Genomic DNA, 55186 nt, shown 5'->3' on the forward strand with positions numbered 1-55186 from the left:
GAAAAGAGGAAGTGATCTAAAACATTTCTTATCACCTGCCTACCTGCTGTAACGACACTCCTGGAACATTGCATGACATCACGTCTGTCTTCACAGAGTGCTGCCATGACAATCCTAACCTGTCTTCCCCAAGTGTCCAAAATATATCTTACAGCTTCAGGAGTAAGTGCTTCCATATGTGGTTACCTCCCAGAGGAAAATTTTACTACTCAAAGCTTGCTCCTTTATGGCTATGGAGCCGTAATGGAGCTCAACGAGAGTTCTCATTTCGGTCTCGTTGTAGTCTCAAACATGTCTCAAACATTTCTCATTTGTTTCTCCTAAAATTCCTTAGGAGCAATAGGTGAGACTTGAGACTTTACCACTTAAAGCTTGCTCCTTTCCAGCACTGGGGAGACATTCTGAAACTTCATTGAGAGCTTGATGAGATCTCCTTTGAAACTTACAGGGAGCCCAATTTGAGATTTTCTGCACCTGTTTCTCAGGAGAAACAATTGAGACAGGAGAAATCTGCCACAGACTCACTTTGGTCTCACAGAGATCTCATAGTTGTCTAGGAGAAATGAATGAGACACTACTGAGATCTCTTTTCCAATTTTCGTTTCCTCTGGGCTGTTTAATAACATAGCAAGGGGGTGATACAGAATCTCTCCTCTTTGGCCAGAGGAATAAGAGGTAAAATAGGTCAGAGACACAGTCTGTAAACAGAGATATGTTGAAGCCGCCCTAATGAGGTTTATGTAAACAACAAAAGCTTAGCCTTGGCTTGGTTCATCAGACATCTGTACTGTAGAAATATCTACAGTAGCTTTGAGTATCCACAGAATCCACACACAACTCTATTTCTGTTTTTGTAATACCTGCACTGGTGGTTAATACCATTTCCAGATTGAGGTTGATTACTGTTTTTGGCCTTTCCTTTGCAAGGATAGCAGCTTGGTGCTAACTTGCTTGGTGTTTCTCAGATTGTGTAGTTAGCTGGCAAGCTTTGCGTTGCAGCTGCTGGTGCTGAGTGAATAATGGCAGGACCTTGTGTCGCTGCAGTGAGGAGAAGTGCTTTGGGCCTGCTGCGAATGGAGCTTACAGCTCTACGCAGCTTGTTAGGCCAAGAAGAAGAGATCTTGAGGCAGAATCAGCCTTTCCAACATCCAACCTTTTCTCCAATCTATGTACATTTTGAGATGCTATGTAGCCAACACTTTGTTCAATCATGCATTTCAGATCAGCCGACAACCAATCACATCTTTTCTCTTCATTTTTTTCTTGCTCTACACCGGCAATTTAAGACTATTCTTTCACACATTTAGCCATCTAGTTGTAATCCCATGTGGGATTACCAACCAGTGGGTTCACATTCATACAGAGCAACTCAATTTTATCAGTTTCAAATGATCCATCATATGGCCATGCATAGTTTGTCCAATCTCTCATCAGTATGGTGAATGGATACACACACTCCCATCTTTTTTCTCTGCTAACCTTTCCTGAAGGCGTGCTTACAGGAAACATAGCACCATAGTCAGTTTTGGGCTGAGCTAAACTCAAATCATGTCTTTCTGAATTAGTAGCCTCTCTTGAGCATTCTACATGTTTATCTTTAGCTTTTGTACTTTGCTGTAGTTTGTTATTCAGTTTTGGAGCCGATTTTGGCTTATTCTTCACTGTTCTGGACTGATGAGCACCCATTGTCACAGCTTAGTCAAAACACTTGTGTATATCATACACCAGCGAAACCAACAGCTCAAAGCACATTTTAAGCATTTGACAAACAAACGCTTAATAAACACTTCACAGCATCTAGTGCATTTATGAGTCTTGACCAGCAATTGGTTAGTTACTTTTATACTTGTAAGGGCTGTTTTGAGATACTCAAAAATATAATATTTCGGAGTGCGCACATTTATATATCGCTCTATGGTCACTGACCAATATTGGAAATACTCTGAAAAAGTTAAAGCAATTGGTCTGAGTTGACTCTGTGTCTGTCGGGAATGTAAGACTCTATAGGTCTTACATTCCCACCAGACACAGAGTCACCTCCTGGTCTTGGTTATATCGAGATGAATCTCAAATACACCCTGGAATGTCTTTCCTACAGATTATGCCCACAGTTTGCTCCCTCTGTGTCAGGCACAGCATTGATGCTGCCCTAGAATACTCCCCGCAGGAGTGATTAAACACTACTTCCAGTCTTTCCAGCCCAACTCAGACCAATTGCTTTAACTTTTTCAGAGTATTTCCAATATTCACAATGTAGCTAGTTTGGTAAAATTTTAATTGATTTCAGTCAAAATATACATATTCTTTTAGATCGTGTCAAACTCAGACATAGCAAGGGCAAAAAAAAAAGGAATTTTGCACTTACCAGTGTAGTTTCTGGGTTCCCTTCCTCAAAGGTGTCGATGTGTAGTTTGATGATAAAAGAGTTCTGCGGTGGCAAGGTTGGGTGGAATGATAGAGCAATCTTTATTAAAACAGATGTCAAGACAGCGTCCTATCTCCCTGCTCATCTCCCATAAATGACTAAATCTGTTACTGTCACTCCTTAGGTCTCCAAAATTACCTAAATAATCCCTCTATCCTTACCAGGAGATGTACACGTTTTGATGTCTTCCTCCATCTGACATAGGAGTCAGGCTCCGTTTTAGTCCCTATAGTGGCCTTGTCTCCTGCTAAGCTTTGACACACACACAGCTGAATGCTCACTCTAAGGTCCCTTGGAGCTGTGAGCCCCGCACTGTCTACATTCCTTAACTCACACAAGGAGGAAGGACAGGTTAAATTTAAACTGAGTTGAATTAAAGACCAAAATGTGTTGTAGTCCAAATACCTCACCAGTCTTTGTTGTGTTGAGATCCTTTTCACAACGCCAACTGTTATGGAATTTCGGCACACTTGACTGTTCAGGAGAGATGAAGAAGTCTCAGAGACACTGATGACTTACGTTGAGATAGTTTATAAAGCATGATCATGGAGGAGCAACATAACATCACATCTGTCTTCACAGAGTTCTGCCATGACGATCCTAACCTGCCTTCCCCAATTGTCCAATTATTGTATGTCCATTATATCTTACAGCTTCAGGAGGAAGTGCTTCTATACGTGGTTATCTGTTTAATGACATAGCAAGGGGGTGATGCAGAATCTCTCCCCTTTGGCCAGAGGACTAAGACGTAAAATAGGTCAGAAACACTTAGTCTGTAAACATAGATATATCAAAGGCCTAGGCTTGGCTTGGTTCGTCAGACATCTGTTCTGTAGACATATCTACAGTAGCTTTGAGTCTTTAGGTTGCAGAGACAATGAGAAGATTTCTAATAGAGCAATTGTCACTATCAATATCAAGAAACTGAAAAACAAGTCCAGTTGCCTACAATTAAGCACGTTGGATGCACAGCAGTATTTCAGTTACGCTACGGTTTGAGTCAACGTTGGCCTATAAATGATCAAAAGAGTTGCTGCACTCCCACTCAAGGATCCACATTTTTGTCTTTTTTGCCTTTCTTCTTGTCCTTTTGGGGTAAGCCTTTTCACTTGTTGTACTTCATTACTGCATCTTAATTTTAAGGAGGGGAAAAATGAAAACTATTAAAACAAAATATGAATTTCTGTAGTTCTAAAAGTCTTTTTTAAATGATTTTACAACTAGGCAAGGCACGCTTATTTGTATAGCACAATTCAGACACAAGCAACTCAAAGTGCTTTACAGGGGCATAAAAATTGCAATAAAAAATGTACAATACATTAAAAACAAGTAGGACAAGAACTACATTCAAGATGATAAAGTTTTTGATTTAAACACATAGTTGAAATATTGTGCTTCATTTTCAGGATTTATATTTTGGTCTGGTCATCTTCTTATCCTTATTTACTGAGTAAATAAGGTCAGCTGCACTGAACCAAAAAAGGACTAAAATGTAAAACCTTTAACAGCAGCGTAGACCAAACCATTAATTCTTAAAGTTTGCTTGTTGGATTTATGTGATTGAGTCTTTCAATAAAAAACTTCAGATTAAAGGAGAACTTCGGCTGTTTTTAACTCATATCCCTGTTGATGGAGGTTACAGAGTGCTGTCAGTAGGAAAAATAACGTGAACTTTTGCCACAATATTGAGTTGGTCACCACCAACTGGTTAATATTGTGCCAAATGTTCTCGTTATTTTTCCTAATAAATGACTTCTCCTTCTCCTTCTCCTTTAAATGACTAAAATAAGCTTTGGGAAGGCACTGACATCTGCAGTTATATGACTCTTGCTGCTGCTGCACCACTAGTTGCTGGTTATCTCATGGCTTTGAAAGTACTGGCAATATCACAAATCCTGTTCATAGAACAGCCTCTAAAATTTGATTTTTAATGAGCACAGTGAAGATTTACACTTCTCACCAACAAATGTGAAAACAGACATCTACACAGACATTCTACATAATGTGGCTTAAACATTTCACTGTAGGAACAAGAAGAACCTGATAGGTGTGGTAAAGAATGTCACATGTGTGTTTTTTGCCATCTACGCAAAAACGGCTGTGCAGGATGAGCGAGGCGAATCAGTTCAGCTCTCTCCTCCTGGATGTTTGTGGGTTTAGTCTGTGTCTTGTTGTGATCAGTCCTCATTGTTATAGTAAGGAGGTCTGTCCCTATATTGGGCAATTCGCTAACAATATCAAGACCATCTCTAAGAATCTTAGTCGTCTGTTCGGCCAACATTTGAATTTAGATTTTTGAAAAACCTCACACCACTAAACTCATTCAGGCCTGGTTCTTTAATCTATACTAAAATCTATACGAAAAGCCAAACTAGTGTCTACAAGTGGCGACAACTGCAGCAGCTGGGCTGTTAACAAATACTTGTCACGGTCCCATATCAACCCAATTCTTGTCTCCTTTCATGGCTTCCAGTAAAACATATAATCAGTATCAAAATGTTATTGATTTCATGCGAGGCATTGCATTACCTGACCTAACAGAATTACTGAGCCCTTATTCTAGCGGTCATCCTCTCCAGTCATCTGCTCTTTTGCTACTTTTTATTTTTTACATTTTCACAAACACAGGGAGGACTTAAGGAGCTCTGCATATATAGTTCTGTATTGCTACTGTATTTGTATTTAATGTAGGCTAGTTCTTTTTTTTCATAAATGCACAAACATGGCATCATTGACATGGAAATGCAAAGTTCAAGTACCTTATACTGTAAGCATAAAAAGGCTTTATTCAACACAAAGATGAAAGATTGTGTGTGTGTGTCTAGCAGAACAACAATGGTGATCACTATCACATGTGGGTGTGATATGCTCTAGGCTCAAGGAATGTGTGTGTGTGTGTGTGTGTGTGTGTGTGTGTGTGTGTGTGTGTGTGTGTGTGTGTGTGTGTGTGACGTGATGCCAGATTATAGAAGATGGTTAGTCACATGCAGAGACTCTGAGTCTGTGTGAGTCTGAGTCTGCAGAGTAGCCACATGATGTGAAAATATAACTAATGCTCATTTAGGCCTATTAATAATCTTGATAGGCTAATAAAGACTTTCTATTCTGTATACATTTATTATAAGAAACAAATATGTTTTGCGGCTCCAGACAGATTTTTTGGGGGAGGGACGGGGGCAAAAAAGGCTGTTTTGATCATATACGTTGCTTATCCCCTGCTATAGACCTTTTTCACAGCAGCAGTATCATCATGAAATATGAAGGTAAACACAGGTTTAATTAATGAGCCACCATGCAAAATAGCAGCACCGTGACTCGGACATGGAACATAATCCTATTTAGTAGTATTGGTATCACCTGTGTTCACCCAACTTTCTGACACCAAACTGAGTGCTGTGAGAACAAACTTATCAGCAGTAGACCGTATGACTTCACAATACAGTCAGAGACAGGACAGAGGTTTATTCACTAAATGGCAGTGATCAGGCAACAACACTAACAGTCATACACTATAATCTGTTTCCCAGTTTAGGACCCTTTGTCTTAATATTTAGTGTATTACCAATTATCATGGATGTTGACATGGTAACGTTTACAATAAGGGTTGTGTCTCACGATCAGTTTGTTACCGGTTAATTCAATGTAGAGGCTTTATTAAAATGTCAGGATAGTTTACACAGTTTGCACCTGTAATGCCTCATAATTCTGACTCACCGAGGATTAATGCAAAACAAAATTATTTGTAAAAGAACAGCCACATATCTCTATCACACACGCACGTACGCATGCGCGCACACACACACACACACACACACACAGACACACACACAGTATCTTAAAGCAACATTAAAGCGAAACTTTTGCCAAAATGCAACTTTTGAGAATGTACCTGAGTCAAAAGTTCATTTAGAAGCATAATTATGTCGAAAGTGACACTTTTAAGATTGACCATATTTTCGAATTATATGGTGAGAGGGTTACCTGACCCCAGCGGTTTCTCCTGCGGATGGTGGGTCCACGGGATGGGGGAGGAAGAAATGCCACGTTGTTCGGGCTGTGCCCGGCCCCCAGGCACTCGCTCACGGCCCTCCGTCCGGGAGGTCCCGTGAGCTCCGCCTCACACATCTGTCTTCCATGGGGTCTTTGTGAACCATACTTAGCCTGGCCCCTCACCTGAGACCAATGTGCCTTGGGAGACCCTACTGGGAGCAAATGGCTCCTGACAACCTAGCTCCCAGGTTCATTGGGACACACAAACCTCTCCACCAGGATAAGGTGATGGTTCCCGGAGGTTTTATAACACGCCACATTTAATTGTCGGTAACGGAGTCCAATCAAACAAAAACACTGCAACTGCAATGGAGAGTCCAACTCACACAATCACAGCACGTCGTCCGACAACAGTTCACAGTCTGATTAAAGACACAGTTTGATAAAAGCCTGTCCTCCTGTCCTCCACCACCCCCTCCAGGGTGACAAGCTAGGGGCCAACAACAGACCCTGCCTTCTTAATGAGTTTATTCAGTCTGTTTTTGTCCTTTGATTTGATGCCCCCACCCAAGGACACCACAGCGAAGAAGATGTGCGATGCACTGTGGAGAAATGTCGTCCCGGCAAAAATGATCCAAAGTCTGGCTGAATTTCACAAAGAAGGACGACACCTTGGGGATCGTCACCTGTAATACCTGTAGGAGGGATCTGCGCGCCAAAGGCGGTTATACAACTAATATGTCCAAGCATTTGGCCACACAACACGGCATTATACTCCAGCAATGCCGTGTGTTTGACGCACTTAGCAGCACCAGTGCGAGCACTAGCACAGCAGGTAAAATTAAACAACTGGCTAACGTCGTGTGATAATGATAAAAATTAGGTTAATTTAATCAGCCCTGCCCTGCCCTGCCCGTTCCTTGTTTGTTGTTCCTCTTGTTCCTCTATGGGATTATCCTTAGCCAATAGCCACTTGAATTATGGACTCATCTTACTCATTTGAGTATTGTTTATTTGTTTATTGAGGACTCATTTGCGTATTGTTTATTCTTAGCAGTGAATAATTAAGATTTATATTATTAAACCAGATTGTATTCTTTTCTGTACTCATTTACTACTTGTTTTTCAGCCTATTTGGGAACCGGATCGATAAACAGGAATCGATAAAGCATCGGAATCGCTAAATCCTTATCAATATACATCCCTAGTGATCGTGCCATTTCAATTGATGAATTATTGAACTGGGTTGGCTCGAAGGCTTTTAATGGGTTATATCATACTGCAATGTTCATATCAACAACTACATGTCTTCCTCTGCTCCTCTCTTATGTGGGGTCTAATGTGACATTTCTTATGAGCTGTACTTCTTGTTTTAACCCCATAACCTTATAACAATCTTACTAATTGGATGTCTCAACATTTCCGCCATCTCAATTCTGATAACGCTGGGGTCGTTGTGATCAGTCCTAATTGTTAGAGTAAGAAGTTCAGTCCCAATATTGGGCCCTTCACTAACAATATCAAGGAATCTTTGTTGTCTGTTGGGCCAGCATTTGAATTTGGATTTTTGAAAAACCTCACACTACTAAACTCATTCAGTCCTGGTTCTTCAATCTATACTAAAACATGAACTCCCTCTTCATTACTCAGTCCTCATTAGGACGTCTACAAGTGGCGACAACTGCAGCAGCGGGGTTGTTAAGAAATACTCGTCAACTGTCCCATATCAACCCAATTCTTCCCTCCCTTCATGGCTTCCAGTAAAACATAGAATCAATATCAAAATAGTATTGATTGCATACGAGTCATTGCATGGCCTGGCACCTAACAGAATTACTGAGCCCTTATTCCCTCCAATCATCTGCTCTTCTGCTACTTTTTACTTTACTTTACTTACTTTTCACAAACAGAGGGAAGACTTAATGAGCTCTGTATATATAGGTCTGTATTGCTACTGTATTTGTATTTACTGTAGGTTAGTTCTTTTTTTTCATAAATGAATCAAAACATGGCATCATTGAAATGGAAATGCAAAAATGGCTCTTTTGATTGTAAACCTTGCTGATCCCCTGCTATAGACCTTTTTCACAGCAGCCATGTCCTCATGAAATATGAAGGGTAACACAGCTTTAATCAGTCTGCCACCATGCAAAATAGCAGCACCTTGACTTGTACATGGAACAGAATCCTAATCAGTATTTTTGGTAACACCTGTGTTCACCCTACTTTCTGACACCAAACTGGCTGTTGTGAGAACAATCTTTTTAGCAGTAGACCGTATGACTCGACAATGCAGTCAGAGACAGGACAGAGGTTTATTCACTAGTGCCGGTCTGCTGCCACGTTGGTAGCTGGCTCATTTGCTTGTTGTTCCATCCTGTAGCCCTGATAAGAGATACAGCTGAGAATACATGTCAGTCCAGATGTTGCTAAATGCTTTCTGTTTAAGAACCACTGGACTATATTATATTTATTACACTTGAATGGAACAGAGCCATTGTTAATGTTATTGTAACGTGAGCGTTCGGTGTGTGGTGGTTTGAGCAATCTTAATGATAAAAAGAGCAGGATGGAGATGTATGAGGGGCCGTCAGGGACATTATTCATACTCTCACATAAAAAACTGAAAAATGATTTGCACGCACACACTTCTGAAACGCTCTCCCACATACAAGTGAAACACTCTTATACATACAAGTGAAATGCTCTCATACATACAAGTGAAATGCTCTCATATACACTACTGAAATGCTTTCATGGAAACAAGTGAAAGACTTTCACATGCACTACTGAAATGCTCCCATAACATAAAGGTGAAATGACAAAAAGCTGTGGTCAAGTCCGACAGGTTCCAGCAACCTTCAGTCTTCTTCTTCATGTTTTTGTTTAATTGCAGGTAGCAGTTTGCAGTTTATCACCGCCAGCTATGTTGGAGTGTGGACCAGCCTTACAGGAAGTAACAGAAACACTCAAATCCCATTAGATCTAATTCAGATTTATTAAAATGTTCTCAGACTCATATATCAGCAACTATCCTTTGTCAGCATTTGAAGTTTTAAGTTAAAAACTTTAGTAAAAAAATACTGATTAGGCATAAAAATACTCTTTATGTATACCCTCTTTTTTGTCTTTGCTTATTTCTTATGTTCTCTTACTGGACAATTTATTCAGTATCAGCTGATGTTAATTGCTTTAGAGATGATTCACATACACATTAATTGGACTACCACTAATAATATTTTTGTTTTTACAGAGGAAGAAGGGCCATCCAAATTAGAGAAGCCCTTACAACTAGGGCTTTTCCCCAACTCCTTCTGTCTAGTTACTTCACAAAGGAGATGATGGCTACATCAATGTTCCCTCATGCCAACACATGTGTTAACTGCATCAAGTTGCCACTACATGTGTCTTACCAACTGCTCGAGGAGAAGTTTGACTTTGCATTTGGAAACACATATGGGTTTGGCAGGGCATGAACATGTCATGCCCTGAAAGCTTGAAACTTTGTTTTTTTTCTGTCTGTTTCTCACTTTCTCTGTTTGTCTCTACCTTTCTGCCTGTCTCAGTCTGTTTTCTGAAAAAAGTTTAAAACAAGACAGTTATTAGTTTCATTTCTGAATGCCGTATGCAGTATAACTGATGTATTATATATAGTTACACCACATTTCAGTTGACTCAGTCAGCCTATGTTTAACGGCACATTTCATATTCTTACCAAACTTTCTTTTAACATATACTTGTTTAGACAATTGAAATGTAAACAATTAAACCGAACATATGCTCTGTCTCCCTTTCTGTGACTCACTCTCTGTCTCTTATTTGTTTATCAATCTGTTTGCCTCTCTGATGTGTCTGTCTGTTTTTCCCTCTGCCTGTTTAAGTCTCTGTCTCTCTTTTCCTGTCTTTGAATGTTTGTTCCTTTGAACAAATGTTTATCATGTTCATTTGTTTTTCGAAAAATGTTTTACAAGGTTTTATATATTTAACTTCTTTATTGACTTTTTATTACAAATACCAATGCACAACCAGTGTGCAAATATAAACAATGCAAACAAGATTAAGTCGACATTTTAAGAAAATAAAACAAACCTGACAGTAACAAGCAAAAGAATGAGTAAAAGAAACGTTTAAAAAATTAATAATAATGATAATAATAATAATCATGGTCATAAAATAAATGATGTAAAAATAAGATGCACATTCTTGACAGTTTAATTCATCACAAACCAATGTTGCATGACATGTCTATTCCTTAAACCTACATAGATAAAAAGGTGCATGGGGGAGTGTACAGGTATCAGCCATTATGATCATCACTTTCCAATTAATATTAATATTAAATTAATATTCCCTTATTTACTTGAGATGCCTCCACACCCTGCTTTCCCCCAAGGCATCAGATCTCTTTGTTTGATACCCATTTGTGTATTTTAATGTCTAGACCTTGTAATTGCATTTTCAAGTTTCATGATATACTCAAACCCTTTTGTATTTTAAATTGTGTTGATTAGACCCCTCAATCACACTCCAGGATGTCGGCGCTGATACCTGTGAAAGGCAAGAGTGTGAAAAGACATTCTGAGTAGGGGGGCCGACCTCACAGCAGACAAAGGATGCAAAACACACCAAAGGGGTGGGTTTTTTCCTCAGGCATAAATGTTCAAGTTTCCTGATGTTCAGGGTCTTTCTTCATTTTGAACCGCTCGCATGTTGATTGACCTTTTCTTTGCAAAGAAAATAAAACTTTGTCGGCCGGCAAGAAGTCTCTATTTCATTCTTCACCAAGAGCAGAAAATTTCCGCAACAGAAGCTATCTTGGTTAGTTCATCTCTCCATTCCTTAAAACTGATCTTTTCTTCTGACTTCCAGTGTCACAAGACTACCCTGTTTCCTGTTGCGAGAGCTAGCTTCACCCATGTGCGTATTTGTGTGGATAGGCTGGATTTCCTCTGCAAAATACCCAGAATACATAAAGCTGGCCCCTCCCTGAACTCCACCTTCAGAACTTTATTGATACATTGGATAGCAGCCACCCAGAGGCTGTGCACCATCTCACATTCGTAGAACATATGTACAAGTGTGCCCCTTTCCTTCTCACATCTCCAACACTTACCATTCTCCCTAAGTCCCAACCTGGACATTTAGTTCAGTAGTTCCGATTCAACAAGATCTAGAAAACAGAAGCAGGAGACAAAATCTACGGCTGGTCGGCATTACAGAGGGAGCCGAAGGAGACAACATGATCAAATTCCTCGCGGATTTCTTCCCCACTGTGCTTGGAGCCGACAACTTAAGCTCCCCGGTGGTTATAGATCGGGCTCACTGCACACTCCGCCTTCACTGTTACACGGACAGACAGAAGATACTGGATCTGGGCAAAACTGAAGGCCGACTGACATACAAAGGAGACCAGGTGTACATCTTTCCAGACATGAGCCCAGAGGTCAGCAGACAGCGTGCCGCTTTCAATCCAGTGAAGAGAAAACTCCGGTAGGCCAACGTCTCATACAGCTTGTTACAGCCAGGCTCGCTATCATTTGGATGGGATTAGACAATCCTTTGATTCCCCGGAAGCTGCTGAGGATTTCTACAACCAGAAGATCACCAAAGTGGACTGATCCCCATGAACGCAAGTAATAGTAGAGATCTGAGTTTGATATCCTTTATGTTAAAACTTGTGGTATCAATTACTATTGTGAATGACTCAGGATTTATATGGAAATACTCTAAGTAACTGGTTTTATATTTTATATTTGATTTATTAATTATTTTTCTTTTCCCTTTCATCTCTCTCTGTTATCAACACTACACATCCCTGTGTGTCCGCTTTCTGCTTAGGCTGTGGATGTATACATTCTTAAACCTATGATATAATTCAACGAGGTGGACAACCAATGACACAAACTATAAGGTCATTTGAGAGATGAATATGAGTCACTTCACTAACAGATCCATTTTTGTTACTAGTGTTATTTGCTCCTCTTTTGTGTTACAGTTTTTGCCGAATGCTTACACACATGTTGCAGACTTTGGCTCACTGTGTCATAACTTAACACACAGGTCGAGTAAGACACAGCACATGGAGACAAACTCCTAACTTATACGGCAAAATGAAACTCTTGAAACAAAACCTAACAAACCCATTTCAGAACTGTCTTTAGCATCAAAACATTACAGTTTTTGTTGATTGCTTTGATGCAGCAGTCAACTCAAACTCCACATTTTCAAAACAGTTAACACACAGGCCGAAACAGTGGCACTCATGGTCAAAAGGACTCATTTTGTTTGCAAAAGGCTCTTACCGTGCCAAAACATTTAAAATATGCCACAAAAGCTAAATTTGCCTTCAATCAACACAACTTGCAAACAAGTGTATGAGCTCTTCCAATCAACCATTACATAATAGGCAACACAATACAAAATACAGCACTCAGTGCGAATCAGTGCACCGTTGCTTGTCATTGTGACCCATTACTCTACGTAGCTTTCATGCCAGTGCCATTTGTTGTCAAATTTGCCGTCTTGCAAAGAATTGAATCCAGAATCAGAAATGCTTTGATGCATTTTTTTATTCCATTGATTCTTTTTTTCGAACTGTGGCTGAACACTGAAATACTGTAAATATTACACAAAATACATGGAAACTAAAATAAAATCTATTAGAGTATAAGAAAAATAAGAAAGCTGGTAGTCTCATAGTTCACAAAACATTTCTGCAGCTTCACAGCAAGCATTTTCCTGAGCAACTGACCTGTTTTAAAACATAGAAAAGAAGTTAAAGATATAAAATATTACAGTAAAGTATAACAATCTATTACTGTAGAGTATAAGAAATAGCCACTATTGATACTCAGTCTCTTCTGTCTTGACGATGGGGCCACATGGCCTCATCCACATCACATTCATTATCCTCTCTTGCAATGAACCAAGGAAAAAAGCTTCTTGCATGCCATCCAACCTTGACATTCCTCTGCACCTATTTCTCACTCTCATCTGCCTTAGACCTCTTCAATCCATGTTGGCAAAGAACAACACAGCCGCTGCACTTTTTAAGGCCTGCAGACTGATTGCTCATTGAAGATTTGTGTTTAGGAGTGTCAAACAGGTGCTTTAGTGATTTCATACTGATGTAGGTAGTTTCTAATAGTTAGGAACAGATGGTTTCCGTTTGGTTACCATAGCTAAAACAATGGAGTTTGGACTGCTTGAATGACATCCGTGTTAACTGTTCTGCAAAAGGGTGGGGAAAATGTGTCAATTCAATGAGAAAGGGTTAACACATTTGCAAGAGGTGTCTTGTGCTCTGCTGAGACAGTGATGATGAAAACTGAGTGGATTCCAGTTTGTTTAAACAGGTCAAAGCAATCAATAAAAACTGTAAACACCTGCACCTTTGTTTGCACTCTTTCCTAGCAGCAACAATACACAGATTTGCTTTATGCAAAACACAGCTGTATTCAGTACTTTGGATGGTTTTTGACTTTAAAAGTCACATACATTTTTTATTTTATTTTTTTTGAAAGATTGATCCACTACAGTTGATCTAGACACAAAAAAACAAAATGGAGACACTTCAGATTTTGTTTTTGTTTCTCAGGTTTTTGCAAAAGTAAAAAAAAAAAAAAAAAAAAAAAGACATGGTACAACTAGAATTATCTACAAAACATAGTGTTGTAAGGGAATGATTGGAAGACATTTAGGCTATGGATCCTGTCTCCTGTTGGCATTTGGCCACATCACCTCATCCACATCACAGGCAATGTCCTCCCTTGCAAAGCAACGGGGGAAATATCACCTTGCATGCCGTACCAACCCTGTATGGACCTCACCTCAAAGTCGCCGCATGCCTCTTCAATGGCTTGTAGAAGAGGCATGCGGGCATGTGGCTGAAGGTCATAAACTTTCCAGCGCCATGCTGAAAAGAACTCCTCAACTGGATTCAAAAATGGGGTGTATAGGGTACGCAGGTAATCGAGTGGTTAGAGCATGTGCCACGTATGCAGTGGACCCTGGTTCAAATCCAGCCAGAGGACCTTTGCTGCATGTCATACTCCCTCTCTCTCCCCTTTCCTGTCTATCTACTGTCAAATAAAGGTGTCTATGCCTCAAAAAAATGGGGTGTATGGTGGCAAGTTGAGTGCAATAAATCTATTATGGTTGATGAACCAGTCCCGGACCAGAGCAGCCCGATGGAAACTGACATTATCCCAGAAGACAACAAACTGGGGCTGCTCTGGCCCGCCTGGACTACTGTGTCATGAAGTGTGTCCAGAAAGCGAATAATGAGTGCTGTTTTGTAGGGACCGAGGATGGAGAGGTGATGCAGTGTCAATGTTGCCTGCTCTCCTTCTTAGTCCTCTTCCTCGACCTGCTGCTGCTCTTACTCTCCCTCTTCCTCTTTCTGCCTCCACGTTTCCAAAGTTTGCACAAAGGAGCTGAGCTCACATCAGGTGTATTTGTAGTGCTATGGCTTAGACTGACTGGTCTACAATTAGATTTTAAATGTTTTCATGTGTGTGAGTCTGTGTGCTATTCCAATTTTAGTTGTGTTTTGTATTTTAAATAGATGTGTTTTCCCAATGATTGCATGAGTTTTCCTTTTTGAACAATGTGTCTTAGGTAAAAAACAGTGTGTAGCGTTTTGCAAAAAGTGTGTTGGAGAATTTCAAACACAGTTCAAACTTTGAACTGTGTTTGAACTTCAAAGCATATATTGTGTTTGCAGGGTTGGTGCTTTTGTTTAGGGCATGGTCACCAAAGATAGAGGTTGTGATGCTTTGGGCATAGCAACCACTTTTAGTGTTTAAGCATTAGGCAAAAACTGTAAAAGGCTGCGCCAGCAGGGTGTCGAGGGCACGAGTTTGTCTCCCTCTCTGGCAACACATCCACCCTCTCTCCTGTTACGCAGGGGGTCCATCAGGGCTCAGTCCTCGGCCCCCTTCTTTTCATCTGCTACCTGTTCCCCCTTGGACACATCATCCGCAAACTCAACCTCGACTTCCACTGTATTGCTGATGACACCCAGATCTACATTCGCACCAAACCCACCCAAAATCCTCCCCTCAACCACATCGAAACCTGCATCTCTACAATAAAAACATGGCTGTCTCAGAACTTCCTCAAACTCAACAGTGACAAAACAGAGCTCCTCCTCTTTGGCACCAAATCCACTCTTAACAAAACTGGACCCATCTCACTCACCATTGACAACTCGATCATCTCTCCCTCCCCCCTGGCACGCAACCTTGGCGTTATCCTGGACCCCACTCTCTCCTTTGATCCCCATGTCAGCTCCACTGTCAAGACCTCCTACTTCCACCTCCGCCGCATCGCCAAAATCAGACACTGCCTCTCACCCCCTGCCGCTGAATCCCTTATCCACACCTTCATCTCCTCACGTCTTGACTACTGCATCTCCATCCCCACTGGCATCACCTCTCATTCCCTCCATAGACTTCAAACGATCCAAAACTCTGCTGCTCGCCTCCTCACTCACACCCGGTCCTGTGAACAGATCACCCCCGTTCTCTACACCCTCCACTGGCTCCCTATCAAACAACGCATTGACTTCAAAATACTCCTCCTGACCTTCAAAGCTCTCCATCACCTGGACCCAACCTACCTGTCTGACCTCCTTATCCCCCATCGCCCTTCCCGAGCCCTCTGATCCTCCTCCACTCTCACTCTGACTATACCACCATCCAGACTCAAAACCTTTGGAGACAGAGCCTTCTCCAGAACTGCACCCCAACTGTGGAACTCTCTCCCCCAACCAGTCCGTGACTCTCCCTCAGTTACCACATTTAAATCCCGCCTAAAAACCTACCTCTTCTCTCAAGCCTATGATCTCCCCTACCCATAACCAGCTTCATTCCTGCTCTCTCCGCCTGACCCGCCCCTCTACACTCTCCTTCCTCTCTCCTCACTCATCAGCCCCCCCCCCCCACCGCTCTTCAATCCATCCCTCCCACCTCTCGACTACTATTGTACCTGTTTTGTCTGTTTGTCTGTACCACTGTTATCTACTCCACGCTCCACTATTGCTTTTGTTATTCTTAGATTGCTATTTTTTGTACCTATCTCTGTAAGCCACTTTGGGTCCTTGAAAAGTGCTATATAGATTAAATGAATTATTATTATTATTATTATTATCATTATCATTATTATTATTAAGTGTTTTGGAAATGTATTCCTACTTTGTATTCCTACACAGTATTTACAGTATTTTACTATTTTTATTGCAGAACTGAACTGAACTGAAATCCTGAACATGGTCCTAGAACATAACGCCATAAAATTACGGCAAATACAAAGAAAAATAATAGAAAACAATGAGATATTTCAAAATATTGATAGGGTAAGCTTATCAACACTGGACCGTGTCTTGCACAGAAATAATCTGAGGATGAGGCAGGTCTACAGGGTGCCATTTGAACGCAATTCAGAAAGAGTCAAAGAATTGCGATATCACTATGTGCAAGTGAGTCCTGTACAATCCCACAATTGATGCATACTCTCAACACTGTATAAAATATACATACTTCAGTATTGTAATCATAATGATTGTGCTTCACAATCGTGACCACGCCATGTCTATTTCTGATATTGTCATGTGTGTTTCAGAGAGTCCTTGAGCTAGAGGTGGCTGCAGTGGAGCACCAGTTCATCTTCATTGATGAGGTTGGATTCAATCTCACGAAGAGACGAAGGAGGGGAAGGAATGTCATCAGCCAGCATGCCATTGTTGAAGTTCCTGGCCAGCGTGGAGGGAACATCACGATGTGTGCAGCGATTACCCACTGCCCACCCACGCTTCTTAGTTGTCTATCTCCCTCCATATTCTCCATTCCTCAATCCAGTTGAGGTTTTTTTTTCTGCTTGGAGATGGAAAGTTTATGACTGAAATCCACAAATGCATATACCCCTTCTCCAAGCTATGGAAGAAGCATGTGTAGATATAGCAGTTGATGCTCTTCACGGCTGGATTCGCCATGCTAGGCGATATTTCCCCAGATGCTTGGCCAGGGAAAACATTGCTTGTGAGGCGGATGAGGTGCTGTGGCCAGAACGAAACAGAAGAGAGGATGCAGCATAGTTTTTTTTTTTTGGTTTGGTTTGTTTTTTACAGTAACTGTAAAATGTGTGTAAACAATCGAGAAAACTGTAGAACCAGTTGAACACTGATGTGCTCAATGTAAAACACTATGCTGAATGGAAAACACTTCTTCATCCATCATAATGACTTAGGCATTTTTCGTTCAGTGTTACACTTAATACAGTCAGTACATACATAAGTGTGTTGTAAAATATTTGAGAATATTGTTTTTATACTCAGAACACACAAATACATGGTAACAGATATATTTAATTTTTCCCACAAAAACAATGTACACAGTGTACATCCCAACCAACACAAAGTTGCACATACAACAATATACGGTCTACCTACAAAACAACAGAATAAATTACTGTACACAGTTACAGTAAAAAAGACACAAAAAAAACTGTGCAGCATGCTCTCCTCTGTTTCGGTCTGGCCATAGCGCATCATCCACGTCACAAGCCATGTTTTCCCTGGCCAAGCAGCAGGGGAAATATCGTCTAGCATGGTGAATCCAGCCATGAAAAGCACCAACTACTATATAACCACATGCGTCTTCCATAGCTTGGAGAAGGGGTAGATGCATTTGTGGATTTCGGTCATACACTTTCCATCTCCAGGCAGAAAATAATTATCAATAGGATTGAGGAATGGAGAATATGGAGGGAGATAAACAACTAAAAAATGTGGTTGGGCAGTGAACCACTTATGAACAAGAGCAGCCCAGTGGAAACTTATGTTGTCGCAAATGACAACATACCTGAGCTGATCTGGTGGAATGAGTGTGTTGGGTAGGGTGTCCAGGTGTTTGCCCATGTAATGAGTCAGTATGCATAGTAGGGCAATTCACTTTAGAATTTCGAAAGACAGCGTGCTCCTTGTGAAAACAAGAGATTTTCTTTATGAAAATTGTGCCAAATGCAGAAAATTGTATGTAGTGTTTTGAAAAAAATGTGTTTTAGAACTGCAATTTGAGTGTAAAGCAGGAATTGTGTTTGTAGTTTAGCAGAATTGGTTCAGGGGGTTGGTGCATGAGTTACGTGTTGTGGTCATTGTGTCTCAAATACCAATTTTTGTTTGTAAACAATTGAGAAAAACTGTAGTACCATTTCCATCCAGCGTTGGCATGTGGCTGGGGCGTTAGTGAGTCCCATTGGCATAACTTTGAAATGTGTCCACTGCCTGTTGTGAATGCCATCTTTTCATGGTCTGTCTCCTCCAGCTCAACTTGCCAGTAGCCATGTTGAAGGTCCATTGTGGAAAACCAAGCAGAGCCCAACAAAGCATCCAGTGTTTCAACATCTCTGAGAAGAGGGTAGGAATCTTATTATGCCTGTGCGGCCATAGTCCACTGTGTTTTTACTGAATACTTCTGAGTATTTCTGGAGCAGTGATTTCAGAGACTGACTTGGGAAGACGACAGGTTTCAGGTGGACCTGAATCATACACAAGAGAGGTTGCGCAGCATGCCTCTTCAGCTGGTATAATATCAACAGATGAAGCAGAATGAAACTCACCAAGGTGTTGACCAGAATGTAGCTTAATGTGGTCTCTGGAGGGATTTAAGACTCAAACTATAGTTTTGCCATTTTTAACTTCACTGAGTCAGTGTGCCATAATGATGTCACACAGACAGAGGCTTATTGTCACACCGCGGTGAGGGCTGTCCTGTCTTGGGTTTTTTGTCTTGTGAATTTCATGTTTTATTTTGAAAAGTAACTCTCCTCTCGTTTCAGGTCACTTGCCCTTCCTCTCGTGTCACCGGTCTGACGTCTCCCCTAATCCCTGATTGTTTCCACCTGTGCTCCCTTCCCTGGTGTATATATTGTCTGTGTCTTCCCCTGTCTCGTCGTATTTCGTCCTGTTGTGTACCTCCAGCCCCCGTATCACAGCCTTGCCACAGTCTTGAGAAGTATTGTATTGCTTGATTTTCTGTTATTTCTTGTATTCCTCTGAAGTTGAGTGACTTTGAGTTCTACTAAAGTTTTGGTCAGTGTGTTCTTTTGTGTTTCAGTTAATTCCCTAGCCTCTTTGAGTTTTCCTCCTTCGGGAGCGTTTTGATTTGTAGTTTTATTAGCTCAGTGTAGCTTAGTTCTGTTTATAGCCTTTTTGCTTAATCCTCCTTGAGAGCGATTTTCGTTGTTTAATCCTTTTATAGATTAATTATTGTATTCAGATCAGTGCAGGTTTGCCTTTTGTGTTTTCCTCCCTCGGGGGCGATTTTCAGTTTTGTTTGGTGTTCTGTGCCTCGTTTTGTTTATTAGTCCCTCGTCCTTGTAGACGAGTTAGAGTTCATAGCCGGTTGAGTTGTCACTCTTACGGAAGTCGATACTTGAGTATCAGAATAAAATCCTGTATTTACCGTTCTCTGTCTGCACCTGAGTCCTCATTTTGCCTAGGCCTGACACTTATTCACTAGTGTCAGCGTGCTGCCACGTGGGTAGCTGGCTCATTTAATTTGCAATTTAAATTGTTCCAAACTGTAGCCCTCATAAGAGATACAGCCGTGAGAATACATATCAGTCTAGATGTTCCTAAATGCTTTCTGTTTAAGAACCACTGGATTATATTATATTCATGACACTTGAATGGAACAGAGCCATTGTTAATGTTATTAATAACACCAGTTTCCAAATTTGATGAAATATCTGCTTTAAATAGACCTAGATTAATAGCTGTTGGTCAAGGTGTCGCTTGATAACATAAATTACATTTTGTTTTGTGTAATTGAACATCAAATACAGACATGCAGAGAGAGAGAAGACAGATGGATTGAAAGAGGAGTAAAGGAATCCATCTATGTCAAACTGGAATGACTAAGTTTGAGAAAAGGAAGTGATCTAAAACATTTCTTATCACCTGCCTACCTGGTGTAAGGACACTCCCACATAGAGTTTGATACATGAAACTCCGCTCCAGTGATTTAGAAGGGAGGGACCTATTTGGATAGGAGGTGAAACATCAAGATACTGAAAAACAAGTCCAGTTGCCTATGATATCGCACTTTGGATGTGCAGTAGTGTTTTAGTTACAGATACAGTTTGATTCAGCGTTAGCTTGTAAATAATCAAAGGAGTTAATATGCTGCGTTCCTACTCAAGGATCCACATTTTTATCGTTCTTGCCTTTCTTCTTGTCCTTTTTGGGTAAGCCTTTTCACTTGTTGTACTTCACTACTACATCTTATTTTTAAGGAAGGGGAAAGATATATCTATTAAACAAACAAAATATGAATTTCTGTAGTTCCAAAAGTCTTTTTAAAATGATTTTTCAATTAGGCAAGGCAAATTGTATATTACAATTCAGACACAAGGCGACTCAAAGTTCTTTACAGGGGTATAATAATTACATAAAAAGAATAAAAAATGTACAATTCATTAAAAACAAGTAGGACAAGAACTACATTCAAGATGATGAAGTTTTTGATTTAAACACATAGCTGAAACATTGTGCTTCATTTTCAGGACTTATATTTTGGTCTGCTTTGCTTGTCTTCGAGTTAAAATGTCTGCTGCACTGAACCAAAAAGATAGGTTCTCTTGTGAGGACAGTAAATAACAGCCAGGCCATGTGAAAGTAGTGTGAGCTGTTGACATGGTGTAAGAGGACACTAAGCAGATGTCTCATTTGTTTAAGTGAGCTCTCTAAGCTTCAGGTTGACAATGTCTATCCACCTTTTATTGAGTCTGCACCCACATTCGCTTTTAGCTTCTGGTATCAATAAAATGCAAAATGTAAAACCTATAACAGCAGCGTAGACCAAACCATTCATTCTTAAAGTGTCCTTGTTGGATTTATGTGACCAAGTCGTTCAATAGAAAACTTCAGATTAAATGACTAAAATAAGGTTTTGGAAGGCACTGACATCTGCAATCATATGACTCATGGAGGGTCCAATTCATATACTGTGTGCCTCTTAATGGGTTCAGTGGTAAATTGTTATATCCTCCACCCAGTTAGTTGCTGATTATCCCATGGCTTCGAAATTACCTGCAATGTCACAAATCATGTTCATGAGCACAGTGAAGATTTATACTTCTCAGCAGTAAATGTGAAAACTAATCTCTACACAGATATCATTCTACACAATGGGGCTCAAACATTAGACTGTAGGAACAAGAAGAACCAGATAAGAGTGGTAACTAGTGTCGCATGTCTGGTATTTTCCATCTACACCAGTTATTGGCTGTGCAGGATGAGCAAGGCGGATCAGTTCAGCTCTCTCCATCCCTGATGTTTGTTGGTTTTGCTTTGTGTAATTGAATATCAAGCATTTGATGTGTGGTAACAGTGTGGCCACACCTTTTTTTCTGTCCCTCAGTGGTTAAGACTTGAGCATTGTTTAACTAGACAACATCCCTCATTGTGGATATGCGTTTGGCTTGTTTTTAATCTATAAACCATCCAAAACATACACTTAACAGAGACTGCTCCATTTTAGATTTAATAAACTAATGACACTACTGATCGTGCCATTTTAATTGATAAATTATTGAACTGGGCTGGCTCAAGGCTTTAATGGATTATATGAATGAATGAATGAATGAATCCTTTATTTATTCAGGGAATGTCAATTGAGGCCAAGATCTCTTTTCCAATGACGTCCTGAGTACAAAATACATGAAAACACATATACAATGTGATCATAAATTACAATTACAATCAGACAACAGAACATTGAACAACAGGCACTTGAAACTATCTAAAGAAATAAGATGATTTAGCTCAAGAGCACACTGTAAGTCATTCCACTTCTGAGGGGCATAGACCTGAAAAGCAGTCTTCCCAAATTCAGTCCTTACATTGGGAATGTTTAAAATCAAGGACTCTTGTGAACGAGTGTGCAAATTACAAGTTCTAAATTAGATTAAATTGATAAAATAGTAAGGTGAAACATTTAGCAGGCCTTGTAGATATAAAGCATCCAATCATATCATACTGCAATGTTCATATCAACAACTACATGTCTTCCTATGCTACTCTCTTATGTGGGGTTCCTTAAAGGGTCTTGTTATTGTTATGCAACGTTCGGGCAATCAGCCTGTGACACTTCTTACTAGCTGTACTTATTGTTTTAACACCATAACCTCATAACAATCTAACTAACTGAATGTCTCAAGATTTCCTCCATCACAATTCTGACAAAGCTGAGGTCTTTGTGATCAGTCCTCATTGTTATAGTAAGGAGGTCAGTCCCTATATTGGGCCCTTTGCTAACAATATCAAGACCATCTCTAAGAATCTTAGTCGTCTGTTTGGCCAACATTTGAATTTTGATTTTGCCATAGACCTTTTTCACAGCAGCCATATCATCATGAAATATGAGGTAAACACTGGTTTAATTAATGAACCACCATGCAAAATAGCAGCATTGTGACTCGGACATGGAACAGAATCCTAATTAGTATTATTGGTATCACGTGCGTTCACCCGACTTTTTGACACCAAACTGGCTGCTGTGAGAACAACCTCTTAGCAGTAGACCATATGACTTCTCAATGCAGTCAGAGACAGGACAGAGGTTTATTCACTAGTGTCGGTGTGCTGCCACGTTGGTAGCTGGCTCATTTGCCTGTTGTTCCAGCCTGTAGCCCTGACAAGAGTTACCGGTTAATTCAATGTTGAGGCTTCGTTAAAATATCAGGAGTGTTTACTAAGTTTGCACCTGTAAAGCCTTGTAATTCTGACTCACTGAGAATTCATGCATACAAAATATACCTGTCTAAACTATCTCGATACCGATACTGAAACGATGCCACGGCGGAAAACTAAAAATTCATCAAAAGTAATGGCATAAAATATTAGATGACAGAATGTGGAACTTAAAATTTTTTATTTCTTTTTATTAATTAAAACACTTACATTTAAAAAGTCAAAATAAAAATATATATTTTTGTAAAAGCTGCTGAGCTTTATAGCTACTTAAACTGTTATAACAACAATGAAATGATTATGCAGCTGTTTAACTTAGCTGCCAATGTGGTTACAAGCATCTCTGTATCCAAGAAGACAAGTGTCTTCTTGTTTTGTTCACTTGTCTTGTTTGCTCTCAGAGATTATTAAATAACCTGATTTTTCATTAAAAGTTCAGTGTGTCAAGACTGTAAATCTGTTGTGTTCTTGTCTGGTTTTGTCTTGTGGGTTCTTGTATTTGATTTCCATGTCTTTGTATTTTGTCTTGTGTCTTGTTCTTCCATGCCCTCATGTGTCCTTTAAGTTCTCCTGTGTATTTTCCTATGTTCCCTCTGGCTCCCTCTGTCTATTGTTTTGTTCCCCTCATGTCCTCGTGTGCTCCTCCCCTTCGTTACTTCACCTGTTGGTCCACCTCACCTGTTCCTCGTCTTGTCATCAGTGTCTGTGTACTTAGTCTGTGTGTTTCCCTTCACTCCCTGTCTGGTCATTGTTCTTGTCAGCGTCCGTCTTTGTCCATGCTCCATGCTCCATGCTCCATGCTCCAGTTCCTGTGCCTCTGTCTGTTCCTTGTTCCCCCACGGTATGTGTTTTTGGAGTTTTGCTTTTTGCATCTTTGATTTGAACTTTGCCTTTTTCTTTGTACTTTGTCTTGCTTTAATTGGCTACTTTGCCTCGCTTTCATTTGCTACTTTGCCTGCTTCAGTTTTTGTGTTCAGCTTTTAAATAAAGCTCGCCTTTTGTTCCCCACGCCCTGCCTCTTGTCCGTAACTGCATTTGGGTCCACCTTCCCCTTTTCCTGAGTCTTCCCTTTAACCCCCCACCTGACAGAATGACCAGACCAAAGATAGACCCAGCAGTTAACGGCCATGAAATAATTAAATGGTACTGGGACTTCATGACCAATCCTGCTAGTAGGGCTCGTCAAGTTGCTGCTAGCAAACTCTTCTTCCGGGACGCAGCCCAAACCCACGCCACAGCCACAGCCACAGCCAAGCTACCAGCCCAAACCCATGCCTCAGCTCCAGCCCCAGCCCATGCCGTAGCCACAGCTGGGCTACCAGCCCAGGCCTCAGTCTCGACCCCAGGGCCTGCAGGTCCTGAGGCGTCTCCTTTCTGGGGAACCCGCCTGGCCTTCAAGGTTTCCCCGCCTAGGAAGCGCCGCTCTCGGTGGCGTCCGGGCTCCTTGAGGTCTGGCACCCTCCTTTGCTCGCCGACACCTGCCAGTGGCCCTCAGTCGGCGGCCCGGTCGACACCTGCCAGTGGCCTTCAGTCGGCGGCCCGGTCGACACCTGCCAGTGGCCTTCAGTCGGCGGCCCGGTCGACACCTGCCAGTGGCCTTCAGTCGGCGGCCCGGTCGACACCTGCCAGTGGCCTTCAGTCGGCGGCCCGGTCGACACCTGCCAGTGGCCTTCAGTCGGCGGCCCGGTCGACACCTGCCAGTGGCCTTCAGTCGGCGGCCCGGTCGACACCTGCCAGTGGCCTTCAGTCGGCGGCCCGGTCGACACCTGCCAGTGGCCTTCAGTCGGCGGCCCGGTCGACACCTGCCAGTGGCCTTCAGTCGGCGGCCCGGTCGACACCTGCCAGTGGCCTTCAGTCGGCGGCCCGGTCGACACCTGCCAGTGGCCTTCAGTCGGCGGCCCGGTCGACACCTGCCAGTGGCCTTCAGTCGGCGGCCCGGTCGACACCTGCCAGTGGCCTTCAGTCGGCGGCCCGGTCGACACCTGCCAGTGGCCTTCAGTCGGCGGCCCGGTCGACACCTGCCAGTGGCCTTCAGTCGGCGGCCCGGTCGACACCTGCCAGTGGCCTTCAGTCGGCGGCCCGGTCGACACCTGCCAGTGGCCTTCAGTCGGCGGCCCGGTCGACACCTGTTCCTGCCAGTGGATTCCAGTCGGCGGACCTGATGGCGCCTGTTCCTGCCAGTGGATTCCAGTCGGCGGACCTGATGGCGCCTGTTCCTGCCTGTGGCCTTCAGTCGGCGGACCTGATGGCGCCTGTTCCTGCCTGTGGCCTTCAGTCGGCGGACCTGATGGCGCCTGTTCCTGCCTGTGGCCTTCAGTCGGCGGCCCTGATGGCGCCTGTTCCTGCCTGTGGCCTTCAGTCGGCGGACCTGATGGCGCCTGTTCCTGCCTGTGGCCTTCAGTCGGCGGACCTGATGGCGCCCGTCCCGGCACCTCGGTCGGAGGCCCGGCCGAGGCCCGTCCCGGCACCTCGGTCGGAGGCCCGGCCGAGGCCCGTCCCTGCACCTCGGTCGGAGGCCCGGCCGAGGCCCGTCCCTGCACCTCGGTCGGAGGCCCGGCCGAGGCCCGTCCCTGCACCTCGGTCGGAGGCCCGGCCGAGGCCCGTCCCTGCACCTCGGTCGGAGGCCCGGCCGAGGCCCGTTCCGGCACCTCGGTCGGAGGCCCGGCCGAGGCCCGTTCCGGCACCTCGGTCGGAGGCCCGGCCGAGGCCCGTTCCTGCACCTCGGTCGGAGGCCCGGCCGAGGCCCGTTCCTGCACCTCGGTCGGAGGCCCGGCCGAGGCCCGTTCCTACACCTCGGTGTGAGGACCGGCCGAGGCCCATGCCAAGTTCAGACCCTGCACCTCGGTCGGAGGCCCGGCCGAGGCCCGTTCCTGCACCTCGGTCGGAGGCCCGGCCGAGGCCCATGCCAAGTTCAGACCCTGCACCTCGGTCGGAGGCCCGGCCGAGGCCCGTTCCTGCACCTCGGTCGGAGGCCCGGCCGAGGCCCGTTCCTGCACTTCGGTCGGAGGCCCGGCCGAGTCCCACGCCAAGTCCAGCGCCTGCACCTCGGTCGGAGGCCCGGCCGAGTCCCACGCCAAGTCCAGCGCCTGCTCCTCGGTCGGAGGCCCGGCCGAGTCCCACGCAGCCAGCGCCTGCTCCTCGGTCGGAGGGCCCCGGCCGAGTCCCACGCAAGTCCAGCGCCTGCTCCTCGGTCGGAGGCCCGGCCGAGTCCCACGCCAAGTCCAGCGCCTGCTCCTCGGTCGGAGGCCCGGCCGAGTCCCACGCCAAGTCCAGCGCCTGCTCCTCGGTCGGAGGCCCGGCCGAGTCCCACGCCAAGTCCAGCGCCTGCTCCTCGGTCGGAGGCCCGGCCGAGTCCCATGCCAAGTCCAGTGCCAGCTCCTTGGTCGGAGGCCAGGCCGAGGTCGTCTGCCGCCAGCGACCCTTTATTGGCTCACAGGCCACCAGCTCCCTGCGAACCTCTGTTGGTGGCCCAGGAGGGTTTCCCAGTCAGCGATCCGGCCTCAAGAGGGCTTCAGCCTTCGCCTCCGCCGCCGGCCTCCAGTGGGTCCCAGCCCACGTCTTCGCCACCGGCCTCCAGTGGGTCCGAGCCCACGTCTTCGCCACCGGCCTCCAGTGGGTCCGAGCCCACGTCTTCGCCGCCGGCCTCCAGTGGGTCTCAGCCCACGCCTTCGCCTTCGCCGCCGGCCGCCAGTGGGTCCCAGCCCACGCCTTCGTCACCGGCCTCCAGGATGCCTACGTCTACGCCTTCGTCGCCGGCCTCCAGGATGCCTACGTCTTCGCCTTCGTCGCCGGCCTTCAGAACGTCTTCGTCTTCGTCGCCGGCCTCTAGTGGGTCCCAGTCCACGTCCCCGGCCTCTAGTGGGTCCCAGTCCACGTCCCCGGCCTCTAGGGGGCCCCAGCCCACGTCCCCGGCCTCCAGTGGGTTCCAGTCCTTGCCCCCACCCTCCTGTTTTGGACCTTGGCCCTCCTCCTGACCCCCCTCCACCCTCCCAGCTTCACATGAACTTAAGTATTGAGGGACATCTGGGAGCTGTCCCTTGAGGGGGGGGTACTGTCAAGACTGTAAATCTGTTGTGTTCTTGTCTGGTTTTGTCTTGTGGGTTCTTGTATTTGATTTCCATGTCTTTGTATTTTGTCTTGTGTCTTGTTCTTCCATGCCCTCATGTGTCCTTTAAGTTCTCCTGTGTATTTTCCTATGTTCCCTCTGGCTCCCTCTGTCTATTGTTTTGTTCCCCTCGTGTGCTCCTCCCCTTCGTTACTTCACCTGTTGGTCCACCTCACCTGTTCCGCATCTTGTCATCAGTGTCTGTGTACTTAGTCTGTGTGTTTCCCTTCACTCCCTGTCTGGTCATTGTTCTTGTCAGCGTCCGTCTTTGTCCATGCTCCATGCTCCATGCTCCATGCTCCAGTTCCTGTGCCTCTGTCTGTTCCTTGTTCCCCCACGGTATGTGTTTTTGGAGTTTTGCTTTTTGCATCTTTGATTTGAACTTTGCCTTTTTCTTTGTACTTTGTCTTGCTTTAATTGGCTACTTTGCCTCGCTTTCATTTGCTACTTTGCCTGCTTCAGTTTTTGTGTTCAGCTTTTAAATAAAGCTCGCCTTTTGTTCCCCACGCCCTGCCTCTTGTCCGTAACTGCATTTGGGTCCACCTTCCCCTTTTCCTGAGTCTTCCCTTTAACCCCCCACCTGACACAGTGCTTGTAGTAGAAAAGTTAACAGCACATTAACTTCAATTTTATTCAGCTTAAAAATACATAAATGACATTAACTGTAAGTCAATTCATATAAGTTGTAGTTTAGTACAACACAAATGACCCAGACCTAGTGGAGGTCTGTGCTGTAAAAAAGTGTTGTATGCAAATGCTAAGGATGCATACAGTCCCACAGCCCTCCCCCCTCTTAGAAGATCTGACCACAACCTGGTCCTGCTGACCCCTAAGCAGGGTTGGGAGGGTTACTTTAAAAATGTAGTCCGATACAGTTACTAATTACCTGTTAAAAAATGTAGTCAGTAACGTAATCCAAGTACCACAATATTAAAGTAATGTAACTTGATTACTTTAAGTTACTTTTGGATTACCTCAATACACATGCAAATAAAGACTTCCTCTGAGGAACACATAAAGCAAATTAAAAATTTAATTAAAAGGTATGTTAGATTTATTCAGTTTTATTCCTTGCCTACTTACTATTCAGCTGTATTCAAGAATTACATCACATATTAAAATAATAATAACAATAATAATGGTAATTATTAGTGGGCTGTGCTCGCCAGCCCACTATGGACACCTCTATAGCAGAGCTATAAATGAAATGAAATGCTCCATTTACTCCAATGTAAATCGGGAGAAGGATTTGCAAAACTGCGGCCTTTTTTAACTCGCTCCTATTACCGTATTTCTGAAACTAGGACCTCAAAACTTGATGAGTGTGTTCTTTAAGGCCTTTCCCGCTTGATGGTGAGGAAACCTTGCTGATGCCATGTTTGCTTTGTCGTCACGGGGGAAAGCGCACAGCCCACTCTCGCGATTTCCCGACTTCCCGATTTCCCGACAAATTTCCCATAAGGAATGAATGGGACGAGGTCAAAAAAGTCGCAAATCTGCGACGTTTTTCAAACATCTCCTGTTCGGGCATATGTTCACGTGGAAACACCATTCCAGCTTTAAAATGTAGGCACAAGTCCTGAGTATTTTTGTTGTATTTGAACTTTATTCCTACGATGTGTAGTTTTTGAACTGTGACCCTTGAATGGTGGTGAGTGATTTTGGAGAAATTCAGGGTTTTCAATGAGTGTGTATGGCGGAATGTTCGTGCAGCAGAGTTGAGAGGGCCAACTGACAGAGTGAGAGAGATTCAAAAATTCGCTCCGAGATTTTCTCTTTCCGTGACGATCCTGATCACAAATTAGGCTCAAAAACAGTGATACTTTCCAGAGTTGTAGCCACACTTGTCTTCTTTCTCCCAATGTGTCCACTTTATCGGTAGGATTTATGGTTTTTGAATTATCGACCGCTAACCGACAAGAGTAGCTGTCAAATGCTCCATTTACTCCAATGTAAATCGGGAGAAGGATTTCCAAAACTGCAACCCTTTTTAACTCGCTGCCATTTCCACATTTCTGAAGCTAGGACCACAAAACTTAATGAGTGTGTTCTTTAAGGCCTTTCTGGCTCGATCGTGAAAAAAAATTGTCGATATCATGTATGATTTTGACCAAATAGCACTAGTTTGACATCCGAGATGTGAGGCAGAAATTGCTCTCAAATCAGCTCCCTCACAATCCGTTGCTACGGCCCTTGCCAACGGTCACCTAGCAACCAAAAACAGCTGGGCCAAGAGAGAGAGTGACAGACAGACAGACAGGAGACACACATCAGACAGACAGACAGACAGACAGACACACAGGAGACACACATCAGACAGACAGACAGACAGACAGACACACAGGAGACACACATCAGACAGACAGACAGACACACAGGAGACACACATCAGACAGACAGACAGACAGACACACAGGAGACACACATCAGACAGACAGACAGACAGACAGACACACAGGAGACACACTTTAGACAGACAGAAAGACAGACAGGAGACACACATCAGACAGACAGACGGACAGACAGACAGAGCGACATGTAGACACACACACAGAGCTGCTTAAGCGTGCTCTCACATGCACACAGACGCGCACACACAGAATATTTCCCAGCATTTAAACGACATTAAACGATCATTTTTTCACTCATTCAATGTGCGGCTTGATCGGACTCTGTATGCTATAATTCAGTTCTCTAGAATATTAATCTTTCGCGTCGTAAGACGCGAACAGCTGCGAGACACTTCCCATAAGGAATGAATGGGATGAGGTCAAAAAACTCGCAAGTCTGTGATGTTTTTCAAACATCTCCTGCTCTGGCATACATTCAGCTAGAAACACCATTCCAGCTTTAAAATGTAGGCACAGGTCTTGAGTATTTTTGTTGTATTTGAACTTTTTTCCTATGATGTGTAGTTTTTGAACTGTGATCCTTGAACGATGGTGAGTGATTTTGGAGAAATTCTGGGTTTTCAATGATTGTGTATGGGGGAATGTTCATGCAGCAGAGTGGAGAGGGCCAGCTGACTCCGTCACAGGCCGTTGCTACGGCCCCTGCCAACTGTCACCTAGCAACCGAAATCAGCTGGGCAAAGAGAGAGAGTGACAGACAGACAGACAGACAGACAGGAGACATACATCAGACAGACAGACAGACAGACAGGAGACACACATCGGACAGACAGACAGACAGACAGACAGGAGACACACATGAGACAGACAGACAGACAGAGAGACATGTACACACACACACACACACACACTCACACACACACACACACACACACACACACACACAGCAATGCTTAAGCGTGCACTCACATGCCCACAAACGCACACACAGTATATTTCCCAACATTTAAACTACATTTAATGATTATTTTTTTGCTCATTCAATGCGCGGCTCGATCGGACTCGGGTTGCTATTATTCAGCTTTACGAAATGTTAATTTTTCACGACATAAGTCGCGAAAACTGCGATAAAGTTTCCCATAAGGAATGAATGGGACGAGGTCAAAAAACTCGCAAATCTGCGATTTTTTCAAACATCTCCTGCTCGGGCATACGTTCACGTGGAAACACCATTCCAGCTTTAAAATGTAGGCACAAGTCCTGAGTATTTTTGTTGTATTTGAACTTTTTTCCTACGATGTGTAGTTTTTGAACTGTGACCCTTGAATGGCGGTGAGTGATTTTGGAGAAATTCAGGGTTTTCAATGAGTGTGTATGGCGGAATGTTCGTGCAGCACAGTGGAGAGGACCAACTGACAGAGTGAGCGAGATTCAAAAACCGCTCAGCGATTTTCTCTTTCCGTGACGATCCTGGCCACAAATTAGGCTCAAAAACAGTGATACTCTCCAGAGTTGTAGCCACACTTGTCTTCTTTCTCCCAATGTGTCCACTTTATCGGTAGGATTTACGGTTTTTGAATTATCGACCGCTAACCGACAAGAGTAGCTCTGAAATGCTCCATTTACTCCAATGTAAATCGGGAGAAGGATTTCCAAAACTGCACGCTTTTTTAACTCGCTGCCATTTCCACATTTCTGAAGCTAGGACCACAAAACTTAATGAGTGTGTTCTTTAAGGCCTTTCTGGCTCGATCGTGAAAAAAAATTGTTGATATCATGTAAGATTTTGACCAAATAGCACTAGCCAACCAAAAACAGCTGGGCCAAGAGAGAGAGTGACAGACAGACAGACACTAGACACACATCAGACAGACAGACAGACAGACAGACACACAGGAGACACACATCAGACAGACAGAAAGACAGACAGGAGACACACATCAGACAGACAGACGGACAGACAGACAGAGCGACATGTAGACACACACACACAGAGCTGCTTAAGCGTGCTCTCACATGCACACAGACGCACACACACAGTATATTTCCCAACATTTAAACTACATTAAACGATCATTTTTTCACTCATTCAATGTGCGGCTTGATCGGACTCTGTATGCTATAATTCAGTTTTCTAGAATATTAATCTTTCGCGTCGTAAGACGCGAACAGCTGCGAGACACTTACCATAAGGAATGAATGGGATGAGGTCAAAAAACTCGCAAATCTGCGATGTTTTTCAAACATCTCCTGCTCTGGCATACATTCAGCTAGAAACACCATTCCAGCTTTAAAATGTAGGCACAGGTCTTGAGTATTTTTGTTGTATTTGAACTTTTTTCCTATGATGTGTAGTTTTTGAACTGTGATCCTTGAACGATGGTGAGTGATTTTGGAGAAATTCTGGGTTTTCAATGATTGTGTATGGGGGAATGTTCGTGCAGCAGAGTGGAGAGGGCCAACTGACTCCCTCACAGTCCGTTGCTACGGCCCCTGCCAACTGTCACCTAGCAACCGAAATCAGCTGGGCAAAGAGAGAGAGTGACAGACATACAGACAGGAGACACACATCGGACAGACAGGAGACACACATGAGACAGACAGACAGAGAGACATGTAGACACACACACACACAGCCATGCTTAAGCGTGCACTCACATACTCACACACAAAGGCACACACACAGTATATTTCCCAACGTTTAAACTACATTTAACGATTATTTTTTCACTCATTCAATGTGCGGCTTGATTGGACTCTGTTTGCTATTATTCAGTTTTCCAGAATATTAATGTTTCACGTTGTAAGACGCGAACAGCTGCGAGACACTTCCCATAAGGAATGAATGGGATGAGGTCAAAAAACTGGCAACTCTGCGATGTTTTTCCAACATCTCCTGCTCTGGCATACATTCACCTAGAAAAACTATTCAAACTTTAAAATGTAGGCACAAGTCCTGTGTATTTGAGCTGCATTTGAACTTTTTTCCTAAGATGTATAATTTTTGAACGGTGAGAGACTTTAAAAAACTCTCAGGAATGTTATCTTTCAGTGATGCTCCCAGCCACAAACTTTACTCAAAAACAGTGATATTTTCCAGAGTTGTAGCCACACTTGTCTTTCTGCCAATGTGTCGACTTTATCGGTAGGATTTATGGTTTTGGATTTATCTGCCTCTAACCGACAAGAGTACCTCTCGCCTGGTCCATTCAGCTCTCAACTGCTCCATTCACTCCAATGTAAATCGGAAAGAGGATTTGCAAAACTGCGGCCTTTTTTAACTCGCTCCTATTACCACATTTCTGAAACTAGGACCACAAAACTTGATGTGTCTGTTCCTTAAGGCCTTTCCCGCTTGATGGTGAGGAAACTTTGCTGATGCCATGTTTGCTTTTTCGTCACGGGGCAAAGCGCACAGCCCACTCTCGCGATTTCCCGGCGGGGAATTGTCTAGTTATTAGTGTTATTGTAACTACTAGGCCTATTTCTAGTAATAGCAGTAGTAAAACACCCCCACATATAGGATGTGTGTCACTTATTTGTCCCCCAAAATTACCCATACAATTTCCTAATATAATCATGCTATTTAAATACCTTGTTGTGATGTAAGTGTTAGTGACCCATTTCAGTCACTACAGGTTTTTCAGGCAATTTTATAACGTACAAGCCTCACAAGGTGGCAGTAGCTACATCTCAAGTGCCTATGGGGCCCTCGAAAGTCAACGAGTTTTCCACGATGAAGTCCGTGCAAATGTTTCACAATAAAAGCCTACTGAGCTATTTATGTTAGAGGACTTTTAATTTGAGACGGACACAGGAAGTGTTGAGTTTGTATTAACAAGGTAATGTCTTTATTTTAACAGGGCAAACGGGAGCGAACCAAAACGAGCCTTTAAAACTACCAAAAAACCTAAACACGTACCATCCTGGTCACCAGCAGCACCACCCACAGACCCAGTAGTAATACCTAGTAGCAGCAACAGCAGTACTAGTTGTTACAATGACAGCCCGAGCCTGGTTAGCAGGCTAACTAATGTTAACTTTAGCTAACAGAATTTCTGTGTAGCTAGCTAACGTTCACAGTTTCGCTTACCATTAAATGTTTCTTTAAATTAGATGTGGTGTCCTTGGACGATGACAGTGTGTGCACAGCTGGGAGGCATAGCTTGCACTGTACAGTGATGTTGTTCCCTCTTACTTCTTTAGAAACAAAGTAATGGCGAAATTTCCACGCAGTGAAAGCATTCTTTTTACTCTAGCGATCGAGTCCATAATGAGCCGCCTGGCTTCACTTGAGAGCAGAGCGTCATTGTGACTGACTTGTAGTGAACTGTAGTAATGTGTGCGCGCGTGCATACGGCATTGCCGCATTGGCAAGTGTTAGATTAATTCATTCACATTTATTAATCATTCATCATCATATATTTTAATTGTAATCCAACTAATAATCCCCTTTTTTCCAGATGTACCTGTAATCTGATTACGTCTTTTTTTTCTGTAACTGTAACGGAATACAGTTACTGCTTTTTTGTATCCTAATTACGTAACGCCGTTACATGTACTCCGTTACTCCCCAAGCCTGCCCCTAAGTATATGCCTGTTGTTCAGCGGCAGCCTGTCCACACTAGGAGCGTGAGGAGGTGGACTCAGGAGGCTGCTGACGCACTACAGGACTGCTTTGAGTCGACAGACTGGGATGCACTTGTTGAGCCACATGGAGAGGATCTCGACAGCATGACCGACTGCATCACAGAATACATCAGGTTCTGTGAACACACCACCATGCCAACCCGGACTGTACGCTGCTTCCCTAATAATAAGCCATGGATCACCAATGACCTGAAAGCCCTTCTTAACAAGAAGAAGAGGGCGTTCAGGTCTGGAGACAGGGAAGAACTGAGGAGAGTGCAGCATGAATTCAGGGATATGCTGAGGGCCTGTAAAGACACCTACAGGAGGAAGCTGGAGGCCAAACTCCAGCAGAATAATGTATGGGATGTGTGGACTGGTATGAAGCAGATCACTGGGTGTAAGGTGAGCGGCAGACAGTCATCGGGTAGCCTGGAGAGGGCAAACGAGCTGAACAGATTCTTCAATAGGTTCAGCTCACAGCCTTCTGTCGTCTCCCTGACACCTCCAGACCCCCACACACCCTCACTGCCCCAAATGCTTCCTCCCCTCCTCCCTCACTCCTCTGATGTGAGCTCTCCTGTGCAGCACCTCTCCTTCTTCTCCTCCTCCTCCTCCTCCACCTCTTCCTCCTCCACCTCCTCCTCCTCTACCTTCACCTCCTCCTCCACCTCCTCGTCCTCCACTGAAGACACCAGCAGCCTCCCCCGCATGACTGTGACTACAGGCCATGTTAGGAGACAGCTGGAGAGACTCCACCAGCAGAAGGCTGCAAGCCCTGACGGAATTAGCCCCAGGAACCTGAAGACGTGCCAGCCAGCTGTCTCCTGTCTTACAACACCTCTACAACCTGAGCCTTGGTCAGGAGAGAATACCGGTGCTTTGGAAGACTTCCTGCCTGGTTCCTGTTCCAAAGAAGTCGAGGAGGTGGAGGATTACAAGTACCTGGGTGTTACCATAACCACAGACTGGACTGGAGATCTAACACTGAAGCTGTTTACAAGAAGGGGATGAGCAGACTTTACTTCCTGAGGAAGCTGAGATCCTTCAACGTGTGCAGCAAGATGTTGGAGATCATTTATCAGTCTGTGGTGGCCAGTGTACTTTTCTTTGCTGTGGTTTGTTGGGGAAGCAGCATTGGAGCCAGCAACACCAACAGACTCAACAAACTGATCAGGAAGGCTGGCTCTGTGATTGGCTGCAAACAGGACACTCTGGAGGCTGTGGTGGAGAGGAGGACACTGAAAAAACTGTTATCCATCATGGATAATCCTATCCACCCTCTCCAACTCACACCTGTCAGACAGCGGAGCACCTTCTCCGGAAGACTGCTTCAGCTTCGCTGTCGTAGCAATAGATACAGGAAATCTTTCCTGCCACAATCCATCACTTTATACAACAACTCTCTCACCTCTGCCTGACAGAGAACTCTGGTCTCTCTACTGTTTTGTTGTATATATTATTATTGTTATAGTATATTTTGCATATTTTGTTTTGTTGTATATATTATTGTTGTCTATTGTTTAGAGCACACTGTGCACTGTATATATACACTATGTATATATTGGATTCTATTTATGTTATGTACGAAGTGTTTTATTTGCGGACCCACTACTGCTGTAACAAAATAATTTCCCAGTCTGGGATCATTAAAGTAATTCTATCTATCTATAATATCTAATCAGACCATTTTTTAATAATATAATTTAGAATATATATTATAAATGATTGACAAAAATGTACATGCTATGATAATATTACTAGTACTGATTGACTTAGAATAGATCATTTATAAGTGGTGTTGTTGATCAGCATACTTGGTCATTACAGATTTAAAGCATCGTTTACAGACGGCTTTGTGGTGTCTGTGGGCTTGCCCTTACTGTTGGCAACATAAGCGTGTGTCTGCTTTTAGTTTTTTGCCTAGGACGGTCGGCAGAAGGACTCATGCCACGTTCAGCCATGTCTGTGTCGCTCTGCTCTGTGACTGTCTGTCACGGTAAAACCACGCCCACTCTGTCTGCAGGCAGTTAGGAAGCAGAGAGAAGCTGCACACAGACACGCTGCCCCGCTGTTGCACAAAGTTCATAAAGTACCGATACTAATAAAACGTGAAAAAGTATTGTTTTTAATGGCTGGGTACCGCGGTACCTTTCTAGTATTGGTTCACCGTGCAACACTACACCAAACTCATCACAACTCAAGCTAAAGGAAAAGCATTGGAAGACAAAAAATAAAACATGATAATCCTAATCTGATTTTAGACAAATTCTTTCCCGGAGAGTACCCTCAGAAGCTTTAATCACTGTATGTCATGTCCCACCAGGGAAACCAAGACTTGTCTGCCCATTGTGATGGCTCTCTTAAAAACACCTTTAAATTGATTCCACTCCTCCTGTTGGGCTCAGCAGATCACAATAGTGTCAGTCTGGTTCTAACATGCCATCATCAGAGGGGGAAAGTGTCTGGTAGAACCTTAAAGCTGTAGACAGAGAAGCAACATTGACACAGCAATGTTAAACTCCTGTCCACAGGATCCACCTGTATTGTAACTAGTAAACCATCAGTGAGACACAAGGCTTAATTGTACAGGGTCTTGTGAGAACAGGAAATAGCAACCCGGCCATGTAAAAGTAGTGTGAGCTGTTGACATGTGTATGAGGACACTAAGCAGATGTCTCATTTGTTTACGTGAGCTCTCTAAGCTTCAGGTTGACAATGTCTATCCATCTTTTATTGAGTCTGCACTCACATTTGCTTTTAGCTTCTGGTATCAATCTCTCAAAGGTCAAACACAAAAATGTGCTCAATGAGGTCTTGCACATATTTTTTGCTAAGTTTGTGTTTGTACCATACTTTCTGTATTTGTTGAGTTTGAAAAATTTCGTGGGGCCAATGTAGGGACATGCATTGCAAATTATCTTTGCCTATGAATGCTGTACTATGTGGCAGGACATGCTACATGCTTGTTCCTAAACAAATTTACATGAAATAAATAAATAAATAAAGATCGTTAACGTAGTAACAAGTAACTGGATTTATCATTGGCATAATATTGCATATTTTTACTTTTTGTTTAAGTTTTCCGGGGTGGTAACTAGCGCTGTATACACTTTTACTGGATGTTCTCTGGTTAACTTGTACATGTATGTCTTCACAGGGGGATCTATATTTACTTAGGGTATGACTCCTCCACCTTCAGGTAAGTCTTCTGTTAGACTGAAAGTACATATCAATTTAAATACACGCAACATAGCATCAAACTAACCAACACACCAAAGGAGTTGAAGCCATTAAACCAACAACTCAAAGAGAGTATGCACAGATTCCCACAAAACAAACACCCACCCACTTGTCACACAATAACAGAGCTGCTGACTGGAGTTAATATTATGCTACTTTTTCAAATTAAACACACTCTTTGAAGTTACTCATTAAGCCTGTCACTCCCTAAAGATTTATAGGGCAGCATTTTGTCAAACTACACACCTTTTTTCCATTTTAACAAGTGAATTCTGTCATATCATTAATTATTGTTGTGTTTCCTTTTTAAGCTTGTGCCAGCCATGTAATAAAAGCTCAGAGCCAGATGTGAAGTCGACAATGGCAAAGGTTATGGAAGACATAGTGGGGCCAACAGAGTGCCAGGAGAAGGGCAGCTGGAAGATCGGAGACCTCACAATGAATTATGGGTGAGAGTGCTAACAGAGAGGATCAGCTGGGTCAAATACAGCTCCAATTTACACTTGCCATGACTCAGGTTCACACCTTTGCCCTGTAAATGGATCATCTACAGGGTCATAAAAGTAAACTCACGTTACTGCACCTCTGCTGCTGCCCCCAGATGCTGGCTACACAATTTCAGCTTCACTTCCCTGGATGTTACCTCGCAACTAAAAACCTTTCTGCAGTGTACTCAGGAGATATTGGATATTATTGTACAAGGGAAGCACATGTTCAGTGCAGATAGCACTTTTGACACAAAAGAAAAGCACAACCTTCTAGCCTGCTGCTGCCCTGCCCATGAACAGTAAGTGAAGGGATGGATAAATGGACAATACAAGCAAATGACTTTTCAGCAGCGCCGGTCCTGATCTCCCTGGGGCTCTCACAGTCACAAGTGACACCCATAGTGCTTCCAATACAATCCTCCCTCCTTTAGAACAGTATGTTCCATCTGATGAAAAAAACAAGCAGATCTATATAGAAGAGAACCTGGCATAAACAAATAATATTTATGGAATAATTAATCAGTAACCACTGGTGGAATAGAGGTGCAATTATTAGTCCTATTACATTTAGCATTTTCACACTTATGGTTCCCTCGTCTCAAAGAGTTTTGTTTTTTTTAATGTGTCTTTGGTTAAATGTCTGAAATGAGGTCTGTGGTTACCACAGACTTAAGATATTAATATGTTTTGTTCTACAACATAAAAAACATAATTGGATGTCCCACAATTAAATACAGAGCGCTAACGTGTCATAGAAAGAGGTGGTTGTAACAAGTGGCTAAATGAGACAACACAAGCTGTCAGAGACATCAAACACTGAAGAGGGAGACTCATCTTCTCACTAGTCCATATTTACAGGCAGACTTTAGTTGCAAGCTATTCTTATTCTAATAATTATTTTATTCTAATCAGTCAGTAAAAAATGTGTATGTAATTGTGTGGTAGGATGTTTAGTGGTGGTGGTGTTTAAATCATGAGATGTTGTCTGTTTATAGCCTTACATCAGCTTTTGTACTGCTAGCGTACAATCTTTAAAAATCACAAAAGTGGTCTTAATTGTCTTGCTGAACGTGTGTAATGTGTTAGCATCATACACATGTGTTTGTCACAGAGATTATTTTCAAACAAAATAATAGAAAGTCCAATTAAAAAATTCCAATACACTGATAGTTGAAGGAACGAGGGCGATGCTTCCAGGCAGGCCTAAAAACCAGTGTCGTCCCTGCACCACTCTGTATAACTGACAACAAGCACTGTACTTAATGTGGATCTGCAAATTAACTACAAACTAAATTTACCAAACAAATGTAGTGGAGAGAAAGTAAAAAGTAGCAAAAAATGGATCATTGGTTGTTCAAATTTTGACACAAAGAGTTTCATTTTTTCTGCAAATTAATATAATTTATTCCGTCTCCTTGATTTCTAATGATCAGTATTGGCCCTTTAAAAGCCATGTTGGACAACTCCAAATTTTCACAGTGTGGTTTTGGTACTTTTACCGAAGTTAAAGATGTGAATATTTCTTTCCACACCCAATTGAACCTTGGCTGAGAGACAAAAAAAAAAGAACACAGAGAGCATGTCACAGAACAGAGAAGTGATGCACTGCCCAGGCTAGTGTTGTCACGAGACCAAAATTATGACTTTGTGTGATACCTGCCTAAACTTTCTCGATACCGATACTGAAACGATGCCACGGTGGAAAACCGTTCAAAAGTAATGAAATAAAATATTAGATGACAGAATGTGGAACTTAAAATGATTTATTTCTTTTTATTAATTAAAACACTTCAACTTAAAAAGTCAAAATAAAAATATATATTTTTGTAAAAGCTGCTGAGCTTTATAGCTACTTAAACTGTTATAACAACAATGAAATGATTATGCAGCTGTTTAACTTAGCTACCAATGTGGTTACAAGCATCTCTGTATCCAAGAAGACAAGTGTCTTCTTGTTTTGTTCATTTGTCTTGTTTGCCCTCAGAGATTATTAAATAACCTGATTTTTCATTAAAAGCTCAGCGCTTGTAGTAGAAAAAATTGACAACACATTAACTTCAATTTTATTCAGCATAAAAATAAATAAATGAGTATAAATGTAAGTCTGGCAATTCATAAAATAGGATAATACTTTATTCATCCCACAAAGGGAAATTTGCAATTTGCATTTCATGTTGATATAATTCAAATCCTGGATTATTAGCCTGCAAACTACATTAGTACAACACAAATGACCCAGACCGAGTGGAGGTCTGTGCTGTAATCAGACCATTTTCTAATAATATAAATGACAATATATATTATAAATGATTGACAAAATTGTACATGCTATGATGATATTACTAGTACTGATTGACTTAAAATAAATCATTTATAAGTGGTGTTGTTGATCAGCATACTTGGTCATTACGGATTTAAAGCATCGTTTACAGACGGGCTTTGTGGTGTCCGTGGGCTTGCCCTTACTGCTGGCGACCTTCTGCTCCGTGCGTCTGCTTTTTTTTGCCAGAAGCATTCGTGCCACTTTCAGTCATGTCTGTCTCGCTCTGCTCTGTGACTGTGTGTCACTGTAAAACCACGCCCACTCTGTCTGCAGGCACTGAGGAAGCAGAGAGAAGCTGCACACAGACACGCTGCCCCGCTGTCGCAAAAGTTTATAAAGTACCGATACTAAAAAAACGTGGAAAAGTATTGTTTTTAACAGCTGGGTACCGCGGTATCTTTCTAATATCGGTTCACTGTGCAACACTAGCCCAGACCCAGGAAGACAGACAGACTACAGAGAGATTCACTAGCACTGCACTATCACACATGAATGTCCATCCATCCATCGTCTGCAACCGCTTCATCCTTTTGATGGGGTCGCAGGAGGTTTTTGCTGGAGCCAATCCCAGCTGTCTCTGGGCGAGTGTAGGGTACTCCCTGGACAAGTCCCCAGCTCATCGCAGGGCACTCACTGATGGCAGAGGCCGCAATGCAAGGTGCATGTGCGCCGCCCATCAAGAGCAATTTGGGGTTCAGTATCTTGCTCAAGGACACTTTGACATGCAGCTCAGCCCGGAGCTGGGAATTCAACCAGCGACCTTCTGATCACTGGCCGACCTGCTCTACCCACTTGGCTACAGCCGCCCACATGTAATAGTTTCTAAATAGTTAAGTTTACCTGACTGCTGTTCATGCGATTCACTCTCATATTCTTATGTACCATACTCTTATCTTTGAGTTGTACACATTGACACGAGAGGGAGGGAGGCCCTTAACTCGGGGGACCCTGCCCAACTTGTGTGCGTACCGTACAGGGCCGAGCGGCTGGTAGTTCAGGAAAACAGCACACAGCAGGTCTGACATGACACGGCTCCATGGGATGACGATGCTTTCCTCTGGTGTCTGGTCGTCTGGTTTCATTTTATGGATCGTCTATGTTAAGTGTTTTACTTCAGTCCATTAATTTTCTGTATCTCTTGTACTTTACCTCATGTATTTCCTCTTTTGTTTAACTAAGTTACATTTGTTTAGATCTTTTCTCTTTTTTTCCAGGGTGAAATATGCTCAGCCAAGCACACAGCAAGGGTAAGTTATTAAAAACCATATATTGAATTATTCTGCTGGGAATAATCCCTGTGACAACCTTTGATTAAAATATCAGACGTTGAACGTGTCACTGTGGCACTCCTATCACATGTATTAAAGAAATAATAATGTTCAAATCATCTTCTGAAATAAGTTTGTGTCCGTGTACAACTATGAAGTCACTTTTGGTGAAACCTTTATAGCTTTTATAGGCATTTTTCCATGGATTTTTTGTGCCCCTGAAGCCCAGGTGCAAATATTGTGTGTGTGTGTGTGTGTGTGTGTGTGTGTGTGTGTGTGTGTGTGTGTGTGTGTGTGTGTGTGTGTGTGTGTGTCGGTGTGTGTCGTGTGTGTGTGTGTGTGTGTGTGTGTGTGTGTGTGTTAAAAAGGACAGCTGAAACAGATAAGACATTTTAGGGAATATAAATGTTTTTGTAATATCTGTCACATTATAATAGCTACTATAAGGCCACGATAACTTTCTGATTGATCAGGTAAAGACATTTTTTTTTGTTTGGCAAACAAATCGATCCACTTACACTGCCTGCAACCTAAAGACTGTAATCTTTGATGCTGACTGCATAATGGCGACCTGCCTTACCATATATGACAATAATTACATGTAGCTTGTGAGCACAAATAAGCAAATCTGTTATAGTGAACTGTGGATAAGTGCCACAGCTAACTGAATATTGCATACACGGAGCCAAACTAGAGGAAAGAAGAGATTAAATCCTACAAAATGTTTTTATCCACAATGTCTTTGTTCTCTGCAGACGCACTGATGTGAACTCAGTGACAAACTGGAACGCTCCTCTGGTTTGGGAGGGAACCTTTGATCCAGTGGTTATCGATGCAATCTATAAGAAAATGGATCCAAGAATTGCTGTGGTGGTGTTTGCTGTTGGCAAGTAGGTGCACAGGATTTTTCTCACATGATATTGTTGGGAGTGAGGTTCGATCCGATCCACTGCTCCAAGCTGAAATCTTCATCCTACAACCGTATATCTACTTCACATAAATGCGTCTTATCTTCTTGTATTGTATTTTTTTTTTTATTTTCTTGTCCTAAATTAATGTTTTATCCTTCTGGCTTGCTTTTTCCTACCTGAACAGATACACACGCTTCCTGGAGGCCTTCCTGCAGACGGGTGAAAAGTACTTTATGGTTGGCTTCAGAGTCACTTACTACATCTTCACAGACCATAAAGAAGAAGTCCCCAATGTGAGTTATACTTTGCATGTGTAAATTATATTTTGTCCTTAAACATCAACACCACCATCTAACAATACATGCCACAATATAATGTTACTTGATAATACTTTATAATAAGAAAAACGATTCACAGAAGTCTTGGCAGGAAAAGAACAGGTGTAACTGATGGCATTAATGTCTCAGTTACGGTAGCTTTGTCAGTAAGCTGAGGTGTGTAATAAAAGGCCAGACAGGAAATGGCACACCACACGTAGCATTACTAAAGTTGTGTTGTGTGCAATATATGAGATTTGAGATAGGAGGAAATTATTAAGTTGAGGGAGAGATTAACTGAGACTTCAAATTCAACCATTTCAACCAGAGACAAATAACCAGTGTTGGGCAAGTTACTGAAAATTAGTAATTAGTTACAGTTACTAGTTACTTCGTTTAAAAGTAATTGAATTACTTTACCAATTACTGCATATCAAAAGTAATTAGTTACTAGGGAAAGTAACTTTTAAGATACTTTTATGTCTGCTTTTGAAAAGTAAATATGAACAGTACTGAACAGTCAAACACAATAAACATCATTTTTAGACCTATTTATTGTAATCAACAGGGCAACAGGCCTTCAAATCAAGCAGTAGTACCAAACTTATAAAACAGCTTCTCTTTGATGTGGATAGGTTCTTTACACCTGCACATAAATGCCAACTCAGCACTACATTTTTGTCTTTTTTTGATGAGTGAAAAGTAATGTCAGTACTTCCAGGAGACAAAGCTCACTCTATCTGCACTATCAGCCATGCTGTTGTTTAATGCTGATTGACTGATTCGATTGGTGTATCAATGCGTCATCATGAGGTGCATGCGTGCAGTAGGTGAATGAATGGGAGAGGAAGGAAAGCGAAGCAGGTGACAGGAGTAGATCAAGCAGTTGATATAGCCTACAGTATAGGCTGCAGTTTCCCTGTGAATAAAGGCAACGACTCCACAAGATACATCAAAGCTCCCTGGTATTATATCCTGACCAGCTTAAAAGGGGGTTTACCCCGAAGGTAAACACAAAGTTCGACCCTGGAGGAAATCATCTCCCCTGTTCTTCCCGACCACGGTCCTGGAGCCGAACAGGAATGGTGAATTGTCTGCAAGCGTTAATTTTTCCCAAAAGGGAGTAACGCGAGTAACGAACTCATTTAAATTTCAGTAATTGTATTTGCGTTACTTGATTAAAAAATATATTTCGTTACATGCTCGTTACTGCTAAAGGTAGTGGACTTACAATAACACGTTACTTTGTAGCGCGTTACTCCCAACACTGCAGGTAACAGAAAAACTATGCAAGAACAAAATGTATGATGATTTTGTAATGGCAGAGAAGACAGGAGGGGATGGTGTGCCATGATTTTGTGCTTATTTAAATGTAAATCACTTCACTCTTTCCATAAAACAGTTACAGTGTGGGTTTGGCTTCCTTTATCTCAGCAGTGAAGAGCTCTGAGGAGCAGCATCTCAGGAAACGTTTGAGGAGGCTAGACTTCAGGCCGATGTACGGGAAAGCTCGGAACCTAACAGTTAAAACATACGAAATTCTGAGATCGATAAATTGTTTAGCCAACCATTCCTTTGTTGTGATGCAGAAACCTCCAGACAGATGAAGCCACCTTATAGAAAGAGGCTGATGTTGTGCAAAAACACATAACTATTCTTCAGAGTTCAAAATGCAGTTTCATTTGCAGGGTAAAGTACACAGGTTGTGTATATTATCACAGTGAAGTAGAGGATGTTGTTCAAACTACCACTGGCAAGAGGAAGGAGAGAAGGAAAGGGTGGATGGAAGGAAGGAAGGAAGGAGAGAAGTGTTTTGTATATAATGGTATAGTAGATACAAGGCGTTATCATGTTTACTTTTTTGAATTTAGTTTAATCCACATTTTTGAAAAATACATTCAGACAAAATTTCGAACATTTAAACACAGTATTTTGTTGGGTTTGTTTTGGTTGCCTCAACATTTTCAGCTACAAACATCAAATTAACAGTGCTTGAAGATTTCATTTATAATTAATCCATTCAAGTTTTTATATGACCTGTCAGATTAATCTTGGTGAGGGGCGGAAGATCTCAGTACTCGATGTCCCCAGTGCCACCCGCTGGCAGGACGTAGTACTGGGCAGGATGAAATGGGCAACCATCGCCATTGACAAGCAGGTAAGAAGTGAAAGGTGCAGAAGCTTTAGGATCATCACTGCTTGTTCTTCATTAGCTCATCAACATTCAGCTCTTACAAATTAAAAAACAGATGACAAAAAAGATTCAACAACTTTTATTTCATGATAATGTTGTGTAATAACAAAACGTCATCTGTAATATTTGCAGATCCGTAGCAAAGCAGACTATCTATTTATGATGGATGTCGACAGTGTCTTCCACAACCGATTCGGAGCCGAGTCTCTCAGTCAGCTGACTGGTGTTCTCCACCGTGGCTACTACAAGGTTTCAACTCTCTTCCATACAGTATATTCACTTCAAGTTAATAAAAACATGATGTAATGACGTGTTTTTAACTTCTTTCATCGTATTTTATGCTGCTTGATCATCGATTGTCGACTGATTAATCTATTAAGCCATGTGTTGTGCTTTTTTTTGCCTCAATCTGATCAGTCACTACGTAAGTAATTGTCTTGATTCATTTCCCCCATTTTTTTCCTCAGACTGATAGGGATCAATTTCCGTATGAGCGCCGAAACCTGTCCAGGGCCTACATCTCTGCTGGTGAAGGAGACTATTATTACACTGCTGCTGTGTGGGGCGGATACCTGGAGGACATGTACAAGCTGGTCAAGTAATCAAAACCAAATGACCTTTTCAGTTGTTTCTGTGCTATTTCAAGTATTAAGAGGGCCAATATTCAGTTGAAAGAGATAGTAATGATTGGACAGAGCACAAGTGACAGAGCAGTGCATTTTTATATACTTAATGGATAAAAGCCTTTGCCCTCTGGACCCTGTGCATGTTTAATAATTTTATACTGTACATGTTCTCTCATGAAAATGCTCTGTGACTTTGTCTACATAACGCATAACCACTGTCTCGTCCCAGAATTTCTGTCTCTTTTTTTTTTACAAGATACTGTTACATGCAGTCGGAGGAGGACGCCAAGAACAACATTGAAGCTGTGTGGCAGGAAGAGAGTCACCTCAACAAGTACAGTGTGACATTTCATTTCCTTGTTTTTTTATGATTCTTATCATCTGTAAGAGGACAGTTTACATCTTATCTACAGCATGTTCCAGATGTGTTATAGAGTATAAATAGCTTATCTGCCCCCTTCTCTCTCACATAAAGGTACTTTTTGTACAACAAGCCAACCAAGGTGCTGTCTCCAGAGTACTTGTGGTCAGACTATGATCAGGTACCAGCGGACATTAAAGTCGTCAGGATCTCCCAGTTGGTCAAGAACTATGCAGAAGTGCGGCCCAATGGTGGACAGTGATGTCAAGATGATCATATTCTTGCCATAAAAACAACACTCTGAACAACCACATTTGAAAAAAAACTGGGATAGCTGGTGTTCATAAAAGGTTATCTGCACTTATTTGTATCATCTGTGTTTTTTTCTTCTGTAAGGTACAGGTGTATAGGTCAAAGGTGTATACATTCTCATGTTGTCCCCCAGTGATATTGTAGTGCATGCAGGATATTATCTGTTAATGACCAAAGATGTAATCCCACTGTACACTGAGTTTAACTGAACTGAATTTAAGTTCTTGTTTTTATATAGAAATTGTTTCCAAAAAAGTTGCTGATTAATAAAGTTTACTTTGACGTTAATCATGACTAATTACTTGACTGTGTATGCGCAAGTATGCATTTATCTGTGTGTGCCTTTAGTTTTATGGGGACTTTTAAATAGATGATTCTTGAAGATCAACGTTATCAACAGTATTAATATGTCTAACTTAAAAACAAATGTTGTTAAAAATTCCAATTTACTTACTGTAAGGCAATAATAAACATTTATAATAACATTTCCATGATGAACAGGCACTATATAACAGATAGGAAACAATACAACACAGAGACAATATAATTTGGTATAGAAAGAAAAGATTAAGATAAAATAACAGAAAAAAAATAGGCCTACATTGATATCATTTTCTGGCTCTGGCACATTTGGATTTTATCAATTTAAGAATATCACTATAATATCATGTGAAGATGGGTGTGTGTTCGTTTTTAAACATACATATAATTTAGCCTCGGGAGTAAAGAATTTAGCCAAAGTGATTAAAACATTGACCAACATGTCAACACATAAACTTTTTATTCAAGAAATTCAAATATGTTTGAACATGTTATGCAAGTTCAAAATTCCAGTCCAGTAGATTTAAATTGTATATATGATTTCAAATCTGTAACTTGAAAAGTGTGACAGGAGGGCAATCTTTCAACCCATTTCATTTTGTGAATGTAATATTAAATGGAAATAATAATATACCAAAACAATAATTAAATGAATTATATACTTTTCATATGGGGAGAGGTTGGATTTGGTAAAGATGAGTAAAATATCAATCTGTGTTAGAGTGACATCTTTTTCAAGTATTTATTAATGATATTTCTGTAAATAGAACTAAAAGGCAGTAGAATGGAAACAATCTGTAAAAACATGTTCAATAGATAGATAGATTTTTATTGTCATTGTACATTGTACAACGAAATTGAGATGCAACTCCTTCTTAGTGCAAATTATAGATAAAAACATAAAAGCATTAATACTAGGATAAAAATAGACAAATAAAAAACATAAATACAAAGAATACATCTCACATACACCATGTCATACCCATTATTGCACAGTCACCAGATTATTGCAGATTATTGCACAGTCAGACAGACACATTCTTTTTATGCCTTAATTGCAATCAGCGATACTATTGCTCTCGGGTAAAAACTGTTCTTGAACCTGCTTGTCCGGCATTTTATTGTCCTGTATCTTCTGCCAGAGGTCAGCAGTTCAAAGAGTTTATGTCCGGGGTGTGATGGGTCCCTGATGATGTTTTGAGCTTTTTTAAGGCACCTTGCACTGTACAGTTCATCTACGAGGGGAGAGAGCAGCCGGTGGTATTTTGGCAATGTTGATGACCCTCTGGAGTGCTTTCTTTTTCTGACATACTGCACACACATGCAGTATGTCAACACACTCTCTATTGAGCAGTGGTAGAATGATACAAGCAGTTTTTGTGACAGATGGTTCTTTCTGAGGAGTCTCAGAAAGTAGAGTCTCTTCTGTGACCAGTCGTCCTCTGAGCTAACAGTATGACCCTGTCTACACAAGGGCATGGACTGAAATCATGCATTTGTTTTCAACTGTCTCTATAACATTTCCAACACTATGGGGACAGATTTTTCAACACAACAAAACCACTTGACAGGCAATGAATATAGATTGTTATCTTCTTAGCTATTTACCTCTGAGTCTCCTTTAGTCTTTTCCTTTTTACTCTTCTTCTTTGGTGTTTCAACACCGTTACTGTTGCCATTCATGTCTGCCTCATCTGTGTGGCCGTTCTCTTGGTCCGCTGCCAGCTTGTCTTTTTTCTTTCTCTTCTTCAGTGTTGGTTGTTCACGGTCTTGGTCCTCCTGCTGTTCTTGGTCCTCCAGCTGCTGCTGCTTCTTCAGCTTCTTGGCCTTCTTGTTCTTGACCTTTATTAAATGATAACGTCAAACAGGTTCCAGTTAGAGCAAATACTGAGCAGTGACTCAAGTTTGTGTCCTTTCAGCTGGAGAAAGTAAATAAGTAAGTAGGTAAGTAAAACTTTATTTATATAGCACCTTTTTGACACAGAGATCCAAAGTGCTTTCCAAGAAACAAATAGATAAACACAACAACACACAAAAACACAAACAAAGAGAGCAAGAAGAACAAACATGGGAAGTAAAAAAAAAAAGGGGAGGGATAAATAAAAGAGGCACCACTAGTGTTGCACGGTAAAGTAATACTAGAAAGGTACCGCGGTACCCAGCCGTTAAGAACAATACTTTTTCATGTTTTATTAGTATCGGTACTTTATGAACTTAGTGCGACAGCGAGGCAGCGTCTGTGTGCAGCTTCTCTCTGTGGGCGTGGCTTCACGGTGACGGACAGTCACAGAGCAGAGCGACACAGACGTGTTGGCTCTCTTGGTCATTACGGATTTGAAGCATCGTTTACACACGGGCTTTGTGGTGTCCGTGGGCTTGCCCTTACTGTCGGCAACGTAAGCCAGATATTTCCTGATTTCGCTCCGTGCGTCTGCTTTTTCAACAAGCCTAGGACGGTCGGGAGGAGCACTCATGCCACTCTCAGCTGACAGACATGCGGACTTGTTCAAAGAGTTCAAAGACCTGCAGGTTAACGATAGATAACATAACGTTAAATATCCCCCGGATGGAAGTCAAGCGAACTTTTTTCACCATCAGAGTTGCAGGAGGCAGTCAGATAAAGTATTATCTTATTTTATGAATTGCCAGACTTCCAGTTAATGTAATTTATGTTCATTTTTTTATGCTGAATAAAATTATAGTTAATGTGCTGTAAATGTTTTTCTACTACAAGCACTGAGCTTTTAATGGACAATGAGGTTATTTAATAATCTCTAAGAGCAAACAAGACAAATGACCAAAACAAGAAGACACTTGTCTTCTTGGATGCAGAAGCTATAAAGCTCAGCAGCTTTTACAAAAATATATATTTCTATTTTGACTTTCGAAGTGTTTTAATTAATAAAAAGAAATAAATCATTTTAAGTTTCACATTCTGTCATCTGATATTTTATTCCATTACTTTTGATGATGTTCTAGTTTTCTGCCGTGGTATCGTTTCAGTATCAGTATCGAGATATTTTAGGCAGGTATCGTACCGAAGTCATAACTTTGGTATCGTGACAACACTAGGCACAACAGATGAGAAAACAAACAAGGAAATCTATAAAAAAGGATTGCCTGTAGAGGGGGGTTTTGAGCAGCCGCTTAAAACTGTCCACAGATTCAGTGAATGGGGAAGACTATTCCACAATGTTGGGGCTAAAACAGCAAAGGCATGGTCTTCTTTGGTTTTTTACAGATAAAGCGTGGAACGGATAAAAGGCCGAGATCTGAGGAGCGGAGTGGCCGAGGAGTGGAATGAGGAACAAGGAGATCTGAAATGTAACTGGGGGCAAGGTCATGAAGTGCCTTATATGTAATTAGTAAGATCTTATAATTGATTCTAAATTTTACAGGAAGCCAATGAAGGGATGCAAGAACAGGAGTAATATGGGACCGACAACTGGTTCTGATTAAAAGTCTGGAGGCTGCATTTTGGACTAATTGTAATCGGTTTAACGAAGCCTGACTGAGGCATGTGTAGACGGAGTTACAGTAATCTAGACGGGAGAAAATTAAGCTGTGAATTAATTGTTCCAGATCACTGGAGTACAGGGATCTTTTTGCTACATTTTGTAGCTGCAGGAAACAGGTCTGGACAAGTTTTGTAACATGAACGCAAATGTCATGTGTTGGTCGAAGATGAAAATTTCTAGTTTGTCGTTATCACATAGTTTTACAAACATCTTTAAAATAATTATAAATGGTTAGAAGTGGCAAGCTAGAATTTGCCAGTTGTTAAGAACATAACATTAGATTTATTACATCATTATTTGAATGATATGAAAGTAAAAATGATTTATTGTTTGTAAATATAAAAAAAAACCTGTCAATTCAACACCATGTGGTGACTTTATTCAGATTTCTTGTAATTATTTTAATTACCACTGAATTAATGAGTCCAAAGTTGAAGCACTGACCTAACCAGACATAATTTTAGAAAATTTCAATGTCCGTATAATAATTTGACTGAACTAATTGAAAGTTTAGTTCATCATATTTTAATTAAACAAGTACACCTAATTACAGAGGATCTGTTTCACATTATTATTCATATCTTTAGACACTACATAGAGTAAACAATTAATCAAAGCATATATAAACAGTTGAGTATTTCAATTTAGTCTGGACCTGGGAGATGGTATTTTGCCAAAACAATCCATACTTGAATTTTAGTAAGAGGAGCATGAGTTTGCAAAGTTTTGAAATGAAATGGCAGTTTTTTTTGTTTGTTTGTTATGTTTTTTGACAGTACTAAATGTGATCTTTTATCAGTTGCATGAGGGTTGAGTTTTATTATGAGGCAACACCCCCATAAGACACAAGAGAAATATGGGCCAATGGGCCAAAATACTGATAAACTGTCCTATCTTGTGAAAAATAATAACAAATTCTCATCTAGGACCACAGAATGAAAGCCTGATAATACGGGGTCCATGATTTAATGCTGTAATGACAGTAGGATGAAAAAAAATAGTTGTAATGGTATATAATATGTACAACAGTTGTACATGTCTGTCTGTCTGTAATATACACAGTGTATGGTAGTTATATAATTATAACAGGCAAGGTTAAGATTTAATAGGAAAAACAATGACACACACCAAACAGTGTGCAATATGCATATACAGCTAAAATGATCCAAACGATATTAAGAAAAACAAAACAAAACAAAACAAAACAAAAACTGTTACATGAGGGTTAAAATACATTAAAACAAATAGAAAGATATCAAAAAATGAAAAAATGCAACAAGTAGAAAAAAGAAAAATAAGCTAAAATAGAATAGTTTCAAAGAAGACGAGACAATAAAAGTTACAGAACAGTTCAAGATATTGATCAAAGCCTTAAAAATTGCTTCAATGAAAGGTAGCTGGCAAACACAAAGGTCTTCATCCTTGATTTCAAAGAAGAGAGAGTTGGAGCGGACCTGCTGTTTTCTGGGAGTTTGCTCCAGATATGCGGTGCTTGATAACTAAACTCTGCAAACAATGAATACTGTTGTACCTCATGAGAATAATTATTGTAAAAATCAGAGTGATGAGCAGTAAGGAATGTGTCAGAGATACTGAAAGCTCAGCTGAACATGGTTAAAAATGTTTTATCTTCTCATCTGATAACCTCACACACACTGCCTCTTTAATGAGGATATTGCAGTGAACATCCAAACACCAATGTCTGTTACTGCCCAGCAGGTGGTGCACTCTTTCTTTACACTTGAAATATGCTTTCCGTTTGCATGTGGGAGGCCTTCTGATGATGTATTCCACTCAGTACCATCACTGGCAGGGCCGCCCCTGGCCGAATTGGGGCCCTAAGCAGAAATTTATTTTGAGGCCTCCGCCCATTACAAAATGACTGTATCACGAAATGCCATTTAGGTTTAAAACCTTTATTAGCAGGAACAAATCAAATAAACAGCCTCTTTCAACAATGGAGGGGAAGTCTGACACAACCTTAAAAGGCCCTCGCGCACAAATTCAACCCAGTCGACATCTGATAGGTGTGCTGGCAACAGAGCAGGATCAACTGGTTGTGCACTTGGAGCAGTGATAGCATCTGTAGCTGAAGAGATGTTGCTTGATGGCCCTGGTGACGTACTGGGTGCCGGCTCCGTGTCACCCTTAGTAACAAACTTCAGCATTGACCCTGTTATGACAAGAAATCAATCATACAAGCAGATTATCAAGATTTGTTTTGGTCTTAATGGTACATTTCACAATGAAATTAATGTAAATACTAGCCTCACAAAGATTAAAATGCAATTAATGCTAATACGACTACAATAGTTATATTCATTATGATTTGATTTGATGATATTTCTATTTTTAAATATTTTTATATACTTATTTTTACATTTTGTACTTAGGTTCTATATTCCTACACTTTAAATTTCTCCACTGTGGGTCAAATAAAGGATTATCTTAATTTATTTGATCTTATCCAATCTTATGAATTAAAGTCACCAAGAGATGTTGATATTTTACCTCCATAAAAATAGCCCAAAATTTCTATTGCTAGCATAGATTGATAGGCTATAAACCTGAGCCAACGTACGACCACCAACTGGTCAATTAACCAGTGCTGATTGGTCTAATGCTGTGTGCTGTCAATCATTGCGGCAACGCGTGCTGTGTCAGATTACTCTTTTGTTTTTTTCTCTCACCTGCCTCAGGCTGACTCAAGAGAATGTGTCCCCTTGCGCAAAATGGGGCCCCCCATGGATCGTGGGGCCCTACGCACAGCGCGTGTTCTGTGTGTAGGGAGGGGCAGCGCTGACAACTGGGTTGCTAAGTCTGTTAGTCTTTACACTTCAAGTCCAACCTTTATTCATGTTTTGGGTGCATGTTTGTAAACTGCTCTGTAGATCACATTTTATGCATTCTTCAAATAAAAAAAACTCCTGATGTAAATTTAAGTTGGTTGGCAATTTAACTTGTTTTTACAAACCTTTTTAACCATATTGTTTAAGCTGGGCCGTAGGCAGGATTCTAGAAATACTGAGGTGATGCATCGAAGCCCTGCTAGGCTCCCCCGCAAGAATAATTTCAAGACTATAGCATGAATCTATGCAGTTTATTGCATTTTCAAAATAACAATAATCACTTCAAAAGTTATGTCAGTGCCAACACAAAGATGAATATTAGGGTGGCCAGCCATTGTATCAGGGTGGCCATTGCACATGGAGGACACCAAAAACATGAACTCATATGGTAGCTACAACCTTGAATATATTATGTGTGTCATGTGAAGGACAAGTAGGCCCCTGATTCAAAAATGCTTTCAGTGCTTTTCCACTTTAGAAGTCCTTATCAGTGTCCCCAATTGTAGCCATGAACCTGCATTTAAGCAACAATCTTGTTTTTCTGAAAAATAGATTCTGTTCATGCAAATTATTACTCTGTTTACATTTTAGCAGATGCTTTTGCCCAAAGCAGCTTACAGTAAATCATACAAGCATTCATACACTGATGGCTGTCATGCAAAGTGCCAACCAGCACTTCAGGAGCAGTCTGGGTTCAGTATCTTGCCTATGGACACTTTGACATGCAGTCCAGGGAATTGAACCAGCAACCTTCTGATAACAAGACACTGGCTCTACCACTGAGCCACAGCATAGTTCAGGTTTAAAGCCAAGATGAAACACTGTACAACAAAGTGCATACAGTCTAAGCCTGAACACATCAAGGAAACATGTGCCATCATTTGATTACCTTATAACTTATAAATGGATGAAGTGGCACAATTTACAGTCCGTTATTCAAATGTCTGCTGTAAGAGAACGGAGCCTCCATCTCAGAATCACAAGACAACATGTTAGAATATCTGTGCCAACTAGGGACACTGTCACTATATCCTGAGAAAATGCGCATTGGGATATATTTAGATGAATTACTGTGACAAATTCACCTAAAAATGCAAAATCTCTGTCAGTATTCTGTGAACAAAAATCCTTCATACAGTACAATCCAAAAATACAGAAAAGTACAAATGTAACAAAAAGGATCAGATGATACACAATAAACACAGCACACACTAAGTCGAGACATTACAGAACATTCCAGGCAAAAACACACTTCTTAACTAATTTTCATGTTCAACAACAGGACGTCTTCCATACATAAAAGCAAAGAGGGCCTTTGGCATTGCTTGGCACAACTGTGGCCTGTAACTGAATTTTGCAATCTTCTGCTACAGTCTAATTGTCAACTGTGTACCATATATTCATAAAACAAATATGGCTTTGAGTCCAGGAGGTTGTATTTTGACTAAACAACATGAACGCTGCAGCACAATTGGGTGGACAGCCCCATCTCAGCCTCATCACAGTAAAGTATGGACAGATAATCTTGAGTAATGTCATCCAAAGGTTATGCTGTGAGATATTTATATCTTTACACATTTAGCAGCAAACCATGTTGAACAAAACATATGTGAATTTTTTATGATACTTTTAACCAGATTTACAGCAATATTTGTGAACTTTGTGGCTTTAATGTTAAATCTAAATAAAAACTCTAAATCTAAATGTTAAATATTGAATCTAAATGTTAAATCTAAATACAAATGTTGAATTCAAATATGAATGTTACACTTAAATCTAAATGTTAAATCTAAATGTATATATAAAATGTTAAATCTAAATGCTAAATGTTAAATAAAAATGTTAAATTTAATGCTAAATGTAATTTAAATGTTAAATATAAATATAAATGTTGAATTCAAATACAAGTGTTACATTTAAATATAAATGTTAAATCTAATTGTAAATATTAAATGTTGAATCTAAATGCTAAATGTTAAATCTTAATGTCACGGGTGAAACCAAATACTTTGCAGATTTGCAAATCTACACTGCCTGTCACCTGAAGTACCAAAATAAGCAGGGAGGTTGCTAGGAGAGGGGGAGCTGGAGTCAAACCTGTTGAAAAACAGGTTTGACTCAACTGCCAGTTGTTCATTTCTCTCACCTGTTCCTCCAACTTTCCCCTGAGGCCGGTAGTCTCTCTCATCCCACTCCATGCGT

General features: G+C 41.7%; 1 protein-coding gene and 1 long non-coding RNA gene across 2 annotated transcripts; both read left to right on the plus strand.

Moving 5' to 3' along the window:
• Positions 1 to 3405: 3405 nt before the first annotated feature.
• Positions 3406 to 10202, plus strand: LOC115579903 (uncharacterized). Its single transcript, XR_003983764.1, has 2 exons — positions 3406 to 3520; positions 9312 to 10202. It is a non-coding gene; the product is annotated as an uncharacterized LOC115579903 (long non-coding RNA).
• Positions 10203 to 20484: 10282 nt separating this feature from the next.
• LOC115579827 (globoside alpha-1,3-N-acetylgalactosaminyltransferase 1-like) lies at positions 20485 to 46584 on the plus strand. Its single transcript, XM_030413512.1, has 11 exons — positions 20485 to 20662; positions 37414 to 37455; positions 37808 to 37945; positions 41522 to 41554; positions 42331 to 42465; positions 42671 to 42779; positions 44848 to 44961; positions 45130 to 45246; positions 45465 to 45595; positions 45880 to 45957; positions 46099 to 46584. The coding sequence occupies exons 1-11, from the start codon at positions 20598 to 20600 to the stop codon at positions 46244 to 46246; spliced, it is 1110 nt and encodes a 369-aa protein (XP_030269372.1). The 5' UTR covers positions 20485 to 20597; the 3' UTR covers positions 46247 to 46584.
• Positions 46585 to 55186: the final 8602 nt, after the last annotated feature.

This window comes from Sparus aurata, chromosome 4, assembly GCF_900880675.1.
Source record: "Sparus aurata chromosome 4, fSpaAur1.1, whole genome shotgun sequence".
NCBI lineage: Eukaryota > Metazoa > Chordata > Actinopteri > Spariformes > Sparidae > Sparus > Sparus aurata.

What these genes read in the sequence shown, in the direction of transcription:
- LOC115579827 (XM_030413512.1), top strand. Translation starts at nt 20,598, where the DNA reads ATGCTGCGTTCCTACTCAAGGATCCACATTTTTATCGTTCTTGCCTTT. An exon ending in GACCTCACAATGAATTATGG is followed by an intron (nt 37,946 to 41,521) that starts GTGAGAGTGCTA and finishes CTTTTTTTCCAG; the next exon opens with GGTGAAATATGCTCAGCCAA. An exon ending in CAGCCAAGCACACAGCAAGG is followed by an intron (nt 41,555 to 42,330) that starts GTAAGTTATTAA and finishes TGTTCTCTGCAG; the next exon opens with ACGCACTGATGTGAACTCAG.